This window comes from Pseudonaja textilis, chromosome 3 (assembly GCF_049901715.1).
Source record: "Pseudonaja textilis isolate UNSWEBS1 chromosome 3, rPseTex1.2, whole genome shotgun sequence".
NCBI lineage: Eukaryota > Metazoa > Chordata > Lepidosauria > Squamata > Elapidae > Pseudonaja > Pseudonaja textilis.
Window position 1 is genome coordinate 175,448,163 of NC_141992.1, and position 60,948 is coordinate 175,509,110.

Here is a 60,948-nt window from a genome sequence, read left to right on the forward strand (position 1 = left end):
CACATATATACCTGCTTTGTGATCAAGTCAGTCTTGATCTATCCAGTTATGTGACTGATAATTTCTTCCCAGAATGTCACTGCCTCTTCTACTCTGGACTTTTATTGCCTTTTGCATATAAAGGCCCCTTGGCTGTATTTCAGGGGGATGTTTACAGTGTCATACCTGATGCTTTCTAGAATAATGCCAGTGGTGGTTGATATGGTCTTTCTCATGTTCTTCCAAAATGAAATGCATCCCATGATCATTTCACCATTGCAATGCAATTGTTCAAATTTACTGTTAAATAGCCTTCATAGATCTTATGTGTGCTAAACAAAGTTGGTGATAACATAACTGTTATAACAGTCAACATTTTCTTAACACAGGACTGTCAATCTCCTAGTCCGGGCCGGATGCGTCATGTGCTGGCCACGCCCACTCCTGGTTTAGCAAAGGGGGAAAAGTCCTGATACATCATGTGACGTTGCTGTGACGATGTGAGTTTGACATCCCTGCCTTAACATATCTCCAAAGCTTAACCTATCCTACTTTTGCCTTGGCTTTCTTCAATAGGTCAGAATCAATCATGATACCCTATTTAAAAGATAAATTAGATATGGCATTATTCATCTGCATGAAAAATGGATATTAAACAACTCTAGTACAACCCCCATTAAGCATTTGTAACTCAATACTAAGATAAGACTTATATAGATAATTCTCATTGGAGACAATGTGTTATTTATATACTTTACCTTTTACAACTTCACAAATCAGTAACACTGTAATGAGAATGTGGTTTTAATTTGAAAATTATGTTAAGTATCTAAAATAATATGCATGACTTAACAGTTACAGATTTTACCAAGAGTTTGTTAGTGATCTGACTTACTTAAAGGCTAAGCAATAAAAGAAAAAACTAAAAGCGATTAAAGAAAAAAGGTCTTGAAAGGAAACAGTATTCCATAATTCGTTTTGCATGAGATTTCTTGAAATCAATATACAACTTAGTTGTAAATTCACCTGTGGGTCATAAACTCTGAAGGTGCTGTCATCGTGTGTGTGTTTAAACTCATAGTAGCTGATGGACTGCTTTGTTGATTTAAAGTATACTTCTGGCTAATACCAGAATTAAGAATGTGTATATACAGTAAGAAGCTGCTTGTTATGCATTTAATATGTCATCTCTTATTAAGTCTTATAAAGATAACAATCATGACACCAGAAAGCGATATCATTCACTTCATTATCTTTATTACAAATGTTTTGTTATTGAAAATATAGAATTTCCAATCTTTTCTTTTTTTAATTGACGTCTCTCTAGCTCAGTGTTTCACAATCTTGGCTACATTAAGACATGTGGACTTCAACTTCTAGAATTCCCCAGTCAGCATGAAATCCACACATTTTAAAATGGCTAATATTGATAGTTAAACATAGCCAATAGCTGTTTAAAATAGTTAAATGAATGTTAAGACTGTGCAATGTTTTGGATTCAAGGATGTTTCTGGGCAGGTGTGGAAATATATGTAACACCTATCTACATTTTCTTTAAAAAGCTGCATTCTTTCCTGGGATTGTATAATGGGAATGTAATCCAGTTTTTAATATCTTTGTGCTTCTGAGTCCAAACTGCTACATGACCCTTTTCACTAATCAACTCTGAGGCATTTTAAACAGAACTTTAACACACATTAATTAAAGTATTGTTGGAATCACACCATATCAGATTATATCTCTTGGGACATCCAAGGGTGTATGTTAATAATCTCAATAGCTCCACTCCTTTTTAAAAAGGGTTTTCTCCATGCAAAAAGGAGTGGGATTTTGACTACCTGATCCACAGCCATTTTGACTTCATTGACATGGGCATCTCTGCATCTCTCCAATTAGCTGAATACTGGTTACACACAGCAGTTTCCTATGGTTTTAAAACCACTACACCTCAGATCTATCTGGAAATGTTTGAAAACTAACCCAGAACTTTCTACATACAAAGTACACATTCCAGGTAGTTTTCTACACACAAAGTACACATTCAGGGAAGTTAAAACACCACTTATGCAAACTAGAGGTGATTGGTGCAGATGTATGCTTAAACAATTCATTCTGTTGCTGTCAACTTTCTTGCTTCCATAGCCAAGACTCCAACCAAATCATTTCTAGGAAATAGTGTATGAACACACAAAAAAAAATTCTTTTAGTGAGAAAAAAGCATTTTAGTGTGGGAAGCAGACATGTGTTCTGAATAAGAGTCTAAGCTTGTCCAAGTTGCTTTGGAGACGTTACAATCCAAAACGATGCAAGATCAGGAAAAAAAATTGCTCCACTCTGTTTAGTGAAGAGAAAATACAAATGGTTGCGTTTCAAGGAGCCATGATGGCGCTGTGGTTAGAATGCAGGATTGCAGGCTAACTCTTCACACAGCCAGGAGTTCGATCGTAACCGGCTCATTGACTCAGTTTTCCATCCTTCCAAGGTTGGTAAAATGAGAAGCTTGAGTGCTGACATTGTAAATTGCTCAGAGTGCTGTAAAGCAAGGGTTCCCAATCCCCAGGTTGTGGACCATTACTAGGTCTTGAGCCATTCACAACTACGCCGTGGCAGCGGTGGGCAAGTGCATGGGTGCCTTCCTACTTGCACATGTAGTTTGGAAGGGACTTCCAAGATAACAGATAATCAGAGTTGGAAGGGACCTTGTAGGTCTAGTCCAACCCCCCGCCCAAGCGGGAGACCCTACACCATTTCTGACAAATGGAAGTCCAATCTCTTCTTGAAAGTCTCAAGTGATGACGCTCTCACAGCTTCCAAGGGCAAGCTGTTCCATTGGTTGATTGTTCTCTGTCCATCCTTTATACCTTGTCTGGCCTATAGGCGCTTTCGAAAATAGCTTGACCCCTTCCTCCCTGTGGCAGCCCCTCAAATATTGGAAGACTGCTATCATGTCTCCCCTGGTCCTTCTCTTCACTAGACTAGCCAAGCCCAGTTCCTGCAACCTTTCTTCATGTTTTAGTCTCCGGTCCCCTAATCATCCTGGTTGCTCTTCTCTGTACTTTTTCTAGTCTCAACATCTTTTTTATAATGTGGTGACCAAAACTAGATGCAGTACTCTAGGTGCGGTCTTACTAAGGCTTTATAGAGTGGTATTAGTACCTCCCTTGATCTTGATTGTATCCCTGTTAATATAACTTAGCATTGCATTAGCTTTTTGGCTGCTGTTGCACACTACTGGCTCATATTTAGCTGGTTGTCCACTAAGACTCCAAGATCCCTCTCAGTTACTGCTATTGAACCTGGTTTCACCCAATCTATGTGTATACTTTTGGTTTTTCTTGCCTAAATGTAGGACTTCACTTTTCTCTACATTGAATTTCATTTTGTTAAGATATGGCCCAGTGTTCTAGTCTGTCAAGATCCATCTGGATCTTGAGCCTATCTTCTTGGGTGTTAGCTATTTCTGCCAGCTTAGTATCATCTGCAAATTTGCTAAGTTCCCCTTCTATTCCCTCATCTAAGCTGTTAATGAAGATATTGAAGAGTACTGGGCCTAAGATGGAACCTTGTGGCACCCCACTGCTTACTTCCCTCCATGTAGATTTAGATCCATTAAGGACTACTCGTTGATTACGGTTTGTCAGCCAGTTGAGAGTCCATCTAGTGGTGGTGCTATCTATTCCACTTTTCTCTAGCTTACCAAGATATAGGTTGTGGTCTACCTTATTGAATGCCTTGCTGAAATCCAAATACAGTATATTATGTCCACAGTATTTTGCTGGTCTACTAATTTAGTCACTATTGTTGAAGAATGAAATAAGATTGGTTTGACATGATCTGTGTACTCCATTTGCGTGAACAGTGGGTGCGCTTGGTCCTGCTTCCACAGAATTATCCCCTCCCTGCCACTGGTCTGCAAAGACAGAAAGGTTGGGAAACTATAAAGCATTATGAAGCAGTATATAAGTCTAAGTGCTATTGCTATTTATGAATTTACGAATGATACTGCTTTACCTCAGGGCCTGGGCTTCACTGAATTTGAAGTTCACCCTATTAAGTGCAAATTCTACACTGCCACTCTCCAATATCTAATGCATCCTTTGGCAGAGGAAATACCAATCAAATTTACACCAACTTAATTGGGTGACAGATTTCATATACAAAGAATAGCTTTCCCCGCTCAATACAGGGACTTTATTTCTCAATAGAATTCTGGATGGCTTCCAACTTAGACTAAGCTCCTAAAAGACAGAAACAAAGTTTGAAAATGTTCTTGATATCTTACAGAAAACGACTGAAAACAAAACAAGAAATCTAAGTGACCAATACAAAGTTCCTCTCCTGGCAAAAGAAATGCACAGCTATAGAACGGGGGTGTCTAGATGATATAATCTTAAAATTGTGATTGTTCACAAACTATAAGCAGGAAGTTGACATAGCTGTAGAAAAGGCAAGTACAGTTTTTTGATTGCATTAACAGATTTTAATTACAGGCCATCAAATCAATGCCAATTACCTGGCCATTCAAGTCATCCAGCAGTGCACCATCATGGAAATATATTCTAACATACAAAAAAAATTATGATGAATTGTGCTATCTTGGGCATTTGAAAAGAAAAATCTTAGGTGACTTCTTCGTACCAGGGCATCATAGCAATTGTGCTTTGAAGGCCAGGAACTTGAAATGCAAAAGCAGTAGTGAGGCTGATCCTATTTTTGAAGATTTAATCTCATGTTTTGTTATCTGTTTCAATAGAATAATATGCCTTCAAGTGTACTCTAGTAACACTATTGCAGGATCGAATCCTGCAATTCCTCTCTTCACAGGATAAAGAATTAGGTGTCAGAAAAATAAAATAACACAAAGTTGGTATCCATATTAGCAATATTAAAAACCAGCAGTGTATTTCAGGATGAGGTTATGTTAATGTTTGGTGAATGACCTTTACTAAGAAAATCAGTAACACCTATATTCTCTGGATTTACTTTCCCACGGACATCATTTAACAATTTTTTTCCTCACTTTTCTTGCCAAGAAACTCACTGCAGAAGTGGTTATAGTGCAGTAAAACCTATACTAAAGTAGATGAATAAATGAATAAATATTTGAAGCAACAATAACTTTGAAACTTCTGGTCAATAATTATTACATTTCATAATTATTAAATTCCAGTCAATTACTAAAGCTATGTTGTGTTACCAATACAACACATTAACAAGCAAATCCTTTACTTACACAAATAAAACGCAATTTATATAACCATAAAATAACAATACTTAATTTTTATAGCTAAACAGTATCATATATTTCTCCAGAAAATAAATACGATTTCATAACCTAGGTAACCTTTGGAAGCTTATTGCAATACCCAATTCCCACTTTTAAACAAGCTGTTTTGTAGTTCAGAGATTGATTCTCTATATCCACTGGATGAAAATCTATACCCTATTTACTGTAGAAGTAGGCCCTAATTTGACATAATAGTTACTCTATTTAAAAAAATAAAAGGAGTATCTGAAACTGCTTTTTTGCATAATAAATTCATACTTAACCAGGAGCACATACTTAATTTGCACTTCTACTTTGACAATTTTTATTGCATCAGTTGAAGGAATGTTCAAGCGATATGTAAATCCCAAATTCCATCGGAGTTTGCTAATCATAATGTAGGCATTAGAAAAAGTGGGGAAACACATTTCTGTTTTTCTCCCATTTACAAGGAATCTGAAGAGAAAATAAATATTTTTATTCATGTTTAGAGTTTACCCCATTGCAAATAACTTACTATCAGTGAGAGGCCAATCTTTTATACTACAGAGTTTCAACTTTAATAAACAAATTTTGAAATTTTTCAATGCCAACATGGACTGAGTTTAATGGGATCTTTATGCAAAATGAACCCATGTTCAAGTAATCTGTCAAGACTGAAGTTACATTCAACTATTTAGTAAATTCATCAAATGAGTAATTCAGATTATGTCATATGATTGGATTTGAAATTTGGCAAGAACTAGAGATTTCAAAAACATATCAATAGAACATTCCATCTTTCTGGGAAAATATGATGGAAACTATGCGATCCTGATTTTGCATCACTGACATAATTTTTATGCCTCTATTTCCATCTCTAGGAGCTAGAGATTTATAGTTATTATGCACATGAATACCTTTTTAAAAAAGAGTTAGAACAGCAGAAACAAACAGAAAGGGATAGTTGCTTATCTATTCTCCCAACTGCAGGAAACATCTGTATTATGACAAAAAGAATTACTCAAACAACTGGAATGAAGTTTGCCGATCATCATGTCAATATGTAATGTGGCTGTAACTAGTAGTTCTTTGCACCTTAGGAAACAAGATTCCAAAAAGATTTGGTAACGTTTATTTGAACCGGATAATTAAGCAAAGAATTCTTGCTCAGCATTCAAAGTATTCAAAATCTTTGCCCAAATTACATTCTAAAGAAAACATTTGCTTAAAGGACAGAAAATTATTTATCTCTGAATTCTTTTTTTTCATGTCTTTCACGCATAACTTCCTCCACATGTGGCCATAGATAAGGCTTATCCTAAAAATAAGACAGAAGACATTTTTATTAAAGTTTTACAAAACACATAAAAATACAAGCTAATGAACAGCAGAAACAGTAAAGAAAGAGCAAAAATGCAAAAAGAAAGAATAAAAAACCAGAAGCTTCTGATTCTGATTTCCTTGGTAGCACATATGAATACATTTACAAAATTGTCCCTAGGATTAGAAAAAAATTTCTTTTTTCTATGGTATTATTCAATTTTTTTCTAACCATAAAATCACAAGTCATAAGTGCATTTTTCCCTACTTCATGAAAAGGGGTTTCCAGTCAACCATAAATGTTGGATACTGGTTTATCTTTCAATCAGGATGAAGAAAAAACCATTCTGGCACAGCAGTAGGCTAGCACCAAATTTAAAATAGAAAAGGCTGTGAAAGTCTGACTCACAGACGAACACTATACAGAAGCCTGATGATGGCAGATGAGATTCTGCCAAAATGTTGCTACAACTTTAAAAGCACAACTATGATGACATGGGAAAATGCCTGAACAAAACTGAATACTGTGTGTGTGTGTGTGTGTGTGTGTGTATTCATTCTACACCAGGCAAGCTTATTGAAACTGTCAGCTTCTGATGATACTAATAGTGGAACCCTTTTTCTCCAACATATTTCTGGGGTCAAACTATTCTGTGGCTAGCTTCACACACTGCATTACACCATAGCTTGTCTTGATTTTGATTTGATTACTGGCAGAATTCAACACAGCTAGGTATAGCCATGACTATGGAGAGTAAATAATAACTTTACTTCATTCCCTAAGAGGGATGAAACTTCTTAGAAATGAGGAACCAGTAAGTAGAATGGAGAGACCTCATATACTACAGCAGTGTTTCTCAACCTTGGCAACTTTAAGAAGTATGGACTTCATTTTCCAGAATACCCTAGGCAGCATGGGAGATGGTCATACAACTTAAAGCTGCCAAGATTGAGAATATTGTACTAGAGTCTGATGCATTGCACAGGATAATTATTAAATTCAAATGTATTTATTTATAATCTCTCACACACATTCTTTTCAGATTAGCAGAAATGTCTTTGGGAGGATTTTTAACTATAAAATGAAGGTTTTAAATATCTTAAACATTTAATTTCTACAAGGATCCTGATATTCCTGCCTGCTTTGAACCAATCTTCCCTATACAATGGATTCCTTTTATTAATCTGCATGCAAGAATTCATACCTCTTCATATTTTGTCCACTGATCTTTAGGAAGGATATCATGTGTCAGACTCAACTGGGCTGCTCTCTTGATGCGAAATATTCTTTCATAATATTCATCTTCCGGAAGTCTCTTTATTGCTTCTTTGACAACATCAGTTTCACGTAGTATATCATCGCGCTTTAATCCTGCAACAGAAAAGTAAAATACCAGTCAATCAATTAGATGAAAAAAAAGTATTTAGCATTTAAAGCATACTAATGTCTTGAAGCTTGCATTTGGCAACCCACTGTGCAATTAACTGCTGGATAGGAGATCAAGACATTATTTTTTATAGATTTGTTAAAAATGTCTAGACAATGAATCATAGATGAGTCACTCCAGCACCCTACTTCCAATTCCAGCATAACCAAAAGACCCGTTTAAATGTTTTCATGATGGGTTGCATGGCATTGCCATTCAAAAGTCCCTTATCTGGAGTTTCTGAACCACCCCTCTTGGAATAACATTAAACAAAACTACAAAAATTAAAATATATATTAATACTTCAGTAGCTGTTTTTAATGTGCCACCCTTATCTCCTCAATGAACTGAATAAAACCCAAAGCAACAATTCTAAATATACTTACATGGTATTTGTCTTACTGACCCTAATGGGGCTTATTCTGAAAAAACATGTATAAATCTATACTGTGCATTAATCTTTGATCTAGCAGGAATTATAAGAAATGTTAATAGCCTGAATCAATTTCTGCATAGGGAGTTGCAAAGTAGGTAAATTCATGAAGAGGATGCCATTATTGCAGCAAGGAATAGATAATCGTTAATCTTGTTACTGATGACTTTAGAGATTATGTGAGCATAGGCTCACATTAACCTTTAATTGTAACAGAATTCATTTCTGACTAAACATGCACAAGTAGACAGTTTATCATACTGTTTATCTTCAGTGATGCCTATAGGCTATAGTTGGCAGCAACACATTTATATCTGGTTGCTTGGAAGTCAGCAGCCTTACAATCTATCCAAATTGATGACATTATGAAATAAAAAATATAGGTTCATCCTCGAGCAATTTGCTATTTTACTTTAGTCAAATGTACAAACAATTGACAATGTGGCCAATGACTAGCATGTAAATTATAGCTATAGTAGTTGTCTTTAGTTACAAAATAAAACTAAATTCAGAGTAACTGATTTTAATTTTTATCATTTATTTTGTGACTAATACAATGAACAGCATGTTTGAAAAGATTTTGTTTCAATTCAATAAAGAACTTATACACCAGTAACACATTAGCAAATAAAATTTATAGTTTAAAAATATCCATAGAAAATGCCCACCGTATTTATTGAATCCTTGTGCATTGTAAAACCATTTGCGTAATCTCTCAAACAGACGACCGCCAGCTGAAACTAGAAATATTAATCAGTTAACTTAAGATGGTACACTTGTTCCATATCCATATCCCAACACTCTCAGAACTACAAATACAGTAAGATGCAGTTATAGGGCTGCAACACTTTCAATCCTAGAAAATAGGATTGTCAGCCCAGAAAAATTCAACAGTAAAAACAAGTGCACTATTTCTGAGAAAGAAGAATTTGCATACATTATATTTGGGTGTAAGTAAAAAGACTTTTCAATATACAGGTTCAGACAGAATACTATTAATAAACTTTGTTACATTTATGACCATTACCTTTAATATGTGCATAGTTTTAACTGTATTCAGAACAAAACTGTTGGCTTCATCAGAGAACTGCTAGTTACACATTTTATAGATGAAAACATTTTCTTCTACTTTGTGCCCTGTAATTTCAAATGTATTAGTGATTACAGTTGAAGACCAATACTTCAAAGGATTGGAGTGCATTAAGGATGTGCAGAATGAAGTTTAGAAACCTTAAAATAATACAACAGCAAGAATAATATGAGAAGTAAATATTCCACTTAATGCAGTATTAAAAAGAAACTCCTAGTAACACCTCCTGTAATGCTTTTACTGTATTCCAGGGGTGTCAAACTTGTGGCCTGCAGGCCAGATGCATCACGTGCTGGCCCCTCCATTGCCCAGTTTAGTGAAGGGGAAAAAAGTCCTGATACATCACATGACACAGCGAGTTTGACACCCCTGCTGTATTCCAATCTAAATATTGTTCTTCTACTTCCTAATCCCTTTATGCTGAAATTGAAATATATGTGAATTGTCCAGATTTACAATGAGCTAAGATCAACATTATTTTAAAAACTGTGAGGTACACATACTCAAGTACACATGCTCGATTCTGAACTAAATAAAAGTACTCAATACTTATTTAGAAGTACATATATACCCTAACTAATGTATATTAGTACATAGAATAATGCATATTCTCTTATCAGACTTCCTTTATATAATCCCCCATATAACTTAGGTATTATATTTTTGTGCCTATACAAAACACTAATCACATTGGCAATACTGCATAATATTTATTTTAAAACTGTACGGGATAAAGTTGGAATTAGAAAAGGGGAAAACTTTGGGAACCAAATAAATCTGGCAGCATTTTTGTTTTCTCAAATTCAGGAAACAGATACAAAACAGTGGTCAGAAAAAATCCCCTTTGATTACATATTGATAAAATTGATGAGTTATCAACTTCTTTCCCTACTAGGTAAACTCCTGTGGCCACTAACACCAATATCAAGAGAACTAAAATAAATTTTATATTTCTACTCTGTTCCTCTTCCTCTAGGACGGCTGTACAGTATAGCTTTTTTTCAAACTATCCCCCAACTAAGCAGCCATATAGCCTTCAGAAACCACTAAAAACCTCATAGATGACTAGCAACACCGGCATATATTCTGACCAAAGACAGAGACTTGAAAGTCAAAAAGGACAGGGCAAAAATATGTGCTATTAGTTGCTATCCTAAAGATTTTTTTAGAGTTCTTTTTCACATCCAAGTGTTTCAGAAGAGGAGGATAATCCCAACGAAGCCTCAAAGTTATCTTTTCATAAAAACTTTTTTTTTCATTGTTTGACAGAAGACTCCTTTGGAGTCAGAGCCCACGTAGGCCCTTGCAGTAAAACCAACAACCTATTTAGAAGCTGGCAGGACAGCCCGCCCTTTCCTATATGCACTCCTTCCAGAGTTCAAAGCACAGCTAAATTCAAAGGGGGGTTTCCTTCAAAGGAGCCACGTACAAAACCGATGCTGTACAGACACACACACAGACCTGAGTGGTCGACAACCCTTATCGTGTCTTACGTCCTCTTACCATCACTACCGATTAAAGCAGGCTTGTCTGGGTCACAAAACGACACAACCTTAAATACGCCGCCTTCTTCGACGGTTAAAGTGGCCGGACTAAAATGATCGCTTTACTTACGTACCGGGTGCCCTGCCCGCCATTTTCACCTCTACAAAACCCGAACTGCCTGCCGGGAAAAGGAGCGAGGGCTTTATTACCACGTGCTCACGGCCCCGAGTTGTCACGTGACTCTGGCGTCAACGGCACGTTACTCTGCCGGATGAATGCTTGGGCGGTCATCAGCGGTGTGCCTTTTTCCTGCCGCGTACAATCGGAGCGTGAACGGTAAGTTTCCTTTTATACAATAAATATGGGTGTGTGTTATTTTTAAATAAAAAAAAAACAGTAAGATGTCTTGCAAGAGGAATTGCGCTTCATTGTTTTCTGACAATGGACAGCGAACAAGGTTGCTGCCGACAGTGGGAAATGGATAGTCAAGATGACTCTTAATTTATAAATTGAGTCTACTAAATTTGGCAGAGGGAGTAACGGAGGTTTCTCCTAAGAATGGTTTAAGAGAGTAGCTTCAAACAGCTCTAAAATGAAAGCCAAGATTATTATTCCTTTGTATGATATTTTTCTGGCACGGGGCAGAAAAAGCCTTTAAGTATTTTGTCAAAAGTGGTATGTATTACAGATCTTGAGAATGTTTAAACATTGAGAAAATTTGCAGCATTATCTTTTGATGAATTTCTGTTCAATCTCAGATTGTGAAAGCTGGAAAAGATCTTGTCATGCTGTGAAGACCATGAAAACTGATAAAAGGTTGAATATTTCAGCAAGTCAACTTTCTGAAATTTAACTCCAAAGCAACCATGAAGAATGTTTTGCAGAGCAGGATTTAATTCTCCAGGAGCCAACTTTTGCCATTTTAGTTTTATCTTTTGTATCAATAGCAGATATTTCAAATTAATTCAGTGACATACACCTGTACATATCACACTATATCTTGAATATCATTTGATATCAAATTCAAGTTGCTTTCTGCTTTTAGATCCTCACTGTTGTTGTATTATATACCCATGTGTATAGTGTATGTAAAGTGTATGTATATACCCATGTGTATAGTTTATTTATAAAGTGATAAAGGTGAGATAAAAATCTAATAAATGAATAAAATATTCCACAATCATAGAAAAAGTATCAAGTAAGAATGCTTACAAATGATCCAGATAATCAAGTTGAATGCTGACGAAGTACTGAATTCCCACAGAGTGAATGAACAGACTGAACAAAACATATATTCCTTTGTGCCTCTTGTACTATGAACCAATGCCAATATGAAAAATGAAAAAAATCCACAACTGTTCATAAAATATTTTTTATTTATTTACTTATCAAATATAGAAACTGCCCATCTCCCTCACAGAGGGATTCTGGATGATATACAAGTAAACTGTAAATTATAACATCTTCATGCTATGTTTTAGAAAGTACCAAATCCAAATATTAGGTTTCCATTTTCCTTCTGAGTTAACCTCCACAATCATTTGGATTACTATTTATTAGAATAGTTCAATGTGAAAATGTATTTTGGAATTACAAGTCAAATCAGATTGCCTGTAAGGCGCAGAACCATATATTCACTGCAATCAATTTTTTCCCTTTAAAAAGCTTGTGCGATAGGGGTTGGAATATGCTACAAAATTATGCAATTGTAGAATGCAGTCATGCAAAACATAGACAAACCTAATACAGCTTCTAAAATGGATGAAAAACAGAGACTTGGTTTGGGATGATTTATAATTATGGTTACACAGTGTATTTAATAGGGAAATTTTAATTTGCCTCGAATGTAACCTGCACTCACATAACTTCTCCTTCCTCCACCTCTTCCCAGTTTAAATCTTTCATCAGTCTAGTAACTTCTCTGCATCAGATGAAGTGAGCTGTATCTCACATTTATGTTAGTCTGAAAAAATGCTACCAGACTTTTCTATTGTATGTAATAATATTGATTTATTCACTGGAATAAATTTAAAACCAGATATTGTTATACTTCGGTAAACAATACATCTAGGTCATTGATGGAAAACACAAGTGGCTACACTCATGACTATAAATGCTCAATCATCCTTATATTTGATTTATGATGTTTGCTTTTCTTATTTAACATTTATCAGCACACTTGGATATGTTATATCTTATTTCTAAATTTGTTTGCATATTTAGAAGGCATTTTACTTACTGACAGTTTTGCCAAAATTTGTAGTTAGAAGGCCTACTACCAGATGTATTTATATTTTTTAAACAGTTCTTTACAGCGTTTTCAAAAACTTTTCAAAGTCTGTTATTTCTGTTTTAGCAACTTCAGCACAAAACACATCATCTGGCAAGGTTATCAATTTTTCCAAGGAGATGTAGCTTGGTTGCTCTGGATCATATTGGGCTCTTCCCAGGAACTTAAGAAAGAGATGTCTTTCTTTGATTCGTAATAACTTTGCATTAAAAATCTAAAAAAGAAAAAGGATGAAAAATGTACCTTATTTGGGCACATCATACTGAAGTCAGTGGCATACAGTTATCAGCAAATATGGCATTGAACAAGTCATTAAAACTAGTGATATGTGCAAGTAAGTTTCATAAATATGGACAATTTCACTTATTTTTAAAAATACATGAATGCATATCTTTACATCTTGAGAATTGGGTGAGCTTGTTTCTTGGTAGTGGTTATGCTAATAATGTTTTTGGCTGCTATGCTATTTTATGTTTTTTTCCTCTTTTTATTGTTTCTGATTGTTAGCCACCCAGAGATACATATATGAGATGGTGGCCATCTATTGAATCGATTATGTTGATATACAATCTGCATGAATTTCCCTTAAGCTACTTTTCACATTTTGTGCTCCAGTGACTAGTAATTAGATACATTTCAAGATTCTTACCTGAGGAAAATGTACCATAAGTTGGTGGGGAATGCCCATTACATTATGCACATAATCAAAAATCTGTGTTAACTTCTTTTTGCCTGTACTTAAGCTTTTAGGGACTGTGTGTGCAATATGACGGATTTCATTCTTACTAAATCCAAGTTCTTCTTCATATACCTGAAAAGAGAGTGATTGCTATGAATCAATTTTGAAATTTGAAAGAAGTCAAAGAAAATATTGGGACAACATTTCCAAGAAAAAAATGAAGCATTCCCCCCATTTTTAAAAATATTGCATGTTCAACACAGTTCTGTGGATTGGCCAAAATAAAACAAGTTATAATTTTCTAAAATCCTTGCGTGAGTTGTATTCTCAGTATCTTTAGAATATTGAAATAGAAAATAAAGTCCCAGCTTTCAAGAGACATACAGTGTTAACTACTGTTATTGAGCATTCAAAAAAATGTCTAACATTCATTGATTGCACTTGAATCTATATAAGGATTACACTGTACAATGCCATGTTTAAAAAAGTAAAAAAATAGCCCATTTTTTGTTATATAAACATAGGTCACATAAACCTTACACATAATGAGGTTCACACACCTCATTAAACATACACCCCCCTCTGTGGTTTGTGAGCAACAACACACAAGTTATTATACAAAGTACTGCCACACACTAGCTTTCTATCATATTTATAAAGAACTTAAAGGAACTTATTTCAAAGTCACAGGGCTTGTGCAAAACACTTTACATGTACTAGGGTTGTGATAGTGATCCTATGACTTGCGTGCCAGAGATGGTACGTAGAGTCCTCTCTGTGGGCACGCCCGCCATTGCCAGATGCTCTTCTGGATTCCGTCATGCACCTATGCGCCGGCCAGTTGCTCTCTTCCGGTTCCAGTGCACGCTCGAGTTTCGGTACTCGGTGCCAAAAAGGTTAACCATCACTGTAGTAGGGTATTATTCTTGTTATATGTTAAGTATAAGGTAGAACTGGAACCTGTGAAAATTGGTCCAGTTGCTATCTTGCATGATTCTTAACAACTTTTACGAGTTGAATAATGAATATTGAACAATTTACAATAATAGCTAAAAGAAGGAGACTTACTGCAAGATTTTCTTCAATCGGTTCAAGTTTGCCAGTTAGCAATCTTGGATGACGGGTTACCAGATTTCTAGTCTACATTCAAAAACAAATGAATATGTATTAAATAATATACATTTAGGTTAAAATAAACATTTGTATTTCATCAGCAGAGTATATTTATATATATACGCAACATGATTTTAATTGAAAAAAATATGGATGTATATAGTATGGTAAAATCACATTAGGAAACAATTTACTTTAATATACTGGCAGTTTTCACACATATATAAATTTAAAAGCAAGCAGTGATATATCTTCTATTTTTACTTATGCTTCTGTTTAGAGTGGCAGCCATATTCATAGGAAGCTATTGTGCCTCAGCTATTCATGGGAAGCTGTTGTACCTCAGCTAGACACAGATTTTCTTATTTGGGTGTTATGGTTATGTAAGGAAAAATCTGCCAGATATACAATCCAGAGTGTAAATAATGTAAGAATGTACACTGCTCAAAAAAATAAAGGGAACACAAAAATAAGAAATCATAGATCTTAATGAATGAAATATTCTTTTTTTAAAAAATAAAGTTTTATTTGGATTTTCACACATACAGAATACAAATAAAACATCTTTTTTGAAAATAGCATGGTCTCGAGTTGAACTTCTTTATACAGACACAAAACTCAATTTCATGATCCTTTTTGTGTTCTATCCAATATTTTATACTATTCTATATTTTCTATATAGTTTTTCCCCTCTTTTAATTTTCTCAATTTTATTTTGATTATCTCATCTCAATTCAAATCATTATATTTATACTTTTGTCTGTTCTGTTTCAATTTCATATTATCTTTTCTCATTAAACAAATTTTCTCCTGTAGTTACTAATTGGAGTATGACACCTTTATATCTTTTAATTACATCCATCCAACTCTTATTTAAACTTCAATATATACCTTAAGGTTATGACCTTCAATATAATACATAATACATAACTTCCAATCGAATTCTGCTTGGTACATTCTTATAATACACACTATATTCTTTTTTTTTTAAAAAAAAGATTATAAATATATGTAATTATAAACCCTCATTCCCTTCCAATTCAGTTCTATCATTAATAATCATTAAAATCTTAACATCTTTAAGACTTCTTTTCAATTAAATATCATACTCCCTTAAAGACACATATAATCTCCATAATTAATTTTCCCTTATTTCTCTTCACATGTTTTGTAAATCATTAAATATTCATTTTGTTACATTTATTTATTGACAAGCATTCCATTGAATTACGATAGCTATTTTATCAAACATTTTAATCATACATTGTTTCATATTTTCTAAAATTATTTCTATTTCTAATATAACAATACTATCTTATGTACCTTTGCAGAATCCCTTTTTCCATTACATTTTCACCCATTATCTCTAAATAGGCCCTTTTTCTCTATATTTTGTTTCTGTCCTTTATAACTTCTTTTCCTTTCTTCCCTCTCTTCTTCTCCCTCCCCTTTTTACCCCCTTGTCTCTCTACTTCTAATTCTCTCTTCTGCATTTCCTGCTTCTGTTGCTTTCTGATTTTATACTTACTTTTCACTCTATTTTGGGGGGGAATTGTTTTTCCCAATCTTAAATTTTCCATTCTCTTTCCCCCCCTTCCTTTTTTCCCCCCACCTAAGATTACTTGTTCATTAAAGATGGCTTCTTCTTTGTCGCAATCTTCTTGTTCTGCAGGCATTTCTTGCTGTTTCTCATAATTCCAAATCTCCATTTCTAAAAACTGAAATACGAAGCCAAAAGAACCTCTCCCTTCTTGTGCATCTTCTTTGTACTTTTTAAGTTCCATTTTCAGTTCTTCTAAAAGTGGAGCCATTTTAAACAGTTTTAAACAACCACCCAATTGATTTTAGTCATTCAAATACAATAACCAAAAATCCAGAAATCATCAAGTAATCCAAATAGTTCCGAGTTATTTCTTCTTTTTCTTTTTCCACTTTCTCTTCCTGGGGTTTTTGTTGCGATATTTCAGTTAAAATGTATCTTTTGAAAGTCTTGTTAAGATTTTGCTGTAAGTTCGTTTTAATTCCAGGCAGTCTCCTCCCTTCCAGATCCTGCCCTTTTATTCTTTTTCTGTCCTTTCCTGTTTTCAAAAGCTTTTGATTATCCAGAAATCTTTATTATCCCTTTGACTTTTTATTTTCAGCATTAAATGCCTATTAATGTCAAAGTGGATTTTTTTCCAATTTCTTGCTTAAGTCTCTTCGCTGTCAGTATAGGAAAAGGAGAAAAAAAAACCCCAAATCTTTTCCCTGTTCTCTCTCCTTCGCAGCAGCCCCCTAAAGAAATGCCACCCCACACCATTACTGACCCACTGCCAAACCGGTCATGCTGAAGGATGTTGCAGGCAGCAGAACGTTCTCCACAGCGTCTCCAGACCCTGTCACTCATGTCATGGTAGCACCACCATGCTCTGGACACTACGCTGACAGACACAGCAAACCTTCTTGCCACAGCTCACATTGATGTGCCATCCTGGATGAGCTGCACTACCTGAGCCACTTTTGTGGGTTGTAGACTCTGTCTCATGCTACCACTAGAGTGACAGTACCGCCAGCATTCAAAAGTGTCCAAACCATCAGCCAGAAAGCATAGGAACTGAGAAGTGGTCTGTGGTCACCACCTGCAGAACTACTCCTTTATTGGGGATGTCTTGCTAACTGCCTGTGCTTTCTACTGTTGTCTATTCCATTTCCACAACAGCATGTGAAATTGATTGTCAATCAGTGTTGCTACCTAAGTGGACAGTTTGATTTCACAGAAGTGTGATTGACTTGGAGTTACATTGTGTTGTTTAAGTGTTCCCTTTATTTTTTTGAGCAGTGTATTTTATAACATAGGCAAAATCTTAACAGGATTTCAGGTTCAACAATTTATATACATATGTTGATCATCATGACTCAATTACTTCAATTTCATTGCAATGGAATTTTTTTTGGCTAACCTACAGCAATATTATACCATATACATTCTTTTCAGAAAGCTGGGTATAATGGCTATTCTCTGCCATCTAGATAAATGTCTATATAATAGGAAATTTTAAATTCTTGTAATGAAAAAGATTCTTACTATCTGATTTTTGATGATTTTTTTCAATTATATTTTCACATATTGTGGACAAATATATACTATAATCAAAATAGAAATTATGAATCTCTCTCCAGTTGTTGCTGAATTCCATACAAATGAAATGCCACACAGTGCTCATTTTAATCCAAAGTGGTCTTTAAAGAAAAGTAAAAGGTACCTTTCTTGGATTTAGTCCAAGTACATTTTGGAAGAAACCCAATCTATCATCCAGATTTTCCACAGAAAGGAGGAGTAAACATGGAGCCCTTAAGACCATTTGTGTAACTGCTTCTTTGGAAAATTTTTTTGATATTAGATAGTCAACCCTGGAAAATAAGGAAATACATTAAATTATAATGAAAGAAAGCCAAGTGGCAACCATTTATCCAAATGACCACGTCCCCAGCATTATCTATCAAAGTAGCAGATATTTCAATAATATTAACAAGCAAAGCAGCTAAAATGAAGGGTAGAAAAGTCTTGACTAAAGCAAAATATCACAATTCCCAATTAATGAGAATAAAACCATAATGTAAAAATGTTAAAGAATTAGTTAACAATTTCCAGCTGCATTTAAATAAAAGTTCTGTCAATACTGAGTTTTGCGGTGTGATCTTAGTATCCCATATAGCTTACACTAAAATAAGCAATTGAATGCGAATACATTTTGGTTTTAAGGAAAACGTCTTAATGAACTTAAATGGTATGTTTAAATAAATCAAGAAAGGTTATCAAACAGTGGCTCTAAAGGTTTACATTCTTTCTCTGCCCAAAAGACATAACCATGGAAAAAGTGCTGGGAACTCATCTTGAACATTCATTGTTCTTCTAGCCTATTTCTTAAAATAGAATCTTTAATACTATTCAGTTCATGAAAACCTGTTGTGGGGAAAGCAGGCTTTCTGGACAGAAGGTCAATTGTGAATCTCAGAAAGCATTGAGGGTAAACTGGCTGAACAGACTTGGATAAATATTTCCACTATAATGTTGCAGTTACAAAAGGGACAGTAAAAAACTTGTTAAGGATCCCAAAATTAACAGGTTCTTGGCATTGTCAACTGACTTATAAAGAACAAACTGTAATATTCTTGTTTTTGTTTTAATTAACCTCCCCCAAATGTAGGTAGTATATTCTCCAAATATTACACAGAAACAATCTACAGGCTTTTCACACCATCAAAATTTGGAAGATTATATAAGGGAATTATTATTTATTTTATTTCTTTTCACTCCCCCATTTTCTAAACTAACATAATGTTAAAAGAGTCTTATAATTACTGAACTTTTATCCCATCTCTGAATCTACCATTTCACCAGAACCTGCTATAATAGCATTCACAATCTGATTCCATTCAGATACAACAGAAACCACGTTTTTAGCAACTGAAATGCCGCTTAATCTTTCTTCTCTTTTGTGTGCTACAAGGAAAAAACACAATGTTTCCTTTGATTTTAACATTTCCTTGTCATGCTGAGAACTCTGAGAAATTAGTTTTTTAATTATGCATTTTCTGCACACTAGCAAGTGATTTAAGGGCTTACAGCCATAATTCAGCAGCATCTGAGGTGATTGTAAATTTCTATCATGGGTGTCTTTTTAAAACACTGCTATATAAATCCTCTGGAAACTTAAGAGATGTGGGTCTTGCACTTGAATCAATTTAAAATCCAGCTCATTTTTACATCTTCCATTAGCAAGATGCGCAAATATTGTAGTGTGAAATTAAGCTTCTAGAAAGTGTACCAACAGCCAACCAGCATTGTAGCCCTATTAAGAATTATCTATCTTCAATGGGCTGTTATGGCACTCCTATTTCAGACTCCATGTTTTTAAAAAATATTTTTCATATCTGCTGTTAGTGATAATCATTTCCCTTGAACAGGTTATCAAAAAATACTGCATGATTTACAGAATTCCTTAGTTGATCATAAATATAACTTAAATATATATAAATATATATAACCACTTAATTTTTGATTTTCTTAAATATTTCAAACTTCAATGTTATTGTATACTAAATCTCTTTTCATGCCATTTTAATTATATTATACTCAAGATGTAACTGCTGAAATATTTCGTGTTGATAAAAGGCTAGATTTTCTTTTCAACCAGAATATGTGGATAATAATAAGCCTTTAAGAAAATGGCAAGTAAAACGAATTGAATCTCTAATCAACCTTCTATTTTTTCATTTCTATCTACTGACAAGGAATTGTAATTTTGCCCCATAATGAAAAACACATGCCTGGTATTTAGTCAAGTCTCAACAATCAAATTCTGTCCCTACAATTCAGAATGCATTACAAATTTTACTGAAAATAAACAAAAAATTCTCTTTTCCAACTTCAGGAAAACCTCCATGAAAATTCAATGCATGCATTGGATTGGATTCTATTTGGGAAGGAATCATGTTTAATAAGGAACAGAACTTGGCATTCTTTCTACATAGCAGCTGCTATACTTGTTTAAGCCAATTACAAATAGCCCTTATTGAACAACCACAATTGGGACTGGTACTTGGTTAAGTGACTTGGTTGCTAAGTGATACCATGATTGTGCTTATGATCTTACATCAGATTTTATTTGATTTACAGACCTGTGAAGGTTGTAAATGAGAGAGTTGGTAACAAAATTACTTTTTCATCACCATTGCAATCATGAATAATTGCTAAATGAGGATTATTGGTATGTTTAATTTGGGACTGGAAAAACTTTGGCCAGATACACAAAGTCCATTTGGAAAATGGCAAGTTTAGTAATCTACTGACCCAAAAGACTATACTCTTAGACAAATCATCCAACGTCCAATGCAGACTTAAGAATTCATGTATTCCTCCCTTTCTCATCAGCTTTTATTCTTCATGCCAGTAGTGCTTATTTAGAACTTCTTAGCTGCGGTTACCATACTGAACCCACAATTCTAAAATGGTGTCACTGGAGCAAACAAGAAATCCAATGACTTCCAACCCAATGCAGATTTAAACAGCTGAGATTCGGTGGATGAGGGAATTGGAATGCCCAGATGTCCTTACCTTGTTTTTAGATCTTCAACCTCTTCATTGAGAATATAAGGATTTTTAGTGAGAAATGCCCCAAATTGTGTATCTTCCAAACCAATATCATTAAGAAATAGAAGGATTTTTTTAATATCAGTTTCAAAATCGAGTTTTACAAGAAGCTGGCCTGCATTTGGATGTTTTTCCACAATGGACAAGTTGACTCCTGCAGGGAATTCAAAAACAGATTACATAGCTATTCAGTGAAAATAAATATTTATCCTACAGTGTGCCTAATTTTGTACATGCAAACACTAAAAGCTATGTGTTCTACTTTTATACCCAGAACAACCCCAGTGAAATCAATCACTTTAAGGTACACATTTACTATCTTAAGTCACACTGACATCAACAGTCTGATCATGTCTGAATCCAATTTTGAGCTCCACTGCACAATCTTTCATTTATAGTCATTTTTAATGTGACTGAGTAAATATAGATAGCAACTCTAAATAACTAGGGATCGTGGAAGAAAGAGCTCAAGCCTCATTGATTCCTACCATTCTGGTAAAATCAACAGATCAGCTCCATTCTTTAAAGGTCTCAGAAGAATATTGATTACTGGCACCACATACTTTAGTATGATACAGATACAGAAATGTTAATATATATGATTATAAAGGTAATAAGTAATACTGTATACATCCTGAGGTACATGTAGATAAATAATAGTTCTAAATAAGTTGTTTTCCAAATTTTTCATGGATTTATTGTATTTATGAACCCTCCTATTACAAAGAAATTGTGCAAAAGTGCTTTCTGCCCTCAATTATATTTCTGCAATAGAGTATACCTTCCAGCTACCATTTTACGATAGAAATATATTCTGCAAATATTGAATGTGTTGTGTATTCAAACATGACAGGTTGTTATATAGTAAAAATGATTATCACAGAGTTTCAACATATCACAAAGTGTCTAGCAAATGGAGCTATACTTACCTAGAAGCACTAATTTGCGCAATGTTTCCGAATGGTCAACATAATCTCTAAGTGAGAAAGATTCTAACGGAGGTGGTGGTGCAGCTTTGATTTGAAGAGACTCATCTTCTGAAATTTTCTCCAAGGGAGATATAGGCAAGCCATAGTCCAAATCTTAAGTTCATGAAAAGAAAAAAAAACAACGGAAGTTAAGGAAGTGATAGAATACCAAACACATGGCATTTATATGGTGAACAGAGCTGAGCTATCTTAGCTATTGATAAATAACCCTAATGAGAATTCTTTTATTATTCTGGATAAAATTGATTATTATTTGTTTTCAAAATATAGGGGAAGGGAGATTCTGTCTTTTAAATAGTCTATTGAAGACTATTTTTAAAAAATGAGAAACCCCAAAACAATAACATATAGAATTTTTGACGATGACAATGCATGACTGTTTAGGACCCACCCACCAGTTTTTATTAGATTCGTTCTGTTGTTATGGCATCCAATGAAACCTGAAGCAATAAATTGGTGCAATTTAGAGTCTCAAAGATTGCCAATGTTTGCCATTTTGCCATAATTACCAGTATATTTGCCCAACTCAACAATATTTTCCCCTTATCTTTTTAGCTAGGTTGATTTTATAGCATTGTGTTTATATTATTCAGTTTTATCTTTCAATATTGTAAGCCACCCAGAGTTACTATATGGCAAGGTGGGTAGCTAATAAATTTTATAAATAAACAAATATATGAATAAATAATTTGCCAATTATTTATATAAAAATGACAGTGGGTATAATAATCAACACTCATGCCTAACCTCTGGCAACATAATAAATTTTGGTTTGATTGAGTCTCCACATTTTATTATTTATAAAAATTTATTGGCCACACATCTTACCAAAGGGTAGTGCTGGATGGCTTTATATATATATAAATAACCCTCTGCTCTTCCTCTCCCTCTCCCTCCCTCTCTCTCTCTCTCTCTCATACACACACACTCACCCTCCCTTCACTTCCAAATTTGGGGCTCTGAAGAAGAAACTTATAACTCATTTCTGGAAGTTATAACTCTAGAAAATATTCTACAAATTTGCTTTTACAATCAGATAGTGTCACAAGTTTCATGCTTGTATAATTGCTCCTACACACACACACAGACAGACAGACATACACACACTTTAGATTCCACACACTGTATTAAACTGTTAACTGTCTGGGATTACTTAACACAATAAAATCAAACAAGCTGTATTATACCTTAAAGTGTGAACCCAATTGGAAATTGAGATTTAGACTGGCAATTTAGCATAATTATATTAGAGCCATATTTATAACTGCACAAGCAATATTAATCATTGCTAATTTAAATAAAATAGTATACTATGGCTTGCTCAAGGCTGAGATCAGACATTTCTAATTACATTGCATAAAGTGAGGAAAAAAAGGTGTTTTTGCAATGAACCCAGATAGATTTGAAGCTGAGGGTAACTCATATACTGAATAACCTATTTTATTACCCTACAAAGGAGTTTTGCAGGAAGGCCACACATGATTTGGACAAGAATGCTACAGCTAGATACGCATGCCTTAGCAGGAAGAGGACAGTGAAGACCAGCTGGGCCGGTGGAGTGTAAGGCAGCCAAAAAGGCATAGATACGAAAGGAGGTAAAGGGTGGTGTGCATTGGAGTTAGTCCCTTAACTTGCTGAGGTTCAGGGCTGGGAAGGACCAATCCAGAAGTATCTTGGATCAGAGTAGGTCTTTTCCAGTCTCAATTATTCTTATTAACTGGGAACTATCTGTATAAGATTCACCCTCAACTCTATCAAATAATTTTCTCAGGCTCTGTTAAAAAAATGTGATTTAAATACTATAGCAAACAATAAATTCTAAACAATTTTGAACAGAAAAGGAAGACCAAATAAAACTGAACAAATTTAGATGTAGTGCTGCGATATATCATGTTCAACGTCATATTAATGTAATTTTTTACTTACCTTGAAGCAATTCTTCGGTATCTAAAATAGGTACTATCTCAGGTTTCGGCTTGTCAATGACAGAAAGTGAAGTCTGGTGGGGTTCAGTACTTGAGCTGCAGAACTGCCTGTGATTCTCCAGATGCAAAGTTCTAAAGTTCTTTAACAGCATGTGGCAATAATATCCGTAAGGACAAAGGCACTTCAACATTGATGGTTCAAGAAAAGGTGTCCACATTATTACTGATTCCTTTCTCAGCTCTGCACTCTTTATAATATTGTATGCATTTAACAAAGAGCAGCATCTGGATAACTGTCGAGTCCACAAAGGCATCTTACTGATTAAGATCTGTAAGAAAAGACCAAAGGAATATTTATACTTATTTGTTAGACAGAATAAGGATTTGTAATACTGGTTTGCAGTGACGATGTAGGAGACGACCAGGCTGAGCTTGAGGGAGGGATCAAAAACGCTCGAAGGAGATCTTAGTTCAGCCCACTGTGAATTCCTTTGATTCTTTATCTACCACAAATTTCCTTTGACCATTAGTAGTTCAGATTCTTGTATAGAACATTAGCATGTAATAAACCTATATTCATTTGAATTGCCCGGACTTCTGATTTCCTGTGCTTGACAAACTATTATTGCCATATGTTAAGAATAGGAAACCTTGAAAGCTCTCAAAACTTGGTTTTCTGATGGGATATGGAGATCCCATGGAACTGTGGAGCCTGTCAAAAGGCTAGTGTAATTTTAGACTGCACTCTTGTCTTTTTCTTTATTGTAGCCTTTTAACTGTTTTTCATTGGTTTTAATAGTTGAATTATATTGATTGTTTAGTCTTTGTTTTAATTGTGTATGCTGTTCAGAGTCACATGTGAGTGAGATGGGCAGGTATATAAGTTCAGTCAATCAACCAATCAAGTGGTAAGTGGTTGTACACCAGGCATGTCCAACATTTTGGATTGCCTGGGCTGCAATGAGTGAAAAGAAATTGCCTTGGGCTCAATATAAAAATATATCATATAGTTAATATACAGAAATAGCAAATTTTATATTGGGGAGGGTCTTGTGGTCACATTACCAGCTCTCCAGTTCCACATGTAGCCCATGGGCTGTGGGCTGAGTATACCTGCTCTAACATAGAATCATTTGCTGAAGATGAAGGAGCAGCAGATAGGGCAGTGAAGGAAAGTAGATAAACTTGTTAATTATTTTTTCAACCTTGTGCAGTCATGACTTGATTTGGAGTTGGGCAGTGCTTAAATCAAATTAATTAATAAATAAAACAACGGGAAATTATATATCATCATAGTTCGGTGACAAAAGAAGTGACCTGGATTGCAAAAGAAGAAAGAAAGAAAGAAAGAAAGAAAGAAAAGATCTTTGAGGGGAAATAGTTGTCTGCTCCTACATTAGGGACCTGGCACCTGTCCTGCTGTTATCAGATACAGTAGAAGATGTTATATTACCATCAATATCAAAATAAGAACCAGTCTGCTTTTGTAGTGTACATAGTTTGGGGATTATTGTCTTGCTTTTGCTTTAGCCCACTTTTGGGAACTCCTAATTATTTACAGGGTCTAAAATTAATTAATCACATTAATCACAAGGCCTAAAAAGCATTCAATAGTTCATCCTATTGCCTCTGTAGCACTAATGGGAACATCAGCCCTCTTTTAAAAACTTCTGGTGGGACTCATCAGAGTAGCACATCAAGACAGTTATGATATAAAGCTCCAGTAATCCATCCCTAAAGTAGGGTTCCCCCCCCACCCCAAGAAAATATTGCTATATCCTCAGCCAACATGACTGAAATAGCATGAGATCCCTGTAGGGTTCTAGCTGCTTTGTGGAGAAAAATTCCTCCTTACAGTTAATATATCGGCAGAACCAAAATTAGATAAAATCTGGGACACAGTTCGGTAGTTATACAGCCATCCTTTTTCTCTGTTGTCTCATTTTTATAGACAACATGAAGTAACTGGAGGGCAGGAAGGTACACAATCTCTGACCCTTCAGAGTTCCTGGACGATCTCCCACCATCCATCACAAGAACGCAGGATCCCAAATTAGAGAAAATGCAATGGGTGTCTAGTTAAAATGCATGTCCCCTGATTTCTACAATAGAAGTAGTCCTCGACTTACAACCACAACTGAGCCCAAAATTTCTGTTGCTAAGCAAGACATTTGTTAAGTGAATTTTGCCCCATTTTACGATCTTTCTTGCCACAGTTGTTAAGTGAATAACGTCAGTTGTTAAGTTAGTAAACCTGTTGTAAAGTGAATCTGGCTTTCCCACTGACTTTGCTTGTCAGAAGGTTGCAAAAGGTGATCACATGACCTCAACACAACACTACAACCATCATAAACATGAGTCAGTTGTCAAGCATCTGAATTTTAATCAAGATACCATGGGGATGCTACAGCAGTCATTAAGTGTGAAAAACCGGTCATAAATCCTTTTTTTCAATGCTGTTGTAATTTTGAAGGGTCACTTTGGAGGTGGAGACTCTTTAAAGAGCACGAAATTTCATTGTAATGCATGCCGATTAATGCACATTCAAAGGGATAATAAAGTTACTCTAAGTCCAAGTTCTAAGTCTAGTCTAAGTCACCAAATGAACTGTTGTAAGTCGAGGTCTACCTGTACTATATTTACTCCAACATCGGTGATGGGTGCCCTCGATGGGATACTCAGGGTGTACATCAGGGTGCCCTCGATGGGATACTCCAGGAACGTTCAGAGAATCCCTTACAAGACTCCCCAAAACGACTTGTAGTAAATTCCACCGAGCACAGAAATCCGGCTTACTTCCGAGGAAGGACCCGCGAGAAGTGACCAACTCACCCGGCTGCACCCCGGACCAGGCAACGCTGCAAGCTCTCGATCCCGCGGGGTTTTTTTCTCCTTCGAGGGCCCGCCGTTCGAAGCTGCGCCTGAAGGAAGCAGGGTGAGGGTGTCCAACGCCTGCCCAGCTGCAGCGAGGCACCCCTCGCCTTCACGAGGGTCGCCTTCCCCGGCTCGCAAGGCGCTCCTCCTGACGCAAAGAGCAGGAGGCGAGGCCCCGAGCAGCCCTTCCTCGTGGCGGCGGCGGCGGCTGCCGGCTACGTCTAAAGCGACGCGCCGCCCCTTCTCCCATCCCGGCTACGTCTCCTCGCTGCCCGCTGGCGCGCCTCCTTCTGCTTTCCCTTCTCTTCCGCGGAGCTGCGAGGGTTGGGAGCGGCGAGACTGGGCCCGCTATCGCCGCCGAGGAGGAGAGGAGAGGAGGAGGAGGGAAGGCGTTGCAGCCATGGCGTCGTATGTGGGGAGTCACACTTTGAGCAAGGACGATGTGAACTACCGGCTGCACTTCCGCATGATCAACGAGCAGCAAGTGGAGGACATCACCCTGGAGTTCTTCTACCGGCCCCACACCATCACCCTGCTCAGCTTCACCATCCTCAGCCTCATGGCCTTCGCCTTCACCAGGTATCGGCGAGACCGGAGCGAGGGGGCAGGGCGCGGTGGCAGCCCGGCTGTCGTGAGAGGACGAGCCGCCGCAGAGACCCATCTGCTGGTCTTTTCGGCACAGGATGGGCGACCCTAAACCGGCACAGTTTTGTGGCAGGCTTCCCCCACTCCCAGCCCGGCTTGGATGCTGGACAGGGACCTCATGTGTGCAAGTGTTCAGCACCGGTCCGCTGCTTTGGGGAGCATCGTCCTGTAACATTAGGGGGTTGCAGCTTTCCGAATATATGCTTTAATGCAGGGTTTCCTAACCTTGGGGAATCCCCCTAATACCTTCAGCGGTCTGCAAGATCGAAATTATTTGCCATCTGTTGAATAAATTTTCGGAAAATTAAAATAATGTATTTAATTTTTTTAAAAAAATGTTGAAAAATGCAGGTATTTTTCGTGAAAAAATATTAATCCATATTTAATGGGTTTGTATTGTTGCTTTTACATGATTCATTAAATAAATACTCCATAAATATGTCAATTTTAATTATGAATATTGTAAATACTGCAAAAGCTAACCTGTACAAACAAAAACTCTTTGAGGGTCCTCTGTAATTTTTAAAAGTGGGAAGGAGAGAGCAAAAAGTTTAAATAAACATGGTGTTTCAGCCTTGCAGAAGTGATTCAGTTTAGATCTGGCTAATGCCAGCTTAGGAGACTGGCCACCCTGTATTAGTTGCCTTGAGCTTCATCAGAGAAGAAGGGTGCAAGTTGCAACAGTAGTAAAAACTGAAGTACTTTCCTGAGTAAGTAGCATCTTTGTTAATTTTAGGCCTTAAATTTCTTAGGTGCAAGAAGAGGATGTCAAACAATACTTATCCATTTACTTCAAAGAAGAGAGACACAGACTTATGCTTTACTTTTTTTGTGGGAAGTCAATATGTGTATATTTAATTTTTGTGACTCATTCTACTGTCAAACAAAAAGAATGAGAAGTTCTGTTCTCTCTAGTGGACTAGATAGGGTGGGGAGCTATCAAGATGTTTTGGAAATGATAATAGCTAAAATCAATGGGGAGAGATAAAGAGAGTTTGGAAGAGAGAAATGAAAAGGAGAATGAGTGAATCAGACATCGAGGCCTAGTTGGTTTACATGTGTGTGTGTGATTCAGCTTTGTTCGGGTATTTTCCCACGTCATTGTAGTTGTGCTTTTAAAGTTGTAGCAACGTTTCGGCAGATTCTCATCTGCCATACAAAAAAGTCTGACTCACAGATGAACACAATACAGAAGCCTGATGATGGCAGATGAGATTCCGCCGAAACGTTGCTACAACTTTAAAACCACAACTACAATGACGTGGGAAAATACCCAAACAAAGCCGAATAACATACATGTAATTACATGAAACTTAAGAAAACAAATATATATATATATATATATATATTTGTTTTCTTAAGTTTTCATGGTACTTACATGTATGGTATTCATATGTATATAGTTGGTTAATATATATAATATAATATAATTAATATAATATAATATAATATAATATAATATATAATTAGCCTAGTTGGTATGGGTGTGTGTGTGTGTGTGTGTGTGTGTATCTCACTTAGATAATACTTTAAGATAAAAAAACAGTAAAGAAGGAGCTGTCTGGAATTTTCCTTCCTACTTTTTTCTTATTAACAATTTCTGTTAACAATGAGCTTTTCCTGGGTTCATAAAGACACTTTTGTTTTAAAAGTCTTCACAATACCAGTTTCCAGCTGTTGTGGAACAGTTCTGGGAACAAGATAGCAGCTCTTATTCCTTTTTTGGTTGCCACTAATGTTAAAATCTCATCTTCCCAAAGTTTTGTATACTGTAGAGGGAATCATTTGGTGCAATATCCTTGTTGTGATGACATAAATTTATAGAGGTAACTGTCAACTATTGATCAATAACCTTAATCCATTTGGAGGGGAAAAGTAAGAGGCAGCTAAAATAAAGATAAACCTCACTATTGAAGGAAAAAAGGAACAAGATAGGTGACAGCATCCAGCAAACATATTGGTCAGTTTTCCTATAATTATGCCCACAAGTAAATCTCTTGTCATACAATGCACTTGCTGAATTAATTCTTATTTTTTGTTATTTTAATTTTCCTACCAACCGAGCAGTTTCAAAGCATGCAAATGCAAGTAGATAAATAGGGACCACTTTGGTGGGAAGGTAACAGTGTTCCATGTGCCTTCGGCTGTATAGTTATGCCGGTCACATGATTGGACAGCACTGGCTCCCTCAACTAGGAAACAGATGCGCACCGCCTCCTAGAGTTGAACATGACTGGACAGGGGAAACCTTTGCCTTATAAAAATTTTAATTTATGAATACTGTCATTGCCCTTACAATTTTACACATTCTTATGTAAAAATACCTTCCACACTAGCATGAATTGTATTTAATTGATAATTTACACAATTATGCATGTATGTTTACAGATGTGCATGTAGCGTAGATTGTTACAGTCTGGTACAAATTTTCACCAATGCATTATGATGTACATATCCATAAAAGCACATCATCTATGCATGTCATTTATGCTAATTCCTTCAGTGTATCATTGTTGTACTGAAGTGACTACAAGTGGTAAATCTTTGTAGGCGAATTGGAAGAAACTAAGTCACAATGGTCTGCTTTATTTCTATAGGAAATAGAAATGCTAACTATACAAAACAGAACACTTAATGAATACAAACAAATATCCAAAAATAATTAGCAGATGATATAAAGTCAAATTCTATGTGCTGAAGTGTTGATTCTTACAATAGTGTGATCAATCTTTTGGATAAGTAAATACATATAATCTAATATGTAAGAAAGAGTTACTTTTAAATGTACGGAATTGTACATATGAAGGCTTTTATGTCTAGAGAAAGATGAAGGCTCTTATGTCTAGTGTACAGAAGCTGGATTTTTGGATTTTTCTGCCATTGGCCTTAAGGAATAAATTCCATTGCCTCAACCATTATGGCACCAACTCAAGGACGCTCTGCTCTTAATTTTAGCTTGTGTATCATAGTTATTTCATTGAATTTTCCTCATTTAAATATTGTTGCTTGCTCTTACACATGCTCTGGCATAGAATTATTTAAATTAATTATTCCCTCTTTCACTCATGTCCACTAGCACAATGATTCAAGATACCAGAATGTAGTGATTGCAGCGACGGTACAAATCTTTCATACTTTTGAACTGAGGCAGAAGAAAGAGCCAGCCTCCTTTTACCTACAATGAAATCATTAAAAAAGCTAATCCTCCTTTGTCACAGATATCTATATTAAACCTAACTTTCTATTTAGTAGAAAGCTTCAGTTTTTGTTTGTCTGAAATAAGAGGAGGGCAATATAAAGAACTTTTAAAACAAAGTTATCTGATGATAGTGTTCCTAAAGTGGTTCTCTGTTTTTCAGATTGGATACTACAGTCAATATCTTTATTTTGATCAGCAATTTGAGAATGATTGTCCCAAAGGTGCTTTTTAAAAGGCAACTGGACTTTGTTGGTTTGCCTTTTCACTTGAACTTTTGTAGGAAAAACAAGAGGGTTTTAACGGAATGAGTTTAAATTTTACTTTGCCTTTCTTTTTTTAAAGAGATGATTCAACCCCTGAAGATAACATTTGGAAAGGCATCCTCTGTGTGATATTTTTCTTTCTAATCATCAGTGTTCTAGCTTTTCCCAATGGTAAGTACCATCACTGTACGTGACTTTCACGAATATTTATTTACTGTATTTTTATAATAATATTATGTGTACTGTGTTTAACATTTTTCTTTTGAGAATTACACTGAACTGAAGATTGCTATAAGATTTTCATTTCCAGACTCCCCATCCCCCCAAAGTAGAATAAACACAGACACGCATACACATTAACACAGTTGAAAAAGAGAGTGAAGTCCTTTAATCAAAGGAAATCAAATGTTGAATTCAGCTTTGATACTTAAAGGAAATCTTGTTGAAATCTATGGCAACTACTGCAAGAAATTTTTTTTTAGGATTCCAGTTATTTATTCTTCAGTGTTTGTGTACGACAAAAACACTTTCTGCATATGCTAAATTATTAAAATATGCCATAGGCAGTTCTTGCCTCCATTGAAAATTCTAAAGGTTAAGCAATTGTTACTTTACATACAAGCATATGTAACTGCAGCAGTTTTTTTGTTATAATTGAGACTTCGGGTAAGTTCCTAATACTGTAATCTTGGAAAGACAGATTGATTTTACAAATCTTTACTGGGCATGAATCTTACTATTTCAAAGGAATTAAATTTAAAATGTTTTTATATATTTTATTTTACTTTTTTATTATACAGTAATTTAATTAATCAATGAGTACTTCTGTATCTCCCAAAGAAAATGCTTTTGTTTACAGCTGTTTTCTTCTTGGGAGGGTAATATTTTTTGGCTTTTACTTACTATCACTAAATTAAAATCCTGTTCATGTCTTCTCCTGAATGAATTGTGCTAAAACACAGGGTAGAGACATGTATACCAATTGCCTTCCACCCTGGGTGGAAACACTGTTTGACCACATATGCTTGAATGCCCATATGACTTTATGTGATTGGAGACTTGACCCTAATTGAAGCCCTTACATATTTGGGACAGTGCCTGAAAAATAATGTAGCATATGTAGAGAGTGTTTTGTGGTCATAAGCTCAGATTTGGAAGGAACATACATGCAATAAATCTTGCTTAACTTGCTGTTCAGCATTTTAAAATCCCAGTCCTTCTTTGACTCAAAAATATGATCTCATTGTGTTGAGTATGAGAATGGGTAGCATTTCAGCCATTATTATCTATGGTGGATGGTTATTGCTGTTCCCCCCACCCCCAAAAAAGCAGTTTATATTGTTTTTTCTGACTAAAAGCTATAACTCAGGGATGTCAAACTCAAGGCCTGGGGGCCGGATCCAGCCCGCAGGGTGCTTAGATCTGGGCTGCAGGGCTGCCCTGGAAATAGCAAAGGACCAGCCTCTGCCAGCGAAAACGGGGCTTGCGAGGGCCACACGTGGCTCTTCCGAGCTCTGTTTTTGCTGGCAAAGGGTTGCAGGAAGCCATTCCAGCTGAAAACAGAGCTCGGGAGCCTGTTTTTCCTGGCAGAGCACTCAGGCCGCTTCAGCCATCCCCCCAGCACAAGTGATGTCATGCTAGCTACACCCACCCTGCCACTCTTACCCTGGGCCCCCAAGATCAAACACAACCCTGATGCAGCCCTCAATGAAATCAAGTTTGACACCCCTGCTATAGCTGTTTGCTCTTAGGAAGGGACTGAATTCCAGATGATGCTAGTCATGGAAGATGTGGTTGCTGTTAAGTGCCCTTGTTCCAAGTCCTCTGAAATTGGCTGTGTTCCCTTGCCAATTAGTTGGTACTTTCCTGATTCTTGGCTTTGATAATTAAGTTGCAGCATAAGCACTTTGCAATACTTCCTCAGGACAGAGCTGTGGTTTATAGAAGCATTAGCTGTTGTTCAAATTATTGGTCATTAAATCATGTCTGGTTAGAATTGTACACTATCTCTTTTTACAGGCGACCTCTGAAGTATATGTTGCAAAACCAGATGCCTGATTATGGCAGACATAAATAAATCTAAAGGAAAGACCATAAAGCTAAGTAGATGTGTTCTTTCAGCAGTTCAGGATATTTGTAGATCAGGAACTCTTTCAAAATTTAAATTAATCTACTTTGAGCCATATAATCTAGATTTATGTTTGATCTTGGTGGTATGTCTAAAAGGTATTGATTTCAGTTCTGCAGCCAAGAGTTTTCCACAATAAATTCAGCCTATGCGCATGCTATTTGATAGCCTATTGGATATCTGATGTCCAGTTTATTGAGAGTTTACCTAGTCCACTTGACTCCCTTGACCTTCAGTCAATAGTACCAATCTCTTGGTTCTTTTCCTATCACTGGAACAAAGCAAATTAAGAAGAAATAAACCTGTAAAAATGACTTGAAAATAAACATCTAAACCCAAGGGAACAAGTAATAATGAAATTAGCTCAGCATGAAATTGCTGTTTCCTTTACTGCGCAATCCTATGTTTCCTCACAGTTTAGCCCCAATGTGTCCAAAAGGTTTGTTTGTTCATTAAGTAAATTATGTTAAGGATTTCAATCTTCCGCTAATATATAATGCTATGATCACATCAGAAGTTATCTGGGTCCTGCTGAGAGTCATAGCTGAGTAATTTGCAAAGAACTGCCCTCATTGTTTTTGCTTTGTAGTGGTATGTTCCTTCTCCTAAATTCTTAGCAGGTTCTAATTTGCTTAGAAAGTGCAGATGCAATTTACATAGACTTCTGCAAAGCCTTTGATTCAGTGGTACAGGACAAACTACTGTTAAAACTAAACTTACGGCATTTCTGGATTCCTTCATAAGTTGGATTACTGCGTTCCTGTCAAACAGGCAACAAATAGTAAAAATAGGGAGCACTATATCAAACCCTGCTCCAGTTAACTGCAGTTTCCCCCCAAGGCAGCATTCTAGAACCTGCACTCTTTATACTCTATATAAATGACCTTTGCGATCACCTTGTAAGCAACTGCGTCCTCTTCGCAGATGATGTAAAACTATTCAACATCACCAACAATGCTACTGTCCTTCAAAGCAACTTTGATTATGTGTCTGAATGGTCAAACAATTGGCAACTCCTTATCTCAACCAACAGATGCTCTGTCCTACACATTGGTAAAAAAAAATTACCAAATACAAACTAGGCAGATACGATCTCATTGATGATCCTCACTCTGTCAAGGACCTTGGAGTACTCGTATCAAATGACCTAAGCGCCAGAGCTCATTGTAACAGTATTGCCTAAAAGGCATTAAGAGTTGTAAATCTCATCTTACAAAGCTTCTCCTCTGGAAATATTGAATTGCTAACTAGAGCATACAAAACTTTTGCTAAACTAATACTCGAATACAGCTCATCAGTCTGGAATCTGCACTGTATATCGGACATTAATACAATTGAGCGAGTTCAGAAGTATTTCACAAGAAGAGTATACACTCTTCTACTCGCAATAGAATACCCTATATCACCAGGCTTGAAATTTTGGGCTTGGACAACCTTGAACTACGCCGCCTATGGTTGGACTTAAGCGTAGTACACAAAATTATCTGCTACAATGTCCTAACAGTCAATGACTACTTCAGCTTCAACCGCAACAATACAAGAGCACACAACAGATACAAACTCAATGTAAACTGCTCCAAACTTAATTGCAGAAAGTATGACTTCAGCAACAGAGTGGTCAGTGCCTGGAGAGCACTACCTGACTCTGTTGTACATCCTCAAACCCCCACTCCTTTAACCTCAAACTGTCCTCTATTGACCTCACCCCATTCCTAAGAGGTCTGTAAGGGGCTTGCATAAGTGCACAATCGTGCCTACCGTCCCTGTCCTATTGTCCCCATTTATTCATATCTATTTACTGTATTCATGTTTATACTTATACCTATTATCTTGTAAGCCATTGACAAATTAAATTAAATTAAATAAATAAAGTTTTAGAGATTGGGTAACGCTCTAACTTTGTAACTAGCAACAGGAAGACTCAGAATCACATCCACCCCCAATTATAAAAGCTTGCTGGGTGACTTTGTGCCAATCTCACTCATCTCAACCTATATGATTTCTGTGTTAAAAAATGGGAGTGATTGCTATGTACGTTGTTTGATATTCTTGAAGGTATGGCAAAATGTACTGGTAAATCACATTTGTGCATAAGTATTGAAATGCAAAGGATTTGCAAATTGATAACCACTGTAGTACAAATGTAACCTCTCTTTGTACAAAGAAAGGGAATGTTTAGAGTAGGAGTAGAGAATCTACATCCCAAATATGTCACAGAAATTTTATTTCTGACATTCCTTAGCTTTGATCATGCTGACTAAATGTACAAGAGATAGCTGAGTTTTAAAGAAGTTCCCTAGGATAAAATTAGTAGACTAATCAAGTCATAGCCTTGATATAGCAGGTCAAAATCTGACCATTGTTTTTAAAGAAATATCACTTTGACAAACATGTGAGTGGATGACTGTGGCAAAAGTAAAATATGGCACAACTTTTTTTTATCCTAGAATTCTCCAAATGGATTGGGGTTGCAATTCCCAAAAATTTTAACTAAGGAGAATTCCAAACATATATGGAAACTAACAGGTTGTAAAAGGTAATGTGCCATTCACAGAGACAAGTATAAGATTGATAAATTTGACCATATCTCTCTAACAACAGAAATCTTGGCTACGGATTATACAGTATGTAGATTTGTAAAAGTATTTTTGTATGAAAAATACAGAGAAGTATAGTAGATATATATTCAGATGCTTATATATATATATATATATATATAAGTACACACACATATACATACAGAATTCTTTCAGTGTATGTCTTACCTCAACCAATGCATATGGACCTCAGTATAGTTATGGATGCTTCATTAGTAAGGGTTTATTTATGGTTTAGCCTGATCAACCATTAAATATATGACTATAATTATCTCTTCTGCATTCCAGTCTTCTCCAATGAACATTCACTTCTTTGCAGATTATTGCCTCATTTGTGGAAGAGAATGAGATCCTAACTTGTTAATGATTATTCTGAAGATCCAAAAGTCGTGGATTTAGCTATCATAATAATTCTGAGAGGTCTTTGACAAATTCTAACAACATGTTTGCAACCATAGAATTTTTTAATGACTTTAGTGAGAATCTTATTGCTATTAAGGTTTGCCCTAGTTTCAAACTCAGGGCTTGTCCAGGCAGCTGCTTTAATATGCTTTAATATAATAATTTCCTCCCATCCTTAAGTCATGAGGAAGGATTGTTGCTGCCACTGTCTTTATTAATTCTCAGGAATAGGCTGGGCACTATTATTATCCATTAAATATTTAGTGCATGACACTGAAGGCAATTGTGGTAAGTGTTAACTATTAGAATCTCCCACCCCCACCCCCAAAAAATTTCTATCTATGAAATTTAGTGAGCTGATGCTAAGAAACTACCCATTCATTTACTTTCTTCGTGTTGGAATATCAAATTCCCAATCTTCTGGAAGATATGAAAGATTGAGTGATAAAGAGTTCTCAGAGATGAAAATCAAGGTCAAATATTAAGTCTTTCAAAATCAGCATTGGTTTCTGCGGGGAGTCAATAGAAACATCTTCAAGGGAAATTGTATCACATTAAAGTATAAGGTAGATATATACCAATTTCTCATTTCATAATTGGAACCATCTATGTATTTGTCTAGATGTTTGGAAATCCAAAAAGATTTGGAGCTTCCTAACTTCAGATTTGAGGTTTTCTTCCTGTAAAATTGTTCCTGTTTGTCTTGGCTGCTATTTTCCCACTCCTGTGCTTGATATAATTGTTTGTGTCCCTACATCACAGGAAAAAAAGGGAGGGTTGAGAAATGACAGCTGATTGGAAACACTAGATGTGGTGGGATTTTACTGTCCAACACCTGTGCAACCAAGACAAAATGCCAATAGGGATACAGTGACCAGAAATTGAGTAGGATAGGAAAGCAGTGATCCCATAGCAATTGCTTGGCCAGATGTAGGTGAACAGATTATTTATTGTTCATGGGTCTATCATCTGTAGATTCCTCTCCTAGGCATCTTAGATTGTTGCCATGGAATCTTGGAGACAACTAGAGATTTGTCTGGATATCTCCAGACAAGGGAGGGCATTTCTTATTCTCTTTCTCTTACATTTTTTTTCTTAGGATCCTTATTACTATGATTTTTATATTTATAATTGTTATTTTTAATATTTTCTGTGTTATCTATTGTGCATCATCAAGAGTCACCTTTGGCAAGATGGGCAGCTATAGAAATATGATTAATAATAAAGTAAACAAAGGAGAAAAATATCAGTTCTAAAATTTAACAACCAAAGGTGGCCTTAGGGTACCTCAGCAATGGGTTGAAAATAAGATTGAAGTGATATCATGAACATACGTCTCCGCAAAATGGTTAGTAAGGTGTCTTTGCACCAAGGCAGTCAAGCTGTAAGGATAAGCCTTAATGTTAGATACATTATTTCAATGCTTAACCATCAGATCATTTTCAGTATTCACACTTTTCTTTTTATAGGCCCTTTCACCCGTCCACATCCTGCAATATGGCGCATGGTATTCGGTAAGTCATTTTCAAAGTATGACTTTCAGTTGTTACAGATCTCTGGGTATCTTCTTTCAACAATCCATTTTGTAGCAGAATATATTTTATGCTCTCCGTGTTACTGCAGAGGTATGTTATAATACTCAGATATTGTGAGAAAAAATTTTCCCTTTAAATTTTTTTAATGTTTTTAAGAAAAGAAGTCACCAATGTGTGAGTTGGGTGGCTATATAAATTTGTTTAATAAATAAATAAAACCAATTAGAATTTTTGGAATAAGCTTTAGAATAGTTCATCATACAATACAATTTGCAGGCTCAAACTGTGATGGTACTTACTGTATTCATACATTTAATGTCTATTGAATATTTTTGTAGATTACAGTAATTTACTTGTACTTGGTTCTTCCAAAAATTCACTGAATGGCATGCAATATAATCATTGAAACATAACATAATTTCTAAATTTAAATCTAAGTGTGAAAAATGTTTAAAAGTGGTTCACAATATAGCCAATATTTAAAATAAAAACTCAGCTCCAAGAGTAACAAGGGTTAAAAAATGGAGATTAATTTATACAACTGATGTTTTTTTTTATTATAATTGGTTTTTTTAAAATTAAGATCCTTCTTAAACATTATTAGCTTTCAGTTCTTTGAATTTTGTCAAATTGAAATTCAGAAGGAGTCACAAACTTTTAAGCACCATTGTATGTTCCTTAAAAAGGAACATTGGACATGAAATAATAAGAGAATGGACATGATACTGGATTAGTGTTAGACAGACGGCAGAGGAAGGCTTTTATTTATTGTCACTTCAGTGAGAATTTTGCAATGGGCATTGGAAAGTAGGACTTGACCTGCTGAGTGTCAAGTTCCTTTTGAAAGAACATAATCTTCAGGCAAATGAAACAGCTACAGCTGGATTATAGCTCTTGACTTATTTTCTTTCCAAATGTTTGCCTTTCTGTTTGTATCTGATCCTTCTCACCTTGTCCAGTTTTTCCCTGGTAATTAGTTGAGTACCAACCTAGCAGAATTGTCATGTGATTGAGGACTATGAATAAGCTATACAAATAATGAAAGTATCGCTCACACTTCTTTTCCCCATATAACTTTTATTGTTTTGTCAATGTATGAAATACAGATAAAAATAAAAATAGGAGTAATGGTTAAATTGATTGTTCTTTTTAAAGAGAAGAATATATTTATGTTTTCTATGTGGATATCACTTCTGGATTTTATGCTTGTGATGAAAAAAAAAGAAACTCTTTGATTTTGCCCATTAGATAGATCTATTGTGATAGAAATGGCTAGGTATTTACTAAAGTCCTCAATCACATAATAGTAATCACATAATAGTAACAAGTTGAGGTTGTAATATTGTTATCTTATACTGTGCTAAAAAGAGTCGGAAGTCAAAGCCTTTTTCTTTCTTCCCTTGTACCTCATATTTTCTTTCCCTCTTTCTTTTTTTTTCTCTTAGTACTCTTACTTCTGTATGTTTTGCTAAGCTCCCTTTACTTTCTTATTTGCATATAGATTGAAAAGAAAATCTGTGGCCTTGAGAGTTAGTTTAACAATACAGAAGCTTAATTTAGGAGCTTTAAGACAGTAAAATATTTTTATCTTTTTTTCTTGATGAACCTTGCTTATGTAAGCTTGCATGTTACTTTTGCATGTGGTACATTAAACAGCCATTCACCAAAAGTATTATTGTCTTTTAGGTTTGAGTGTACTTTATTTTCTGTTTCTGGTATTCCTGCTCTTCCTTAACTTTGAACAAGTGAAATCAGTGATGTACTGGTTGGATCCCAACCTACGCTATGCGACAAGAGAAGCAGACATTATGGTGGGTACACAGATAGTGTTGTTATGAAATATTTTGCAGTCTTGTCTTGATCTTCATAATATCATGTGAGTGAGCAGCAGTAGACAAAGATGACTCAGCAGTTTGAAGTTGCTGCTAAAAAGAAAAATACTATTTTGGGATAATTAACAAGAACATGGAGTCCCAGTTACCGAAATTAATTATTCTACTCTGTTCTGCCTTGATGAAACTCCATTCAAAGCATCACCATTCAAGCAGGACAGTCACAAATTGGATCACATTCAGAGGAGGGCTTGGAACCAAGAGTAGGATGAGTGCTTAAAGGTTTTGTGTTTGTTTAGTTTACAAAAAAAATGTCTAAGGAAGAGAAATGATAGCAGTCTTGAAATATCTGAAATGTTGCACAGAAGAAGGAATTATTCTTAATTTCCTCAAGGGGTAGCCAGAACCAATAGAATAAAATTACAAGGAAGCAAGATCAGGCTCGAATTGGGAGGAACTTCCTGAGTTCATGAGCTGGTCAGGCTACATCTAAAATGGTGAATTCTCTTCAAACAAAAGTTGCAAGATCATCTGCAAGAGAGGATCCTGTACTCAACAGATCTTTGGATAGAAGACCTTCCAGTTCTTCCAACTCTATGAATCTATGGCTGTATGAGAAGCAAAATATCATGCATGAATCTTTTGGAAGGATTAGGAAATTGAGAATCCTCACAACAAGCTTATATATCACATGTTGACTTTTGATCATTTGATGTAGTGGAAGGTCTAGAGGAGGGGTGTCAAACTCGCGGTGTCACTTCATCACATGACGTATCACGACTTTTCCCCTTTGCCAAAACGGGGTGGGTGGGACAAGCATGTGACGTGGGGGACGTGAATTTAACACCCCTGGTTTAGAGGCTCTAGACATTGAATGATATTGTTTTCATGCAAAGAGATACAAGAAGGAATAGCTAAAATCAGAAGGATGACAAAGAATAGTAGCTTAGGAGCATATTCAGGGGGCTAAGCCAAATATTTCCTCTATTTTCAAAACCAAAATGTGGTAGGCATATTTTTTGGATGGATAGTAGACTTGAAGGCATGCTGTATCTAATAAAAGTAACAACTAAATCTACATGGGCTAAGTGAAGCATCCTTCTGAATCTACTTCTGCAAGTGTTTAAGTGCTCCATCTTCTCATAATTCCACTGTAGATTTCCTACAGCAATTTTCATGTATTCCTTGCATGTTTAGGGGTGCACAGATATTTGGGGTGGCTTTTGAAGCAGCTGTGTGCACTTCTCAAGAGAACCAAGCACCTCAGTGATTCAAGCAGCAGGTTTGGAAGGCAGCTGTTGCATATCTTTGCTAAGCCCTAGTAGCAGTATACCACTGGACGCCAGACTCCTGATACCTGCCGCTTTAGTGCCTTGCTTTTTCAAAGACTGCCAACCTGAAAGCAAGAAAAAAGACACTTATTTATAACCAGAATGGTGTTTATTTATTTGATTTGATTTACAGGGCTGCCCAACATAAAACAATGCAACTCTGAGCGGTGTACTATAAACAAACAGAAAACATCCCCCCATACAACAGGGAACTCCACTGAATTGGACCTAAATACCTGGGGAAAAGTCACATCTTAACAGCTTCTCTAAAGATGAACACAGCTGGGACCTGTAATATTTCAAGGGGGAGATATAATTTCAGAGCAGAAGGGCAGCCACTAAGATGGGCCATTTCCTAGGTCCCATTAAATGGCAATGCTCACAGGAGAAACATGCATAAGGCTGGGCAGATGTTCTTGAGAGCAAGTGATCCTGCTGGTAATTTGGTCCTGTGCCATATAGGACTGAAAAGGTGATCAGCACCTTGAATTGCACTCTGAAGCCTTTTGGGAGCCAGTGTAGCTCATGGAGTATCAGTGTCACATGGGTGTAGAGAACTATGCCAATTACTACCTGTGTCGATACCTTCAAGACCAGCTGAAGCTTCTGGATGATCCTTAAGAGCAGCTCCATATGGAGAGCATTGCAATAGTCCAATTAGGAGATGACTTAGGCAAGAGTGATCATAGGCAAGGCCTTGCAGACCATGAGTAGGTACAACTGGTGTATGTGATACAGTTGTTCAAAGCCCCCTCTCCCTACTCAAAGATCTTTGAGCAGGAGCTGTGAGTCCAGGAGGACCTTCAGATTGCATACTGAATCTGAAGAGGGCAGTATTATCCATCCAGGACCAAAGACGGAAAATCTCCCACCCTTGTCAGAGTTGACTTGCAACCTAATCTTATCTAAGGATAAGAATAATTATTTTTAGTCAAGACTCTAGTTTACCTTGGTGTGAATTTTGTTAGTCATATCCAGAATTATTTAGATTAATCTTCACACTTTTTCTTTTAAGGTCATGTTTCTATTTTGTGAGGAAATATGTCAGTTAATATTGTATAAAGAGGCAACTTAGTCAGTTTTGTCTAATAATTTGTGATGTTATCCTAATACATAGTTGAGCTTCTGAACAAGGCTAAGCTACAGAAAAGGTTGTATTTTAATAGTTTATTCTATTTCATCTAAAATTATCCTAAAATAAACATTAGTCTGTTGCCTTATTTGTCTCTCTTTCTCTACATCCTTTCTCTATTATCATCAACAGGAATATGCTGTGAATTGCCATGTTATTACCTGGGAACGAATCCTAAGTCATTTTGACATATTTGCTTTTGGACATTTCTGGGGCTGGGCAATGAAGGCTTTGCTGATTCGCAGCTATGGATTGTGTTGGACTATTAGCATCACCTGGGAGCTGACAGAGGTAGGTTGGGTAATAGGACCTGAAAAAAGATGATTGCACAGGGTACCTGCCATGACCTGATGTTTGGAGGTGCCAAAGAATCCTGAGAACTGCATTGCAGCCGAGACCGTAGACTAGTCTTTCCCAGTGGTGGTGTTGCAGAAATATAAAAGGTATATGAAAAAGCACCTTTAGGATAAAAGGGATATCTTTGGAGTGAAATCTCTATTATCTGTCCTGTCTTTTAGGTGGAACAGATATTTGGCAGCCTGGGTCAGATGTGGCAAAATGTGTCTACCTTTTCATCGATTAAGAAAAGAAATTCATATATGATACCTATGCATTATGTGACGTAAATGTAAAGTCCTTACAGCTAGTTTTATGTGGCAAAAAACAGTTCTAATTCTTTTCTGTAGAATTAGCTCATCTGCGATTCTGAATAGTCTTCAAGGGTAGCCCTATACTACAATGCCTTCATGTAGTCTAACAGATCAACCAAAGCCAACTCAGCTGGTTAATTCCTGAACTCAACAGTCTAGCTCCAAGGGATTTTATCCAACAGAGGTCTCAAAAAATCTCAGTTGCTCTTTAGATTATAAGGATTTCTGACACATCCTTCCCAAGTGCCCATATTTTGTTCTGAATATTTGTTCAAATCTTATTTTCTAGAGCATATTGAGACTTAAACAGGAACGGCAATGTTAACCGCTATTATATTCTATGTTATCCACCTGCATATTAAGTCCAGCTTTATACAGATGCTAGCCTTCAAACCTTTTCCATGGTAATCATTGAATTAATGGTATGCCATCGATAAAAGGATAGAATGTTGTTCAAAATATGTTAGGGTATTAAATAAATAAACTATTCATTACCATATGATAATTTATGGCAAAACTAAACACGTGTGTGTGTTTGTGTATTTGAAATTACTATCTAAAAAAAAAAAGAAATTACTATCTGTAACTTTATTTTGTACAAGTTGACTCTACCAGAAAATCAATACATCACTCAATATATTATTGTTGTCTTCTTTTTTGAACATAGTAGGTCTTTAAAATTCAAATATAATAAAGTTTTCTTTATTTCTGAAATCATAGGCTAGCTAGTCACATTCATTTATTGTATTTAAATCTTTCCCATGTTTTCAAAATCTGTTTCTTATGTTGAAAGGAATCAGACTGAATTTCTTATCAAAATTTCTGTTGTATTCTGTAGCTGTTCTTCATGCATTTGCTGCCAAATTTTGCTGAGTGCTGGTGGGATCAAGTTATTTTGGACATCCTGTTGTGTAATGGAGGTGGCATCTGGTTGGGCATGGTGGTTTGCCGTTGGTTGGAGATGAGGACTTATCACTGGGCAAGCTTCAAGTAGGTCTCAAGTGCTATCTAATAAACAATGTTTTAATGAGATATTATTTTGCAGAGTTTCATAGGAGTACAGGGAGTCCTCGGCTTACGACCACAATTGAGTCCAAAATTTCTGTTGCTAAGCGAGACATTCGTATGTGAGTTTGCCCCATTTTACGATTTTTCTTCCCACAGTTGATAAGTGAATCACTGCAGTTGTTAAATTAACAACATAATTGTTAAGTGACTCTGGCTTCTCCATTGATTTTGCTTGTCAGAAGGTCACAAGAAGTGTTCACATGACCCCAGGACACTGCAACTGTCATAAATATGAGCCAGTTGCCAAGTGTCTGAATTATGATCACGTGACCATGAGGGTGATGCAATGGTCATGAGGCAGAGGTGGGTATTCAGCAGGTTCTGACCAGTTTTGAAGAACTGGTAGCGGAAATTTTGAGTAGTTCGGAGAACCGGCAAATACCACCTCTGACTGGAGATTTTACAGTATCCTTCCCTTGCCAAAACAGTCATCAGTCACTTTTTTCAATGCTGTTGTAACTTTGAACATTCACTGAATGAACTGTTGTAAGTCGAGGACTACCTGTACAGTGAAAGTTGCCAATTACAGGGATAATTTAATTGAAGGACACTTAAACAGATGTGTTTAACCTCATATTTATGAGTTCTTTGTATTACTGAAAATATGATATGTACTTGTGCTAGAAATTGTAATTTGGAATCATTTTCCAGTTATATCTACCGGTGGGTGTTTATGGACGCACCTTCAGATTCATTTGCATGAGAAATCTAAGAAATTTTGAAACAAGAACCTTTGTTATTAATTTTTAATTTATTAGAAGTTAGCTGATTAAAGCTGGTCCTGATAAAAGATAAATAAGACATGAAACCTGAATAGATCTTGGATGAGACACAACCAGAAAATCTTAGAAATACAGGCTACATCGAAAAATGAAAAATTATTGCAGGAGATTGTAACGGCACACAATGACTGGATTCAAGGAAGTCCTTTCTACCGTGTTACTAATTTTGTGGGATTGGAGCATGAAAATGAATTGTTTCATAGTTGAAGGGTGAAATTAGGAAATGGTTTCCCATGTTTCCTGTTTCTTTCCATGTTGAATTTGATGTAAGAGCATTTTTAAAAAAAAATTGAGTTAGTGCTATCTTCTGAGAGCTATGCCTGAAAAAAATGGTTTCCATACATGAACCTTTGTTTTATCTATTTTCCTTTCTGGTTGCAATCCTTGTATTTTATCCTGGCAATAGAATTAGAAGAACAGACCTGTCTTTCTTGATATACTTCTCAACTGTGTACACAATCATTTGTCCATGTAACAGTAAATCCATAGAGCTTGTAGTAAAATTGATTTCATGCTGTAGTTGCTGGAATGCAGAAAGATGCGTTTCAAATTAGTGTTTGAAGTTTTATTATTGTGTTCTGCTAGAAGTAAGAAGGATAAATTTCCCTGAATGCCATTATGACAAGTACAAAAATAATAGTGGATATCCTTAGTTATTTTTGTGCTCCGGTATAGTGAAAGACATTACGAAGGAATGCTTTTAAGTTTCTTATCCTGGTAATTTAGAGGAAATTTCACTTCCTTCAGCCACCCTGTTGCTGTTCCAGAGGATTTCAGATGTTCAAGATCAGGAACATGAATGAAGGACTGGAAGTTCCTATAGAAGTGGGAGAGGCTAGAATGGAGGTTGCTGTTGTAGAATAGAAATGGGACATCCAATAAATGGGTCTTTAAAATGTATTTGGAAGCTACTTGTGTACAAAAAAAGCAAATAGAAATTTCTGCAAATGCTAACGTTTGCATTGATATAATCACTGACTTTTTATTTACTTATCCTTAATTCTAATTCTTCATTCTAAGAACATCTGTCAAATGATAAAAATTGTGTGGGAAAGCCTGGAATTTTCAAATCCTTTTCTTTGAAAGCAATTTTTAAAAAGTGGCATTTTTTTAGTAAAAGTGTCTGTTTGAGTAAGGTACGGAATTGTTCTTTCAGCTTTGATACATTTAGGGAGGAAAGTCTTTGTGTGGCTGAGCAATTTATTTCAAATTTCTATTGAGAAAACTGCCTGCTTGCTTAATGGATTAAAGGACCTAAGTCTGCAACAGTATCACAATATATAACACCATTTTGAATTTTGATTGTTAAGCAAAAATGAAACATTGATCTCCTCTTTATCTGCTTTTAGGGACATTCACACCACCACAGGTAAAATCAAGAGAGCTGTTTTACAGTTCACTCCAGCAAGCTGGACTTACGTTCGCTGGTTTGATCCCAAGTCCTCCTTTCAACGAGTAGCTGGGGTATACCTTTTCATGATCATATGGCAGGTAAAATACAAATAAAGACTTAGGGCATCTTAGTTGATGTTTTGTGGGGGAGCAGATTATATTTGTTTTGTTAATGCATAACTAAATGAAATAATACCATTTGCTGGGTTGAATTCCAGGGAAATGCTAGGTATACATATATTTGTGAAAAAGCAAGAGTGCCATAGTTGTGTATATAAGGAAGGATTCAAGCCTGGGAATTCTCTTCAGATAAACACAAAGGAAAATGTATTTACAAAAGAAATAATAAGATGATGAGCTCCTTGTGAGATAACTTGCTAACTTGGTCAGCTAAGTACGCAGATTATTCATACAGGAAGCAATGCTACCTGTGCTTAAATACTGTACTTACATAATGCATGCAATTACTTAGCATTTTCCTAAAATGATGTAATGTTTATTATTTTTTCCACAAGCATGTACTTATTCCTACTTTTATTATGCAAAAGTTGAAGATGTATATTCTTAATCTTAATTGAGAGACAACTCTTCAAACTAGTTCTTTTTCTTTATTCCTCCCTCTCCCTTTCCAAGAGATCTCCTGTTCTGTCCATTGATTCATTGTTCATTCATTGGAGTCCTAGTGGATGTTCACTTAAACATGAGTCAGCAGAATGCGGCAGCAGCCAAAAAAGATAATAAAATACTTGGTTGTATAAACAGGCGTACAATTAAACCACGTGAAGGATTAGTACCGCTTTATAAATCTTTAGTAAGACCACATATGGAATACTGAATCCAGTTTTGGTCACCACATTACAAAAAAGGTGCTGGTTCTTTAGAAAAAGTGCAAAGAAGAGCAGCTAAGATGATTAAACTAGAAGACCTCCAAACTCCCAGCTCTATTCTGGTTGATTGATTGATTGATTGATTACAGCTGCTGTCACATACCCTCACCATAGCCAACATTCTGATCAGGCTTGCACTTGGGCTAAAACTATGTGGTTGTTTGATTCCATTGAGCCTGTTTTGTAAATTAATTTATTGTTTTGTGCAATGGATGGATGAAATTACTGGGTTTATTTAATATAACAGGCTTACAAACCAGGTTTTTCCGTGGACCGGAGGGGACGGTGCTGCCTGTATCCTGCCCAGATGGGGCTGCCAGTCTCTGGCAACCCTCCCCCCAATATTAGCCAATTTTTGTATTGTTCCAGAACATCTGTAATTTCACAATTCCATAGTAATAAAACAGAAAAATGAATGTGTTTTATCAGTAAAACAGGAGCATTTAAAATCTCATTCTTCTAATGGAGAGAAATACAATGCAAATTCTTCATTTGCTGCTACGTAAATGCTGTATATATTGATTTTATATATACCATATATTAGCTAACCAAGTCACTATATAACTAAATAGTTATGCATTTATTATCTAAGTATATATTATTGTTCTGGAACAAGTCAAACTTGTTCTATGGCTCTATTTTTGTCTTGTTTGTCCAAATGAATATATTGAATTTTCTCTCTGCTTCTTTCTTTTTAGTTGACAGAGTTGAACACCTTTTTCTTGAAACATATATTTGTTTTTCAAGCAAGTCACCCTTTAAGCTGGTGTAGGATTCTCTTCATTGGAATTATTACAGCGCCAACTGTGAGGTAATTTTTGGCTGTTTTACATTCATCATTGTAAATCTTTACCTAGTTCCTTCATATGTAGAAATGGAAGCCTACTGTAGAAAAAAAACATTAATGATGGTTTAGCATACATATCGAGAACGCCAAGGAGATCTGCTGCAATGTAAATAAAGAGATAGGTATTATGCAGTTGAAAATTTACCATGTATATGGCGTATACCAGATTGTAGTCTATTGCTATTGAGATAAATCATGGAAACCATCCAAGTTTGATATAATTGTGGTTCTTGCCTCTGATGTATCATTAATTTGTCTGTAACTTTTTCCTAATGTAGCAATTGAAGAGGTCTTATTAATGAATAACTCAAGTGCCATGTTATCTAGACATTTTCAGTGTTGCACAATTATTTATTTGGTGGCTAACGATAATACTTCCTTATTTTTAAGCTTTTGATTTGATCCTATGAATAAATGCGGCCTAGCATTCCACCCAGCACATCCCATTCTGGTAATGCTTCAGAAGACTTCAGATACATTCCAAAGACTCTCTGAAGTGAGAGAATGGGACATGCTGTTTGGAGAACAACAGAAGTTGTTTTTGAAGGAAGGAAAAAGGCCTGGCCTGGCCAGCAATGGCTTTACATATGACCAAGCTGGATACTTCGCATCAGCAGAGAAAGATGACTAAGATCAGTTGGGCATAGCAGGGCCTGTGGAATGCAGAGAGGCAGGAACATATTGTTGTCATGGCTGGCAACAGTACGGGGCAGAAGGGCAGAGATGGTAGGAGATGTGTGAGAGAGTTGAAGCGTCCTGCAGGGCATTCCAAGCCGCTAAATTTTGATCATTCTGACCATAGGAGCACTGCAAAAGCCATACTTTCGGGATTAGGCATAAGTGCCATTTGTTCAGCGTGACTGTAATTTCAAACAGTCACTGAAAAAATAGTCGTAATTTTATCTGTAAAACAGATTTACAGGCAACCAGTTAAATAATGTTCAGTTAATACTACATTGTCTATTTCCCTAAAACATTATTGTTTTTGTTGTTACAGGCAGTACTACGCTTACCTCACAGACACACAGTGCAAAAGAGTAGGAACTCAGTGTTGGGTATTTGGGTAAGTCGTTGAATATAGAATTCTTGAAATTCTGTTTATCTGACTTACTGGCTGGGTTCATGCATTGTTTTAAGCCACCAGATGATTTTGGCTTAGCATATTGTATAAGCTTGGTCATTCCAGTTTGAAAAGCATAGTTTATTTAATATACCATAATTAAAAATAATCCATGATCTGTGAATCTATTTAATTAAGAAGAGGAAACAATTCCCTTCAAATCATGTGATTAGAAAGTTTCTTGTGAATGATATTTTACCACACTACTACACTTCATTTTACTTCCTGTGTGTATTTTGTAGTGTCACTATGATCTACAATGGCATAAAGAAGAATTCTAAGGCCTGTTGAGAGATAGTGTTTTTGCATATGTTTGTAGTTTGAGCAATTTCCTTTTTCCGTGCTACTGTTCCTCATTGGACACCCATGCCGAGGAGTCATTGGACTCTCCAGATGTGGTTTTCCGTGTCTGTAGGAGGCTGCAGGAAGAATGAGAGGATGATCCAACCGCTTTGGCAAGCTTTTGCTTGTCAAGCCTGTAGGTTTTCTGTTGTTAGCTCTTATATACTGTGCTCATTTGTAAGGAGGACTGTAACAGAGTTTTAATTTCAGCAAAAATATAAAAACCCAGCCTTTGAGCATTGAGGAAGAATTAGTTTTCCAAATATTCTTCTAGAGTATGGGATTGGGCTCTCTTTTTGGAGCCCCAGTGATTGCTAAAGAAGAGGACAGCCCAGCAACCTGGTTAGGTTTCTGCTGCTTGTTGGACTCCCACTGTCCTCTAATTTGTTGGAGAAAGATGTGAAATCTTGTGCTGCATTGTGTGATATCTGGACCTATTTCAAGCCATTGTTTGAAATCATTATTTTCTTTCTTGCATGCAATTGCAAGAGAGGAAAGCAAACAATACCCACCTAAAATATGTTAGCCTTTCAAAAGATTTTCATGTTATGAAGTTACAGAAACAGCAGGGTTCAAATCAGCATGCTCTGGCCTTTTGAAAAAGCTTATTTAACACTAGATATGGTAGAAACGTGCTGATTTCTTCAGCTGGCTTGGAGGTAGTTGGGAACATTTTTCTGTCATTACTTGCTTTGTTCTGCTCTCGCCTCAGGGCCTCTTGTCAGTATATTCAGAATAGCTATTACTCCTTCTTCTGACAAAAAAAGATAGAGAAAAAGACTCACCTTCAAAGAATATTCTTGCTTTCTGGAGTGAATCTTCATTAGATAGTATCAATGACTTTAAAATGATGAAGAATGGAGAAGTGCTAGGCCAAATTAATACGTTTTGACAGCTGAGGCAGTCTAATTATTAGCAGACTCTTGGCAGCTCATAGTATATGATAAAACAATAATAATAACAGTAATCTCCCAGTGAGGTACTATCCAGTGGTGGGATTCAAATATTTTTGCCACCGGTTCAGTGGGTGTGGCTTGGTGGGCGCGCTTTGCATGTGTGCATTCACTTTGCATGCACGCATGTGCCAAACATGCACTTTGTGCAGGCGCAGAGGCGTTTGCACAGGCACAGAGGCGTTCGAACTCACCTGCAAGCCTGCACGATCCCGGTCGGTTCAGCAGCTGCCGTATGGCACTATTCTGTGCCACGCAAAGCAGCTGCGCTTCCAATTCAGCAGATAAAGGTGAGTATAGGAACCCGGGCAGGCAAGTGGCCCTAACAGCACAGTAGCAGAGTTTTCTACAGTAGCAGGTTTGGTCTCCGCTGCTCATCGTTGCTACTGGCTCACGAGAACCAGGCCGAACCAGTAGAATACCTTCACTGGTACTATCTATTTACTGTAAAGTAGATGAGAGTTATGCCAGAGGTTCAACTATACATGGACAAGTCTCATCAGAGGAGTCAGGTGAAGAGTGTCTCTCCTATAAACAATACAGTGAGATGTAATTTACAGAAACCCATACTGGATGGGTTCTTTGCCATCAACAACAAGGATTGTGCTAGGCGTCAGAGTTCCTGGACATCTGGTGACAAATGGTCTACAGGACTCTGGACTGTTTTGTTTTTTTTAAATTGCCTTTGATTTTATTGCAGTTATGGCAGACTTTATCATCCGGAGCAAATCAGATTCTTTCTATTGGCATCTTGAAAATCAAGAAGAGGGGTTTTAAAAATGGGTATGAATATTCTGGTCAGTATAGCTAGTTTAGCTTCATTACATAGCTAGAAAATATTATATTGTTAAAACATTGAAAGAGACAAACATAAACTTACGAGAAAGTATGTTGTGGAAGGAAAAGGAAAGAAAAAAAAGCAGTGCCAGCTCAGTATAAAACCCTGTGATCCAATTAGTTGTGTGATGTATTTTTTTGGATCATACCAGCATCTTGTTTTCTGATTCATAACCTGACAGTGATGAGAAAATGTTTCTCAAACTGTGCCAAAACCAAGTTGAGATTATTAGGGTAAATAGAGTCTCAAACAGAAATTCAATATATTTTGATTTTTTTTGTCATCCCTCTAGAGTTATTGGTTTCCTTGAAGCTATTGTATGCATCAAATTTGGTCAAGATCTCTTTTCCAAAACACAAATATTGTATGTTGTATTTTGGCTTCTTTGTGTGGTAAGTACTTTTTTTTTTTTCATAAAGGTTGCACACATTTATATTTTAACTCAGTTTCTTAATTTGGCATCTTGCAGAGGTACTGTGATAATACCTCCCAGAAATCACATGCCTATTTAAGACAAGTTGTTTTTAATTCCTTGGTTGTTATAACCAGGAAAAATGCTGTTGATTCCCTTGCTATTCAAACATAGGTAAATGTTATATCAAATCTTACTAGGAAAGCAATAACCTATTTTAGATAGTTCACTTTTTTTCTCAGTAGCACCTTTCTCAGTTGCCTTCATTAATTAAGATAGCTAAATAGGAAAACAACTAGATTTTTTAAAACTAAATACATGCTGACAAATTCATAATAAATTGTAATGTTTAATGTAGACCAGCATTACAACGGCACATTCTGTCACCAAATATTCATTCTCTCACATAACAGGATGCGACAGGATGAAAGACAATGAATCCTGCAGATATTTTATACTTCAACTTTGTTCAGCTCCAGGCAGGATAGAAATTGAGAATGTAAAAACCTGCTTATATCTGCTCTAGAAATTTTTGTATACAAAGATTGTCTTTATTTCTTCAATATTTATTTTATAAGTTTACATCCTAACACAAAACAGATTGTGAGTGGCTTACTACTTAAAAAACAATAAATAAGAATAAAAATTAAAAATGCAACAATCTACAGACCAAAATGCAAACTTTTACAATGAAATTATTTGATCAAAGTCATGATCAATGCAGTTTATAAAAATGTAATCAAAGCTCTCTTCATAATTTTTTTTTTCAGGTAATAACATAAGCAGGAGTAAAATAAATTGGTCCTACTGAAGTCTGATAAATCTGTGCTTTGTAAAAGATGGTTTCCTTGTGGTAAACTAATTCCATCCTGATAGTCATTTTATGAGAGCATTCACAGCATCATTCCAAAATTTGGCACCAAAAGCCAGCAGGAGATCAGAATGAGATTTCTTCCACTGGAAATAAAATATTTCCTTCTAGTTTCCAGGACAGATCACACAATCTGCAGCTTTCCTTCTTGAACATCTGTACCACATAGTGGTGCAGTTATATAGAAAGCTTCTGTCATATTGTTGCCCTTGTGAGCTGTCTGTCACAATCTTCATTTTACCCATTGAGCATTCAAAGCAGAAAATTGCCAGCATTGTGAAAACAGATAATCCTCTGTTAGTGACCGCCTCGTGCTGAAAAAGTAGATTTACAACCAGTCTTTAAAGGTGTAGTCTGTAACTGTCTCTTGAATCTGTTCTAATCATTGATTTTGACTAACTTATTTAGAAAGCTAGCTGTCCAAATATATTTGCATGGCCCAGAGAACAAAAATCATAAATACTTATAAATCATCTGACAATATTGAAGTTAGTGTAAAGGGTTGCAATACAGTGTCCTGTATTTGTTTCAGTGTTTTAAGTGCCTTAGACTCAAACATAGATCTACACATACGTAAGAAGCCTCATTACCTAATAAAAGCAAGATCAGACAAGGAAAAGTGCACATTACTTTAAAAAAAACTGTTGTAATATTAGCAGCTTTTCTGACTGCTGTAGAAAAAGACCTCCATTTTTAATACTGTCATTGTCTCTTTTAGCAAGCCATGTCATACCATGAGAGGTTGGGCATAAATCCCTTTTTAAAATAAGTATTAAAAGACCAACTCAAGGCCATCTTCTTTTTCTTCTGTTATAGGCAGTTACTACTTTTCTGTGTTTGTATGGGATGGTGTGGTATGCAGACCATTATGGACGAGAAAAGGTAATGTCTGTGGAAATGCTAAACTTGGCACAAGAGATTTCTTGCATTGTAGACTGTTGCCCTCTGGGTAAACATGTTAAAATATGTTAGCCATAACTTGTTGACATTTAGGTGAACTTCCATATAAAGACATAATTTGTGACTAAATTTATTTTTATTACTATTTTGGCAAAATGAGATTAGATTATACATTCATTAAATAAAAACGTTCAGTGACAATATGCATCAGAGGGCTATTGCTCTCATTCTCTACTTTTAATTTCCTGAAGGCTTCTTTGGAACAAGCAGTACAAAAATGGAGGAAAATGGTTATTTGGTTGATGCGCAAACATGCACATTCAGCATTTCTGAGCTGTGATTGAGGCAGAATTCTTAGGTCTAAATCTGTCCTTGGTTGTCTTTTTCTGCGTTCCACGTACTTTTTCTTGTGAAGTAGAGTTGGAGAGGAAATGATGAGTCATTTGTGTTTGAACAGACGGGCAAAAGGTGATGTGAAACAGGATTGCGGTCAAGGAGATATCTAGGCAGTTCAAATGAGTATAAAGATTTATTGCAAGAAGCTCTCTACATGAACCTAAGCTACTAATGATCAAGGGAAATGAGCTGGAATTAACATTCAACATTCTCTTGTGGGCTTGCAGGGACTTATGGCTTATAACATGCTTGACCCCTCCCTCGGGCTCAACATGGTCATCTGCATACAGTTACAGATGAGAGCAAGGGTTCCTTTATCACTTGTTGATAAAATTTATATAATTGAAGAAGAAATAAAAAAGTGAATAAAAAAGTGAATATTAACTTAGTTATCTCAGTTATTAAACTGATAGTGTTTCTTTGCTACGAGGAATGTCAAACATTTTATATTATTTATAAAATATATTATTTATTATTTTTATATTATTTATCTCAACAGACATTGTCAGAATGTGAAGATAGTTTGTACATCCCTGATGTGTCCTGGCATAACCCTAAAACCACTAGAGGTACTGTTGCTTGCTCTGGTATATTTATTTGTCATATCAATGGAGGAAATAGCACCAAAATTTCATTTAGTTCAAGCTTTCATGAAGCGCTTGTGAATTCACACAATCTGCTTTCATACCCTTTGCCACCTGATGATCTCTATATTATTCTTAGGGTTCATTATAATTATCTCTAGAATTAAAGGGGTTTAACAAGAGCTGTATCTAACTATGCATTATTTTATCTATTGAGAAATTCTAGAGGACTATCCTGATCAGTCTGTTCTAGAAGATTTTGAGGAATTGTAAAGGCATTAGTATTATTATGTAAACATTAGTGGCTCCTGGTCAGTCAGTCCTATCATCTGCATGGAAACCTTATTCCATGGCCTTTGGAGTTATTGAGGTAGCTTGTGACTCTCAAACTTTTTATGCAATAATAAACCAAGGTGCTACAAATATACTTAATAATTTAAATAGTTGCTGGAGCCCCCATGTTCAACAGGTGAAAGGATCCATGTTCAGCAGTAGGTTTTGTGCACCAAAACAATGTTCTTTGAATGATTAAATGTTCTTTGAATGATTAAAGTAGTTTCTCAACATCGTAGCACTCAAGCATTTTCCATACCTACATTAAGAAGAACAGGAAAGGGAACCCCAGAATTCACCTTTTGTTTCAGTCTTTCTCGATAGTTGAAGGACGCCCGTGGCCTCTTTCTGAAGATGCTCTCCTGTACATGTGATGGAACTGATGTATTCTTAACATGATGTTTAAAATACATCTATAAAAACTTGTCTAGAACTGTGAGTTAAGTCCAAAATAGCAAAATATATTGAGGTTTTCATACACATTACAAAAATGTGATGATAATTAAAATTTAGGTAGCATACCCTGATATTTAAAATTATATAAAATTTGATAATATATAAAATTGCATCAGGTACATCTATCCAGCAGGAGCTTGGCCTTTCAGGGTTCAGCAGATCTTTCATGGTGTTGCTTAAAAGGTAGCCATATGAGTATTCCACAATAATCAGCTTGCTTAATGACTTGTAAAATTAGTTGGAAGGCAGCTTAACCACTAGATGGCATGTTGGTTTCAACTAAACTTTCAGTGTGCATTCAATAATCCAGAATTTGCCTTGACTGAAAAACCAAACCGAACCAAACAGTAAATTAAGTGATTATCTCTTGTGTGCTTTTGTGTATGTGCCCAATTGCTTGTTAGGAATGGAAGACAGTCCACCCAAACCCTCAAGCAACAGTGACAGCCATTCATCCAGGAGGAGAAATCGTCATTCAAAAACAAAAGTAACGAATGGGGTTGGCAAGAGATAAAGAAAGAAAGAAAGAGAGAGAGAGAGAGACTTTTCTAGATTTCTCTCAGAATCGTGCCTGAGAGAAAAGAAGGAAGACCCGGCCTGGATTTGAATTCCCTACTTGAAGGTCAACAAGATATGAGGAGGAGATTGAAGGGAACAAACTCTTCAGTCATTGGAGGCCTTGGACTTTGTTAAGAGGGAATTAATCTGTGTATTGCAAATCATTAGCTGCTGTCCCTTGCCATTAATTGGCACGACTCTCTGCATTTGACACTCAAGACAGTTGAAAAGGTTTCAAAGGCAAAGCAATTGCTTGCTCTGGAGAGGCCCCGTGGTCGGGTGAAGGCCTTAGGAAGATCTTTTGTTTAGTTGAGAAGTATGATTCAAAGTTAACTGTCGGCCAGTTGGTTTATATGCCCGTGGCTGTGTGTTTTTACCTTTGTTTGGCATTTTTGCATTCTTCAGCATAACTTTTTGATTGCTATACTGCCTTTGCTTTTTTTGGTTACTAAGCCTTTCTGTGCTATATTCAGTTTTAGGAAGCAGCACTTCCATTTTTGAGTCTTGAGATTGCTGAGTATTACAAAGCATATTCCAAATTTTTGTAGTGTTTTTAAAATAATATTTAATTCTGTTGAATGCCTTGAATTCACAATCCTATTACGTATGGATTGTGTCCATATAGTACTTATTAACACAGGAACAGATATTTACGTAAGCGTCTTGGCCTTTGTTTTCTGGCGGCCACAGAAGACTGTTCCTTTAAAGTATATCAGGTAGGCCTTCTGACCAATAATAGTAAAACTTGACCTTAGATTTAAAGCCAAACTACATGCTGACGCTTTTTACAACAATCTCCTTGGCCTGATAAAGTGCTTGTTTTAGGAAAGCACCTTTCAGCATTGCTATTTAAACAAAAAAAGGAAAAGAAAACAAGGAGTACTATATACAAACTCGCACAGAATCTTCCTGGATTCCCCCCCACACACACCCCTTTTTTTTTTGTTTCTAAGGAAATAATCATAGAATAAACCTTTAATGCCTATTCTTAGACATTCCCTGAAAAGGAAATGAAGTATTAAACACTGAGGTGTCAGAAGTGAAATAATTCTGAGTTTTCTTTGCCTTGGCTTCCTTTGTATGCTTCATGTGGGCTACAGGGCAGATAATGCCAAGAGTCTTGTCCAAGGTGATCAATGATACAAGAACCCAACTTTTGCCATTGTCGGGGAGGTATTGCTAGCTTTGAGAGTGCCACAGGCAATGCACCCAAAGTTTGATCTGTTGTAAAGGCTTCAGCATACAAATCTGTACATAGGAAAAGGCCACCACAGCCTGCATCACCTTATGTGCTACAGACGCTCTGCTTTTTTTGAATAGTCACGCTGCAGCTGCTAAGCTGTAGAAAGCTCCCTTCCCCCCCCTCCCTCATAAATGTATGACCCTTGCATTAAAAACTGCTATAACCTATTTGCTGCAATTCTGCTAAATCTGTGCATGTTGGGGCAGGGCAGGGGGATCCAAGTGAAGCTGGTTTCTCATTCGTATTTCGAAAATTGTGATCGTTCCATACACATATTTACATAATTCTCAAATATCTGTTCCCTCACTAAATTCCATTTCTTTATTGCTTGTCAGTTGCAGAAAGACAGACCAGTTGTTTTCCTCCCTTTATATTCAAGAGCAAAGCTGGTCAATTTTACTGTCCTTAGGAACATTTCCAAAAAATATATATATTGAGGTTAATAATTCTCACTTTTTCAAAGAGACTTTCTTTTTTTGCAGATACTGAAACATGTAGGATTATGGCTCTGCTAAAGTCAATAATAAGATTCCTATTCACCTTCCTAGAGTTAGGCATTAGGTTTACAATACAATTTAATATACAGACACAGCTCTTATAGATGACATATGTAGGTACCTTTATTGTACACAGGACGGACATCCATATCTCTTGCAAAACTGGAGTTTATGTTAATACTCCCTAACATTGAGATGGAGTGGCCCATGTATGGGGATAAGTTTTCCAATCTCTTGGTAATTCCTGCTATGTTGGATCTTGGGATATGCCTTTGGAAGACCGCCAGCAGCGATTGCATCCCCACATTCTTGTAATGCTTCAGTGCATAGCTTGGATTCTGACCTAAATATTTTTAAAATATATAAATATGGCATGTTAAAAGATGCATGACTAAGCTGAGTAGATGAACACTCCTTAATTAACTCTTTTCAGGGACAGGAAAGACATCTCTGATCTGACACTTTCATGTTAGTTTTGTTCCACTCTTCAGAAATCCAAGAAAATCTTCATTCATGGCCTTTTCTGTATTGGTTAGTTTTAATGAAATCTATTGCCTCAAAGCATCGTTAGCTTGCAGGGATGATGTACTTGTGCTTTACTTTCCACAGCAATTAGACTGCTAGAAATAAAGGAAGCTGTATTCTGAATCAGATCTGTCAGATCCAAGTGTTTTCTTCACTGCTGCTGAATTGAAGAGATAACACTGCTATTAATCTTTACATTGAGAATTCTGGAAGATTGCTCCCATTTGTAGATTTTTAGACTTGCCTTCTGAATTCCTTGTTGCCTCATTCCATTTTAAAACATTTTAGATTAGTATACGATCCAGTTCGTTGTGATTGTTTTTCAATTACTTTTTAAATGTGGAATTATTTGTTTTTAAAAAAGTGTTATTCCTGTGGTCATTGCTGTACTGCTCTACCTGTCATTTTGGAGTGGGAGATGTTGGATTACCTTTTTGGGAGAGAAAGGAAAGTCTAGTGCCAAGAGATTTCTACAAAGAGAATGAAGGCTAAGAAGGATATAGACTAGGAATGAGCAAATCTTGCTGCTGCCAATATTCAACCTGAGTTGAAGGCAATACTACATGCAAAGATTATATACAATCAATACTGTACATGCAGTTTGGTTTGGTTTCAATTATACTTTTGTTTCTCACCTATGAGAAATAAACTTTGGACTGCCTGGGATTACTTTTCTGGTTTCTTTTGTTAACATTTCATTTTAGACCAAAGACATTACCATGGAATAAGTTACAATGCTGTGAAAATTGTTGTTGTCCCTGGTTTTTAGTCTATGTTTCTTACCGGTGTGAATGATACTCAAATAACTCGTCATGTCTTCTAAACTAGAATATAAATTTCCATGCCCAAATAATCTTACCTAAAACTGATTTCCTGTTCATTAGGGTGAATAGATCATTACAAAAACAATGATCTTACAAATTCCAGTCTAACAAATTATTTCTACCTCTGAAAAATGTTTATTTTTAAAGTAAGTGAAATTCAATTAGTCATATTTCTTTTCTTCCACTGATTTTTATTTCTTTGTTTTATGTATACACAACAATCTAAAGCTATTTTTAAAAATTAGAAAAGAGAATCTCCAAACAAGCTAAAAAAACAAACTAAAAAAGAAAAAAAGAAAAAAAGAAAAAAAACAATCTCAAACCTTATCTATATATTACTAAAACTCTTATTTCTGTAACCATTAACTGGGCGAAGTAGTACAACATAAGACAATAATGTTTGAACCAAGGTACCGCAAATAAGCTAACTTACACAATGGACCCAAAATTGGGGACCCATGACATTGGAATTGAAATTTTATAAAATATAAGAAAAATGATCATAAAACAGTTTATGACATAATACAAAATGTCATGAAACATACCCTGTGCAGATGTTTGACTGTTCTCCAATTCAACATGGGCTATTTTCAAAACGAGTATATATATATATATATATATATATATATCTGACCGTATTTCAATTTTTCCAGCGAAATCAGTACATTAGAATTTCTGTCATGTTTGAAGGAATTGAGGGAACTGGTAAAAAAATACCTCTGAAAGAATGACCTTTCAGACTGTTGGCCATTATTGGTTTATTAATGACTATAATGCAATAAAATATTATTGTAAAAGATCAACATGTCTGCAAGAGAGATACATCATCCATTTTTGACAACCATTCCTTGACATCTGGGAACAATGCCACATTCCAATTCCTGAACATGTTTCCTTCAGCTGCCTCCACCCTGGATAAGATCGTAATTCCTGATAAACAAATTCCAAAGCTTTGATACATAGTTCACCACTGACTTTTTAACATTTGAGAAATTCAACCAGTTTCATCGTTACAGTTCTATGTTGTAGCTCAGTTCTGTTTTTCTAGCATTTCATTCTCAAGTGCTGGCTTTCTGTTCTCTAGCATGACTTAGTTCACCTTTCCTTCTCTAGATGGCATTCAACCACTGCTAGAGCCAAACTTACCAAAGCATAATAAGAGTTTATTTGGTGGTGCTATCTGAAATAGGTTGAGCAGCAGAAGCTAGCTGTGGACTATTAGATATAATTACCTGACATGAAGTTTCCCTTTAAGACAAAATGAGCATGATGAAGGTAGTAAGATGGACACACATCCTTGGATGAATCTGGTTTTAAATATGCAAGCTTTGAAAAAACCAAATGTGTCTGTTTCTTAGTGTAGTCCTACAACATAAAAAGGGATTTTTTTATTGAAATGCCATGACTTCCAGGCATGATTTACGAATATTACCTTCATTTAATCAAAGATTTAAAGTGCAGGTTAAAGAGCACCTAGGGCAATTAGCACATATAAAATTGAACCTTAATTAGCAAGAAAGCTAATTTGCCATGTGGTGTGATATAAAATGAACTTCTAAGTAGGTTCTGTCCCTTTATGAAAAGCTCAGTCTACTGGCAGTTGGGCAGTCTGCCTGAAGACTCACTTGGTAGAGGAAGAACACTAGAAAAAAAAAACCAAACAAAAGAGATTGAACTGGAATTTCTTCTGTTATTTTTAAAACATTTTTTTTAAAAAAAACAATTGTTAAGTCTGGATGTTTATATGGCAGGTGTTTGTCTCTTTGAAATCTAAAGGTCCAGAGTGCTTTAGCTTTTTCACTTTCTTATACTTTGGCTACTGTATTCTGTGGTCCCACCACTTCTTGCTTGCAGGCAAATAGTATTTTCTTGCAGATCTTCCAACGCACCATTGTTACTTTGTCATACCATTGTTTGTACTAAGCCTTCTTGAAGCAGCTAACCAGGTGATACACTATTTCTTCAGCTTCCATTAGGAGTGGTCCATATTTTTGCAGCCCAATCCAGAGTCGTTCCTTAACCTGATTTAGAATGGAGAACATAACATATAGTCCTCATCCTTTTCTTAATGCTGTTGTTGACAATGTAAGTTAACTGCTGCAGGATGGTTTGTATTTGACACCATGAATGAGAGTGCAAGTGGCGGGAGGATCTATGATATCACAAGACATGCCAACAAACTATTTGATAGGAGGAACTAAATCTCTTTTGTGGACACTGAAGCAAATTACACAGACGTCTTCATAAATGGTAAACTATGGTTTCAAACCCCAGAACACCAATGTAATAATTGATAGTAGATTTTAATCACTCGTTCAAACAAAACATTGTCCAAAAATGTAAGTGTGCAGTTGCCTTCCAATTATCTGTCCCAGGGATAGCTGATGCTTTAGGACTGAATGTGGCATTCTGCCCAGTTGG

The 60,948-nt window shown here is 36.0% G+C and overlaps 3 protein-coding genes and 1 long non-coding RNA gene across 5 annotated transcripts; 2 read left to right on the forward strand and 2 right to left on the reverse strand.

Annotated features, from left to right (window-relative positions):
* Window positions 1-4,436: 4,436 nt before the first annotated feature.
* On the reverse strand, window positions 4,437-11,162 carry UQCRB (ubiquinol-cytochrome c reductase binding protein). The gene is made up of 4 exons (XM_026705936.2): window positions 11,116-11,162; window positions 9,076-9,147; window positions 7,753-7,919; window positions 4,437-6,545 (listed from the first exon to the last, which is right to left on the reverse strand). The coding sequence occupies exons 1-4, from the start codon at window positions 11,132-11,134 to the stop codon at window positions 6,468-6,470; spliced, it is 336 nt and encodes a 111-aa protein (XP_026561721.1). The 5' UTR covers window positions 11,135-11,162; the 3' UTR covers window positions 4,437-6,467.
* Window positions 11,163-11,212: 50 nt separating this feature from the next.
* Window positions 11,213-12,173, forward strand: LOC148126430 (uncharacterized). Its single transcript, XR_015743263.1, has 2 exons — window positions 11,213-11,318; window positions 11,741-12,173. It is a non-coding gene; the product is annotated as an uncharacterized LOC148126430 (long non-coding RNA).
* Window positions 12,174-12,338: 165 nt separating this feature from the next.
* Window positions 12,339-27,232, reverse strand: MTERF3 (mitochondrial transcription termination factor 3). 2 transcript variants are annotated; one of them, XM_087931545.1, is made up of 8 exons: window positions 26,908-27,232; window positions 24,113-24,440; window positions 22,127-22,279; window positions 21,162-21,351; window positions 18,307-18,454; window positions 15,020-15,091; window positions 13,922-14,083; window positions 12,339-13,486 (listed from the first exon to the last, which is right to left on the reverse strand). In XM_087931545.1, the coding sequence occupies exons 2-8, from the start codon at window positions 24,423-24,425 to the stop codon at window positions 13,292-13,294; spliced, it is 1,233 nt and encodes a 410-aa protein (XP_087787671.1). In that variant the 5' UTR covers window positions 24,426-24,440; window positions 26,908-27,232; the 3' UTR covers window positions 12,339-13,291. The 2 variants fall into 2 exon arrangements, with proteins under 2 accessions (XP_087787671.1, XP_026561720.2); XM_026705935.2 differs by having other exon boundaries at window positions 26,944-27,221.
* A 153-nt stretch (window positions 27,233-27,385) lies between these two features.
* On the forward strand, window positions 27,386-58,369 carry PTDSS1 (phosphatidylserine synthase 1). The gene is made up of 13 exons (XM_026705934.2): window positions 27,386-27,564; window positions 31,172-31,263; window positions 37,689-37,733; window positions 39,441-39,565; window positions 42,182-42,340; window positions 43,538-43,689; window positions 45,899-46,040; window positions 47,527-47,639; window positions 48,673-48,738; window positions 51,221-51,320; window positions 53,028-53,093; window positions 54,007-54,076; window positions 55,285-58,369. The coding sequence occupies exons 1-13, from the start codon at window positions 27,386-27,388 to the stop codon at window positions 55,392-55,394; spliced, it is 1,419 nt and encodes a 472-aa protein (XP_026561719.1). The 3' UTR covers window positions 55,395-58,369.
* The last annotated feature ends 2,579 nt before the right edge of the window (window positions 58,370-60,948 follow it).

Coding starts and splice junctions, on each gene's coding strand:
- PTDSS1 (XM_026705934.2), top strand. CDS start 27,386: ATGGCGTCGTATGTGGGGAGTCACACTTTGAGCAAGGACGATGTGAAC. Junction 43,690..45,898: donor TATCACTGGGCAAGCTTCAA/GTAGGTCTCAAG, acceptor ATCTGCTTTTAG/GGACATTCACACCACCACAG. Junction 54,077..55,284: donor TAACCCTAAAACCACTAGAG/GTACTGTTGCTT, acceptor ATTGCTTGTTAG/GAATGGAAGACAGTCCACCC.
- MTERF3 (XM_087931545.1), bottom strand. CDS start 24,425: ATGCCTTTGTGGACTCGACAGTTATCCAGATGCTGCTCTTTGTTAAAT. Junction 18,455..21,161: donor GTTGAAGATCTAAAAACAAG/GTAAGGACATCT, acceptor CTTATTTTCCAG/GGTTGACTATCTAATATCAA. Junction 13,487..13,921: donor TTATGGTACATTTTCCTCAG/GTAAGAATCTTG, acceptor TTTCTTTTTTAG/ATTTTTAATGCAAAGTTATT.
- UQCRB (XM_026705936.2), bottom strand. Junction 7,920..9,075: donor ACAAGGATTCAATAAATACG/GTGGGCATTTTC, acceptor TTTCTGTTGCAG/GATTAAAGCGCGATGATATA. Junction 6,546..7,752: donor AGTGGACAAAATATGAAGAG/GTATGAATTCTT, acceptor TCTTATTTTTAG/GATAAGCCTTATCTATGGCC.